Raw genomic sequence first — 72,089 nt, 5'->3', positions numbered from 1 at the left:
ATCTTCTGCCATGCCTCAGCAGAAAGGCATCATAAACACCTGGCAATAAAAGACACGAAGTGGAAAAGATCACAAGGGATGGGCAGTGCTCAGCTGAGTTAACATCTTTTTTTTTATTAAAAGGTGTTGTTTCAGGATTGGTTTAGTTTTCTAAATTAGCCATAAAGCTTTTAATTCTAGATCTTACTTGAAACACATAATCAACTGTGATAAGAGAATTCAGGCAGTGAAGTCATGGAGTGAGAGCCTTACTGGCTTACCATGCTGGATTCAAAGGACATGCCTTGCTCCCTGCCATGGAGAATGCACTCAGAGAATGTGTTTTTCATTACAGCTTTGTTCTGCTTTTTTTTGGTCTGGGGCTTCCTGAGAAGTTATCATGACTCACAGTGCCAACAACTACATTTTTAACCACACATGAAATGCATAAAGAGAAGAAATGCTTGCTGGTGCACTGTTTTGAAGGGCAATGCTCTCTTAGTGGTTTAGGCCAGATGCTTTCTGGGCAGATGATGGAAAAGCAACAGGATACACTGTGATGAATACACTTGCTCCTTCTAGTCCACCAGTTGTGGATGCTCTTCAACATACCATCTCCAAAAACACACCAGCACTTTCATCATTCAATGAACAGCCAGTCACAAACTGTTTCAGTATTTTAAACTGCACAAACTTTGTCTTGCTTCTGGAATCTTTCCACTTGCTCTTAATCGCAATGGTGACTTTGGCAGAGCCTTGAGGATTGTTTAGCTTACAGAGTTTATTTTATTATCTTTTTATTTGCAGTGTTTGTGTGCTACTGTTTTATATGACAGTCTGGGGTCATTACTTCTGACAACTCAGAATATCAACCTTCCTCCAACAACTCTTCCTGTGCAAGGGCCAGTAGTTTCCTCTTCACTGGAACACCCTGAGAAACAGCATATTTTGGCAAAAACTAGCTACTACATTTCAGATTTAAAAAAAAATATATCAGATTTGTGTGCATACGTACTTCATCATGCATTTATCTGTCTTTGTTTTTCGAAGTGTTCACTGTCAGTATCATGAAACAAAGTTTACTGTCTTACATCTGTGATAACCAACCACTTAATTTCTTGATGAAATTTTTTGAAAACATGGACATACAAACCAAAACTGTTGCTTATACCATCTGATTGATCGGTAGTTTCCAAAGCCACTTTAATGCCAGAACACAATAGAACTTCTTGTGGCCATAGCCAAGTTTCAGCTCTTCATACACTTCCCTTTTTCCTTCCCTTATGCAAGCTAAAAATATATATATATATATATCTTATCTGGCATCTCCCTCTGTAAAACACTACCTCTAGTCATTACACTGCAATGCATTTAAAGGACATGCTCCTGAAAGCTGTTTTAGTAAAGAATTAAAATAGCCATGTGCTATACAGTAACCTATTCAGTATATCACTGTTGTCAGTTTTTGAGAATCAGCAAGTTCAAAGGATAAATTTTGCCACAGAACATTGGAATTTCTAGTTAAAGCTCATATTCTGTATGGTAGCCTGACAAAAGTGAACTTTGCTTGGATTCAGACAAAAATTGACTTTGCTTACACCCTTTGCTTCTTTTAGAAGAAACAGTTGTTGTTACTGTTGTGGAGGAAACTGAAGTCTTGATCTACTGGAAACAGGCATTTTGATTATTTAACTGAGTTGTTAATATTAATTTCATGCTAACCTACAAATTTAGTTATGGTGTTCTAAGCTCTAAGGTTAAGTTATAGTTCATTTAGCTGCAAAGTGGTGGGAATACACTTTCAATGAAACTTTACACTTTTTGTAATAAACACTTCTTTCTTCAGTCTTTAAAAAAGAAACAGAACAGCAAAGCTATCAAAGGAATATCTTAACACATTGCCTTTCCTAAACAATTTGGGCTGAGCAAATCAGCATTTGTTTCAACAGTTGCAATCCTGATATACATTGACCACTGTCACATTGCAGTCTGCAGCTTGATGAATAACTTCCCTTTCTCCTTCATCTATCTTATTTGTGACTACACACAAATACTCATCAGATTAGCAAGCTGTGTTACAAATGGAAGGTAAATACTAGTAGTCCAATCACCACCATGGGCACTGTTATTCTAGTAAGAAAACAACTCCCATTTGTTATTTGTTGACTACATTCAGCTGACTTTCTCCTTGTTGTCTTGAAGTTTATAAGACAAAGTTTGTAGAGAGAGGTGATAACATTTTTAGGCCAACTGATGATAAAATTTTCTTCAAAAAAATGTACCAAATCAACAAAGAAAGTAAAAATGGAGATCTATCCTCAGCTCTTTTAATGCTCTAAATTTCTCTCTGCTTTAAGTTAAATTCCTTATTTTTTTTATTAAGTCTAATCTAGGTCCATGGAAATGTCTCCCATATTGAAATAAAATTGCTAAACCCTAAGTATTTCAGTCTCATCAGAAGGCAGTTAAAAACTACTGGTTTAATAAATTCCATGTTTGGTTGCAACTTGTTAATGAGTTAGAAGTTATCTCCTTGAAAACAACAAAAATCAGAGCAGTCATTTCCTTCTCCCAGTGCTTACCCAAAAATCTTCAGTGTCTCCATTCGACAGACTGACCAGACTGGTATTCTGGACTCCTTAAAACCCAAGTTCAAGTCACTACCAACTTTCAGATATTTTTTACCTATGGGAATATTCTTAGGCTGTGATGTTTCATACTTACATTATCAAATGCTGGTTTGGGTTAACTACACTTTGTGGCAGAAACACATTTCTTCCATTTCCAGATCATCATCAGCTCTAATGACAACAAACCAATTTCTATTCCCATTCTGACTAATGTTTTGGCTTTGCATTGGGCATGATTTATGGATGAAAGGAAACCAGCTGAATAGAAACCTTCAGGTAAGCCTTCCCTTTTGTCTTCATGCTGAAAGGTACTTTGAGTAGAGGAAGAGGCTCATTCTTTATGTATTGCCCTGCAAAACAAAAAATGTTTTATAGATACACTTATCTTCTAACATTGCCTGGAGACAAAGCTATAGAGAAAACTCTTGTCAAAAGAAAAAAGTGCCAGTGGCTAAAATTGTGTATGCTCAACTTGGTGGTGCTTGTCTTGCTGTCTAGTAGACCAGGCAGTCTTAATAATATTGAAGACTACTGTACTCTGCAATAAGATTAGTGCTTTGAAAGTGAACAGCATCCAAAGCTTTTACTGCTTATTTTACAAAAAGAATAATTTAACACAGCAATGACTACTAACATGATTTGGGAAATGGCAAGCCATTGGCATGAGAGGACATTAAAGAATTAGATGTGTTTGGTTTAGTAAGAAAAGGCTAAAAAGGAATCCAATTATGTCTTTTAATTCAGAAGGTACTTACCAGAGAGGGAATATTGGCTAAATAAGTGGAAAGGTGTAGGAACTGGTTATAAATAAAACTAGTCTAGAAATAAGAACAGAAAAATCAGTATTTCAGAGACAAGCCATTCTGGACTGGTCTCTGAAATGCAGTAAGGACCACAAGGAACACAATGGTTCATACTAGCAACTCAAAAATGATAAGTGGGATTGGATGACATGATAGAAATGATCCTGCTCTTGAAAATTAAAACTTGTGATTTGTATCTTTGGGTGGTTAACTTTTTCTATCTGTAACAGAGGCTTGAAAGGAGACTGCATTTCCATGTAACTTTTTTGCACCATATTTTAAATACTTTAATCCTGCCAGCTGTTTACCTGCAGGGGCCAGGGAGATTTACATTAGCTCTCAGTGCATAATTTGGCTTTTGGGGAATGAAGGTAGGCAGGGTTACTTTCTTTTGAAGCATCAGACAATGGCCACAGAAAGTGATAGGCTATTGGGACAGAATTTACTGCTATTTTCCTGATATAAAAAAAAAACAACCCCAACTTTCCTGCCTCTGCTCAATTGTTTAGGAAGACCCTGATTGTCAGGTTTGGAGTCACATGGATTCCTTTCCCAAAATTTAGTATGTTGACAGAGTATGTTAACGGTCTTTTCTGCTATCTGCAGAAAAGTTTCTGTGTGATGTTAGGCAGTGCCTACTTTCTAGGCTCCCCTAGGCATTTTCTCTTCACAAACGTCCTGCTATTGCTAAGGCCCTGGTTGGGATATCAGTGACATGCTTTACTCTTGCATATTATCCGCCATGATGACTTTTTGTCTTTATACTGAAAGTTTTGGGTTAGTTATAGAGTAACAGAAACTTCTATACAAGGTTTTGAGGTTTCATGGGTAAGTGCATGGTTACATACTTCCGGCATTCAGAGCAGAGATTTTTGTAGGCAGCTGTGGAATGTCTATTCATGGTTTGCTGTGATTGATTTGAGGTCCCTCCAAAGACCTATGTTTCTTAGTATGTACATTCACCAAACAGTTGCTGAATCTCTGCAACTGTGACTAGCTGGAATACATTTGATGTCCTAAAGAACATTAAACACAGGGAACTTCTCCACCTGCCCTTTACCTGAACTCACTGAGAACATGCAGTTTACTGTGGCAACATGATTTTTTTTCCCCCCAAGTAGGCACTCCTATGCTTTTGTACTAAAACTTCCTAGGCTCTGTTTCACTGGCTCATCAGCTAGAAGAGTAAGTTCTAGCTTCTGGGGTTGCATGAATATAAGAGTCACTTCATCTAGGCGTCCGTTCCAACTCCATCATGTAGGCAGGTTAGCAACATAGCAGGATTTGGTCTTTGGATAGTAATGCTGAAGATGTGATATTAGAGTCATAGCCTTCTATGCCAGATGGCATAAAAAGCATCTCTGGAACTTACTTATCATTATTCTTCAGTACCATTCTGAAAGCAGCATAAAAGATCAGACAACCTACAGTAGGGACCTTGCTCAGCTTTGTAAGATGTCTCTCGCCACCTCCTATCCTCAGTCTTGACACTTGGAGACTATAGGCCACTTGTTTATTGCTTCCAGATGTAGAAAGTCAGCCTCTAGTTGTACAAGTAGATTCGTGATGAGTGAGCTATTTTTTGGAGGAAGAACTCCTACTAACCCAGGTCATTTTACATGTTCATCTGCGCCTTGATGGTGCTGCCATGCACACAGCAACAGGAAACTCTGTTCTTCCTAGAACATAAGAAAATCTGGATAGGGCCAAAAGTGCTTTTCCTATGTATTGTGAATTCTCTGTTAAACATACTGACTGACCAGAACAGATCTGTTATTCAAGAAAGGATCAGTCTTGGAAAACCATGAACCACCCTGCTGGAGCTAATAGGATACCTGTTCAGAGAGCAGAACCGTGAAGATCACTTAAAAGAGAAAATATCTATGTATCCTTACTTGTTATTGAGTGAATAGCATCTATTTGGAATTAGAGATCAGCTGTGGATAAAATGGGATGGGATACAGAGAGAATACCAAGTGCTGGTTAACAGTATGCAGACATCAAACCAGTTGGATGCCCTTAGGGAAACATTTGAACATAAGCTTCTTTGATTAGGCAGTATTTCAAAGTTTTCAAATTTCAAACAAATTTCAATTTGTTTAGCTAGACGGTAAGCATCTCTTCCCATCACTGGATTAACATTTGCAAGGTACCAACAGTGAAATACATAAACACTTACTCAAAGGAGACCAAACTGTTGCTTCCCCTATGGTTGCTGTTTTATAAAATCTATTCATCCCATAAATCTTCACCTGTTGTACATACGCCAAACATGCACAGTCAGAATACTTAATCCTGAGCTCTTAGATGGTCCTCAGTGGAGTCCCAGATATTTCCTTCACTTACAAATCTGTTAAAGCTTTATAATAGCACAGTACTGAGTACATGTATACAATACAATGGACCGTTAATTTGTGGAAATAATTCAAAGAGAAGAGAAAAAGTATCACGTATTTCACTCCTGAACATTACTTCAGTGGCAGTAGGTAATTGCTTAGTGTCTGACTGAAGATTAAAGTACCACTTTATCAAAATAAGCATACAACCCAGACTTGTCCCACAGGGAACAGTGTTTCATAAATGCATAAACAGGTGGCATAGCGCATACTCCAAAGATGGGAATATTTCCAAAAGAAGTTGCAAAAGCTTTTATGAAATAAATCTTTATCTGATTGGGGAGAAGGTTCTCATATAGCTGTTAACATAGAGTATTTGAGTTAGCAATCCATATGGGTTCATTTTGGGAGAAAATCTGCAGCACTGCTTGAAAAAATGGTTTGTTTTTTTACTCCTTCGACAAAGCCAGTCACCTCAGTCAGGTTGTGGATGTTTTGGTAAGATGCAAGTCAGGGAAAAGTGTTATAACATCTACAATATATGAAGACTTTTAAAATAGTATTTAAGTGATTGACATGGAAAGCTACAACTATTTTAAGGAGAAATTTTGCTTGGGATTAAGGTAAGGTGGACTTCTGTTGGTTCTCAAGAAGTGGAATTAAAATGCTCATAAAAGGACCTATATTCACACAAAGATAATTTAAGAAACAAAATTAATGCGTCAAAACCCAGTCCCCATTCATTTCATCTCTGATGTGAGAAAGGAAGGGCTCAATAACTGCACAGTATACACACAGGGATTTTTCTGAGACTGTAACACACTGGATGGATTGCTGCTAAGTAAGTTAAGTGCAAAGAAACCCTGATACTTGATCAGACTCCCCAGGTCTCAGGTAAACAGAATGAGAGCTTATTTGGATGAACATAAGATTGCAAATTTTTTTATCAGCATTGCTGCAGGTGAAGGTTGTGAGAACAGTCTTATATATACTGTAACAGGATCCTTCCACCAGACATGCTAGAATGTTCTGGTCTCTGAACCAGGATGCCAGGCCAGAAATTCTTGCGTATAACAAAGGCAAAACCTGGCTCCAGGAGAAATGGATGTGGCCAATGGCTCACAACAAAGTACTCAAACATTCAGGCTTATTACAGCACAGGGATTTCTCTAAAATTGAAGGTAATTTTACTGATTCCTGTTGATACTCTGAAATCCAAAGTTTGTAAATTCTATTCTGCAAGATGGCATTAGAAATTATATTTCTTTTTCATTCTAAGCCAAAATCTGGCAGAGATTTGAGAGGCAGCATATTCTGTCTGTGATCTGGCAAAGAAGATACCCTGAATTAACTAGAAGTGGGTGGGGAAATATTATCCCTAAGGATCTTGCCTGGAAATAAAACCTGGAGCTTTTGAAGTTCCTTGCAAATAAAAATAGAAAACAGCAACTGAGAAATAAACTAGAGCAAATAACAGTCACAGCAGCTACCTAGGAGGCATAAGATCCACACTGAAGTTCTGGCTCCAAGTCAGACGTTAGGGCCTGGGTCATCTGCATTTGAGACGAGCACCCTAACAGTATCTAGAGTCCTTCCTTCAGTCACTTCTTTGGAGCAGTCCTATTTTGTGCACATAATGGGGTATTGTTGAGCCAGCAAAAAGGAGAGGAATTCCTTAGCCTAAAGGTTCGGGAATTCACCTGGGATGCAGCAGCAGCAGGTGCCAGTCCCTCAACTGTGCCTTCCCAGACAATGTACTTTCCTGCTATTGGCTACTCTCATGCAAATTCAGTAGGTTTGATCTTAAGTTATGCCTGACTCCAAAATATTTCAAAACTGTTTACTTAAGCCAGAATTTTCCCACAAATCACAATGATTTCAACAACTTATAATTTCCTGATATTATGTAATTTTTTTTTCAGAATATTTCTGAGCTGCCAAGATTTAGAGAATTTTTTATGTTGCTGACAACTCAAACAGCAGGACCTTAACAGGTTAAAAAATTCAAAATGAAGCCTAAAAATAAAACCTTTTTGAGCTAGCCTAGTACTAGATCAATGCTATGCCACAGATAAAAAGAGTTAAAAACCTAGACATGACTAGCAATTCTAATCACAGATGAGGCACTTGGCTACGCTCTTGCCATTTTATGCCCTCAGGAGATGGTGAAGGTCATTTCAGTGCACTGGTGTGGGATGCTGAGCCTACTGGCCAAAAAAGAAATTCTCCAGAAAATGTAGCACCAGGATGGAGCATACATAACCACATCACTCAGAAGACCGACTGTGAATCTTTAAGGCAATGCCTATGGAAAAGAATAAAAGGCCGAACAGGCGCCAGTAAGAACTGGATTTTTGTTTCTGTGACACCATTTGTTTTCTATTATGGATATTTGCGTCTTAGGTTAACATTCCTCTGAGATAAGACCTCATACCTGATAACATCCATTCCCAGGCCAGGCCATGGATCTATGTCCCTGGCACTATACAACTATTTCTGTCTGCAATCCAAAATACTCCCAAGAACCACATCGCTTTGTGTTTGTATAGAGACCTGGTCAGAAAAATTGTCCGGGAAAAGAAAAATGAATCGCGATCCTGGAAAGAGACCATGAGCACGTATGAAAGACCATATGGTAATGATCAAAGTTGAGGAAAAACAAAAAGCTGCCTTCCACCTGCAAAGGAGAATTGTCTGAAGATAGTGAAATGGGAATGCTTTGAAGATAAGCCATCATGTAGTGTGGGAAAAGGAGGCAAGAAGCGAAACCTGGTATTGAGACAATTTCCTAAGGTGCATTCTGTGATTGGTGAGTGGGGGAGCCAGGTGCTGATTATTTTCTACCCTGTTCTAACATGTAAAAGTCAACAGAAGAAGTGCTAATTGTATTTGTTACCTGCTTTTCCTCACAACCTTCCTTCCAGTGGATAGAAAGCAGGCAGGGAAGGAACCAAAAATTATCTTAGGTCTTTCTTTCAAAATATTTCAGGTAATAAGTCACCTGCCTTTCCTGAAATGGGATTCCTATATTGTCTTTCATGGTCCTCTCCTGGATCTCCTCAGGAAGATAAAGGCTTAAGTTCAAACATGGGCTCTGAAATTTCTCTCTCCTGTGCTTCTTAATTAGTCTGAAATCTGAAAGTAGGCACTGATGGGAAGTGAGGATGCTATTTTTGAGGTCACATCAAGAGAAGTGAGCATACCTAACTCTCTCCACACCTCTATTGCACTCACTAGTAGCATCTATGCCTCCTTCGGAAAGCATATGGAATCTTGAGACACAGGCAGGACTTTGATACTGAACCAAACTACTACTCTGAAGAAAAAAAACCAAACAAAATTTTTTGTGGCGGAGGTGGATGATTCAGCCATTATTTTTAAAGAAGGCAGAAAAAAAACCAGAAGGAACTTGAGATAATACAACAAAATAAAAATACGTATGTAATTCCATCTTAAACTATGCAAAGCAAGGTGACTCAGATATAGATATATAAATACAACTGTTTCAACATCCCTCAGTTAGACGATGTGTTACTGATCAGGAATTAATTATCTCTCAGACATGAAGAGTGGTGTTGATGACTGAACTTCAGGTGTTTATAGTGGAGACGGCAGTAGCTTAACTAGTCTCTGTTTATAGTCATATAAGTGGTTATAAGAACATAAAGGTGGTTATGGTGGCTCCGTCTAGCCCAGGTCCTGTTTGTGATGGGGAGCCAATGTAGACAGCTGTCTAGCTCTGTAGGGATGCCTGCTGAGCTGCGTACCTTTGAGTATTCTCGCAGCCTCCAGCCATTTGTGCTTTAGGGACTTCTGTGCTGGAGGTGGCTTCTATGTGTTTAATAGCCCTTAACGATATCTTTTCTTCCCCCAATAACTTCTTCAGTCTCTTTGAGACATGAACATTCAGCATTCACATCACACCCATAGCAACAGACAAAAAGGTACTTCTAAAGCTCAGTGCACCTCACGTCTTCAGATTTCTACACTAGCTAAATGAATTAAAACCCACCAGCTATTAAAGGAATCCAGTTTAAGTGTGGATATCTACATTGTGGAGAGGTAGGTAGTTATCATGTCACCTCACTTTAAAGCAGACAGTGTAAGATGTTGGCATTTGCAATTTTACACCAAGTTACAGTGATGGGCTGCAGAAAAGTTGTTTCCAATTTACTGTTATTTTTAAAATTTGGCTTATATTCACAGTGGCAGGTTTTGCTTTTTCATAGCCTAGTTATTTAAAGTAATTTTGTTTAAATAGTTTTACTTACATAGTTACTACACTTGCACAAGTGCAGCTCATGTACTCTAGTTACTGCACATTCTCAGTGCTGTGGTTCAGTACTCCCTGTTGAGACAAATGTACCTTTTGCTCCCAAGTTCTGTTTTATATATATCTGCAAAGAGCAGTTGCAGTTGCCAGCTAAGGATTGTGAAAGTGAAAATTAAAGACAACTTATTTAGTTGAAGTGGTAAAATAGTAGTTTATTTTACAATGTCTCAGTGAAGCTTCTTAATTTGTTATAAATGAGATGTCTGTTCTAGTTATTGGATATTTTACGTATTTGAAGGCTCTACTTTAGGATGTTGACTGGTAAAGGAACTTTGCTCTCAGTACCCCAATAATAAAATGGAAATCTGTCTTGCTAGAGAGAGAAAAAATGCACCATCAGAAAGCTAAAACTTGAATGGCCCATGCAATAGATTAATTAATAAGACAGTCTGCAGTGTAAAGGGCACTGCAACTGTAGCATTTCCCAAGCCATCTGTACCACTCAAAAGTGTCTTCTCAAGCACTGTGCAGATGTCCCAAGTGAAGCAATAAATTGAGCAGGTGGGGGAAAGGGGAAGAAAGCAAAAATAAACTGTAGTTCTGAACAGCTTTGTAATTTTCACAAAACTGTTTTTTGGCAACAATATCAGATCATATGTAAACCAAAATAACAAAACATCCAAGAACGGATAAGAAAAGGTGCTGTAATAAGCAGAGAATTTATTAGGCACATCTTGTAATAAGCGGTATATTCTGGTTTTAAATTTACAGTATTTCTCAGTTTGATGTTTTACTTCCTTTACCCGGTTAAGGCAGAAGGCAGCAATGACAAGCTTGCATTCGATTAGAAAAATCATCTCAGTAGACTGACAACTTTGCATACATATTCCTGTAAGAGACAACCAAGGCATGCTAAAAGACAACTGCTTTCCTTGATAGACATGCTAAGAATTTTCTCATCTTCTCTACCTAATACAGAGAAATTAAAATATCTTCCAGTATTTATAGGACCAATACCGGAATAAACTGTTTCCTTTACTTCTGACTTAGAGATACCTTTTTAAGAATAATTGTATTTATTTATCAAGTCAAGCCATTGCTTTACCAGGTTGTTTTAGGAGGGTTACCTGTACAAGTAATATGAAAATATTTAATCTTCATTTAAATATTTCTGCAATCTTAGGTGGTAACTTTAAATCTGTTAAATTTAGCCACATGTAGCTATCTGAGGATGATAACCTGTTTTAAAACATTTCATGATCACTGATCACAATGGTCAGTAGTAAATTTCCACCAGCTTCAAAGCGGAAACTGCAGTCATTTCTTCACTCTAAAGCATATATTTAAACACAAAATATTGACAAACACAACAGCATGGTATGTTTGACCACCATACTGGCAAATATTACTAAGAGCAGCCATTCTACGCCAGATCAGGATATCCACCTGAACAAACCCAGCTGTAGCAGTGCCTAATCGTGGCTGCCAAGGAACATAAAACCCAGGCTGCTCCAAGGATACCCTTTCCCAGCTGTCAGCAGCCTTTAGCTCGGGGATTTTTCTAAACAGGAACTATTTTATGTTTAATGCCAACTTCTATTGCGTGCATTTCTTGTGCTGAATTTCAGCTAGTGTAAAGTTAGTTTTGGTAGTCAAAAAGTTGCCAATGAATTTCAAAACCTGCTACATGAAAATGTACTCGTTTATTTTTAAGCTACATCCTCACAAGTTTGTTGATCTGCCTCTGTATGAAAAAGAATGAATAATTATACACTATTCTCTGCACCACTTGTGATTTTAGAGGCCATTCTGTCCTGTAGACAGAAGAGCTAATTCCACCCTACAGATCTGCTCCTCAAACAAAAGATACTTACATCCTTAAGTATGCTGTTGCCTCTCTAACTTAGTAAGAGACCTTTTTGAAAGGCCTCTGTAAATCCAAACGGACTACTTGAATCATCTTGTTCCCACATTCACCAACTCCTCTGAAGAACATGAAAGTGAATTACATCTAAAATAGCCAAATTGATGCATCATTTTTATATTCTATCTATTCACAGCACTATTTATAGGCGCCTTTTTTTTTTTTTTTTTTGGGGGGGGGGGGGGAGGGGGGCATGACACGGGACACGACACACCCAAAACTCCCAATAAACGAAAAACCAAGACCTGTCAGCTGTTAGTCAGGTAGAGAAAGTTTTAAGCAAAATGTTTAAGCCACAGATAATAGTTACACAGTTTCAAACCTGGATTTCCTTCAGGGCTTTCACAGGACTACTGCCTGACCTTTGTATTTATTCTAATCAACTTGCCCAAAAAGGTTTTCATTCACACTTTCTGTGCAGGAAGGCTTCAAGACAGGGACCTTTCTACCCTCCCTCATGATGAACGTGGATATGAAGAATCAATAGTTTAAATCCAACTGAAATCTATAGTTTAATACTATTTCAAAATAGTCTGGTTTTGGGTTTTTTGTTCTATTAAGTTGCTGTAGGCACACTTATTTCAGCAATCTTGTGATGTTGGAGTTTTACTCCAGCATTAATCAAGTACCAATTAGAAATAAATCCCTCTCAGAATGTAGGAATAAGCACACTTATCAAAGCAAGCTGCCTTACCAGCCATACCATAACTTAATATACAACTGCCTAAAATGACTTTTATTTTTTAGGTTATTTCAGATTTTGTCGTCTTCACTTTTTTTCTTTTTGGAGTAACAAAATATGTTGGTGTGCCCAGTAACCAAGGTGAGATAACTTATCTCTGGCAAAACCAAACTACACAACTTCCTGGTGTGAAATTACAGGCAAAAGCTAAAATTAGTCCAAATTAGCTTCTCCTTTTCTACCACATGACAAAACTTTGCAGTAAGGGTAATTAAATTTTCCATTTCATAGTATAATTTAATAGTCTGATTTGTTTTAAATTATCCATCAAACTGCACAGCTAAGGAATACACTGCTAGAAATCTGAAACTGTGCTTTTGGTTTCCTGACAGTCTTTAGGTTCCACTACATCATGATTTTGAGAGTTGCAGGGTCTTTGTTATAACAAAAAAATTGTTAACTGGAATTATGAATGCTGCCAATCTTCAGAATAACTTGGTATCCTGAAAATGTGATTTTTTCACAACAGAACTGTGCAAAAAATATAGAAGTATTTGCTGGTATGCACCCACATTTTGTAGGAAGTCCTATACTGCAGAGTAGATATTGTTATCTGTAATCAACAATAAACATGGAGCATTTACTTCCAGCATTTCAATTTGGCTTAGGTAAAAGAAATGCCATAAAGATCAGGGCCATTCTGAGCATTTGGAAGACAGCTAAACATGGTTGGCTTTAGTTTTTGTTTCCCTGTGACTCATCACTGAATTGATGTAAACAGGCATACATTTAACAGAACAGAATTCACTGCAAGAAACTTGGAGAAAAAGGGGCAGGAAGGGAGAAATGCAAATGTGGGGTAAATAAAAGAAAAAAAAAGGGGGGGGCATTATTAGTAAAGTTAAAATTTCACCAACACATTTGTGGTTTTAAACAGAAATTATAGTACTGGGGTGGCCAACCTTTCAAAACTCATGAATGAACGTTTTCATGCGGTCAAGAGACATTTAAAAAAATAAAAAAGATATGTGCCACATACCTTGTAGACCTGACGGGAGTAAAACTAATAGCACACAGGAGGAAAAAGATGATGATGTTGCTTATTTTTCTTAAAAGAACTTTCACCCAGACTTGACAGGAATAATCCAAATCTCACTGTGACATGTAGCTGGGTGAGACAGCAACGACAGATAAGTCTTCTTCAGAAAACTGGTGATACTGTGGACTAGTTTGCTAGAACTGGGAGAGGGCTTTGTCCAGTAGCAGAATTCTGCCTCCAGAACTTCATACAATATATCTACACGAGTCCAAGTGTAAATTACTTTGGATCAACCTGTTCATTTTTTGCATATGACTTTCCACAACAATGGAAGCTACAGAACTGTAAAGAAAACGTCTCAAATATACATAGCTCAATGCAGAAATATAAATGTAACATCTATGTAAGGCTCCCTTGCAATGCTGGCATGCAATTGTCTCACAATTCTTTAATACTCCATGTAAGGTGGTAAGCTACCTCAGACGCATGCATATCCCACGGGGTAAAGAACATGTTCTCTTTGTTTGGGAGCTTTAAACTTCTTTCCCCATTAATGATTTTGATACTTCCAAAGGTTTGAAATATTACTGCCATGAAAAGCTTTGATCAGTTGGATGCAGCACAGCTACATCCACCATCAAGATGAATCTCATTCAGCATTTGTAGTAGCCTTGAGTCCTTAGAATCTCTTCAGATTTCCATTTTGAGATCAATGGTTGAGGATACTAAAAAATCCTGATTATGGCAGTTTACCTGTTGTGCCTTTTGTTTTGACATGTTCTAGATTTAGGAACAATTCTACCTGTCATAACACACTGCAGAGTAGTTAGAAGCTGGAGTTCACCAATGAAACATTAATTTCTGAATGTACTTACTTAAATGGTTAGATCATCTTGTACTGGTTTCATCTCCAGCCTACCGTTGTAGTATTTTGGTAAGTTAAAAGGGTAATAAAGTTTAGTATCTAGTAGATTTTTTGATCTCTAAATTGTGTTCTTGTTGGCACTGATCTACTGCAAACTCTTGTACTCAATTTCACTTCTGGGGTTTGAAGACTGTATAGATAATCAACTCCTCCAGTGTCAGCTTGCTCATTCTTAAGAAGCCATCCAACAGAGGAAAAAAAAATCAAGGCCCTATGAAAGTGACTGGAGGAAAAGAAGTTCCGGGCTCAAACAAAACTTTAAAACGTCAAGGTGGGGTGCACAGTACAGAATCATAATGAACATATGCATTTAAAGAAGTTAGAAAAGAAAAAGCTTTCTTCCAGGAAGGTATGGGGACTTAATGAATTCTCCTTTGAATATTTCCATTATCTTAGCAGGAGACACACAAGAAAAGAAACTGCTCGATGTGAAACTGATTCTAGTTACAAGAAGTATACGTTAACATACAGCAAAGTCATACATTAGGTGTCCAAAGATAGTGTTAGGTTTCTAACATTTATCAGTCATTTCCCTGGACTACATAATTTAAAAAACCAAGCTGTGCATCTGCTGCATTAGATATCCAGGCCCTTTTTGATTTTAATGTTGACAATCTTACAAAGCATGAAGACTATTAAATAAAGACCTTGCTGCTCTTCACTTGTAAAAGATAGAAGGAAAAAAAAAAACCCGAATGGCTTATTACTATCTCCCTAGTAAGATCAGCGTATTAAGCTTAGCTGGAATACAAAGAGATACAGTAGATTCTGGACTGTTAGGATTCCAGTTTGGTGCACTTCGGCGTTCCTGGAGGACTTTAGGCTCCACTGCACAACGCAGCATTCAAAATTCAATAGGAAGATGAATCGGAATAACAGTTCTTGTCTGTGACAGGGAAATAGCGACATAAGCCAACTGGTTGATTACACTGAAACTGGGTCAAAAACAATGCTTTAAACAAATGTGAGCCAGCATATAGGGCAGCTGCTTAAAACTGAAACAAGAATATAATAAAATCTGGGCAACACAAGGTAGTTTTATACCTTCTTTTAGCTAGAATTCAGTGCAATGCACGTACACCATTCTTTAGATCTACGTGGAGAGAGCTGTCTCAACTGTTTCTTTTGTGACAGTTGGGATAAAACTCTCAGTTGCATATGAAAAAGGTGTACCCTCCCCCAGTTTGTAATAGATTTCACTGATCATGAGTTGGTATCTCGATTTGTAAAGTAAAAGTCAAAGTGAACATATCAAAAGCCATAGATATGTAACCAAGGATTCCAAACACAATATTGTGCATTATTAAAATTAATGATTTAATGTCACCTAAGAAAAACTGAGTTTAGCCTCTATGTTTGATGTTAAGGCTGAGATGCTATCACCACATCTCTTGTTAGGTAACAGGAAACCTCAATGAAGACAAACACGTAACTAGCAATAAAGAAATAGAACTGTAATTATATAATTAGTATATGCTGCTGCTGTGTGAGGCACCCAACATGAGGCACCCAACACTTCTGACTTAATTTGTGAATATTTAACTGGCTTAGTTTCACTTTTGAAGAACATCAAAGACAAATGATTGCAATCTCAATCTTTTGTACTAAACCTCCCCCATATCCAACACATAAACCAGTGCTTTCTATTCCAGTCATGAATGCTTCTGGAATAAAGCAATATTAATTTGGGTGGGAAGGAGGTTATGAAATACATATTTATATAGAATAGTCTGAGTTATCATCAAACGTTAAGTTTTATAGAGCATTCTTTGCTCTTCAGTTGACAAAATTCTCTTGTATAGAAAGACCAAAAAAAACCCAGCTTGTATTGAGAGAATTTGAATATGCAAGGCTGTTAAGTTTAAACAAGATAGTGAATATGAAATTACCATCAAAGACAAACCATAATCTTTAAAGTTGCAGCTGATTTCAAACATTCCTTTTTACGGATCCCCTAGCACAGCAATTTTTTAGAAGCATGAACACTCCAAATCTCCTCTATTTATAGGGAAGTTTGTAACAGGTTCAATTGGAGACATCAAAAACATTTTAAATAGACATCACAAGATGCATCTGCAGTTTAAAGGTCAAATTTATTAGGAGATTAAGAGATGTATTATACATGGACTATAAATATAGCACAGCTGACTTTATTCAGTCAGACAGCCAATGCCAACCTATTTTGTAGACACCCTTGTTCTTTTGTTCCAAGAAAAGTTTGCACCATAAGACTTGGATTTAGGTTTTGGAATCTTCTTCTCTTCAACATCATAGCTCCAGCCTGGAGGTTACAGGGGAAGTGGGGGGGGGAGACAAGAAACAAAGAAATATTCTCAGCATACAATATAGAGCAAATTCGACTTAAACCTTTGAACTTTAATATCTTTTTCTCCACATAGGCATCTGCTAGTTTATCCCTTTGTAGCTGGCAGCAGAGAATACTGAAATGCCATAGCCATGATATACGCCTGTTCTCTCAGTTGGTAAGACTTCACCATACTATATACCTCCATTTTCTCTGCTCCTGCAAAAAACTTGACAGTCATCAGTGAAAAGCTCAACACGGAACACTGACTGTCCTGCAAGTTCACGGCTCCACAACTCTAGAGCATTACAGAAGCACTAAGGCTCTGTGTATGCTGTGACAGGAAATGCAAATAAAGATAAGGAAATGTGGAAGAAAATAGCACACAGAAGATCAATCCCAAAGATTGGGAAGAGAATAGAGTCCTTGGAAAGCTGGTGAAAGAAGAATGGTGGAAGGACCAAAGAATGGAATAGCAAAGAAAAAACTTCAGCATTAGAAAGGAGTTAAATACTTAACATTTTAATAAGAACATAAAAAATTAGGAGTAAAAGAAAAGGGAATGAAGTGTTAGAAGACAAGTAAATTATGCGATAGTTAAGCCAGAGAAATGCTAAAAAATGTCAGAAAAGAGGAGGTGGAGACATTAGTGTTTATGTAAATCAAAATGCAAATTGGTTGCAGCCTCCAGGTGCCTGGAAAGTTGCCAGGGCAGCACTCAGTATTCCAAAGTTTGGTCTCTCTAGCTGCAACATTTCACTTAAAGTTGAGATACTTGAGTTGAAGCTAGAAGTGGTTAAGTATGCAGTTTTAACTGACACTATTAAGATGATATTTTTCTTCCTTAGTTTTAACACAAAAATTTCATAAGTCCTAAAAGATTTAATATATATCTGAATTTTTACATTTAAGGTGTTAACAGAAAACACTCAAGATAAAAAACATGTTTTGATATGTAGATGTAAGATACACAAGTTGTCACATCACTGTGTCTCAGTTGTGTGTATTCACAATGTTAACTTCCAAGGTAACTATTCTCTGTAAGAAATACTGGGATTGAGGTTTTAAAAACATATTCTTTCCATCTGTGAGAGCACTGGCTTTTTCCTCCTGTTCTGATTAAAAATATTAGCTTGAGTAAACAGCCAGAACTAGATCCAGAGATGGACTTTGGTATTGCAACATTCAGCCTTATAACACCTAACTTTGAGGCACTTGGCTGCTGGAATGGAATCTACAGCCCCAAGTTATTGCTTCATCTTTTTATACACTAGATAGAGAGGAGCTGACTGCCTCCAAAACAGATTTGCAACTGCCAGCACAATGACTTGTGCTGCCATAGCTATCCAAAATCCACAGAGTTAGTTACATCTAACTTGGTATCGCAAGAGGCCACCGTATGTGATAAGGTTTCACACTCTGGAACAGTCTCCTTGAGTTCAAGGCACCTTCCATTGTTCATGACAGGGAGCAGAGGTCACTTTTATAGAAATACCACACTGGTGGAGCAGGTCATTCTTGCCCTGAACCCTGCCATACAAGCCAAGTGGATAGAAAGCAAATTTCATCATCTCTGGAAGAACACCCTCATCAACTGACTAAAGGTTATTGTGGAATAGAAAAACTCTCCATCCTTGTTACTAAAGCTGTATGTACTTAAGCAACTGCCTTAGTGATGCTGGACAGGACAAAAAGGAATTTATGTTGCCAGGCTAAGCTTTCAATTTCAGCCAGTTACAAGTGTTTTCTTCTTGCCTCAACTTCAGACCACCCTCAGCTGTCATATTTTGGACAGAGATCTCTCCTGTTACTGCATTCAGTGCTGCTGTTCCTACGTTAGCAAACACATCAGATGGGGCACGCAGAAAGACAGCTTGCCTGAGGTTCATGAAGTTCTTAGGTGAGAAAGAACCCTTTGGTTTCCCAGTTCTATCAAAATACCTGTGATATCTAGGATCTGCAAAAATTAAACTTGAGGTTCTTAAGGAATTTTGTAAAGGAAAACTTGGGTAGTTCATACAGGAAGGATAGAAAGGTAAATAATTGGGTTCCTAGACTTAGACATGTTTCAGTAACACCTCAGTTTAGAAGCTAAGTTCTGTTGTAAATATGTGCCTAAGCTTCTAATTTCTTTCTAGAAGTGGAACTAAATATTGTATAATTTATATTTCCAGCTACATCTTATACTGAAGCTATTACTATGGAGAATATTATGTACATATCATACACATGAAATAAAGCCACCTTAAATAAAAATGGCATCATAATTTAGGAAAACCATTATCTACAGAAATGGTTGCTATATCTCAATTATGGTAAAATTAAGGGTGAAAGCTAAATGAATATTGAACTAATAATACTAAGTCATAGCCTTAGTTTAGTTGGTAGAATTTCTTTGTAGTTTTGCTACTTCAGTGAAGGCATAATCTGAACAAAACAAGTATTTGACTTGAATCTGCATTTTGAAAGGACAAAATATAACATGTCCAATGAGATGATGTAAGTAGCATATCAGTGTAGTGATATATAGGCCGGGATTCACTTTTCCTCTCTTACAGTTTGGGTTTCCAGGAAATAGAAATAGCATGAACAAAACAGAAGCATAAGTAAAGCGACACCGAATTCTCCCAAATTTCATATTTGTTCACAAAACATTACCAAAAAGAGTCAAAACTGCATAGTAATTGGTATATTCAATACAAATATGATGATCCTATTAATTCCTTAGTGAACACAATTTATTTTTCAATAAAATTAAGACTATTAAGTGAAAGATCCATTCAAAGAGGAATGGATCATTAAATACTAGCCTTTACCATTAAATTGTGTAAATAAATGGCCTGTTAAGTGGTTTACCTTCTTAATTGTATAACTTAATGGACTTACCCTGTTTTTTGGGTGTATAACATAAGCATTTAACAACTTTGTACAATTTGGTTTGACCGAGAAACTTTATCTGTCTACCACAGTCTAAATACAGCTGAAAGCTGTAGACCACAGGGAAGACTTCTAAACAAGCTTACACTTCATGTGTATTATTCCTGGCTTCAGCTCAGTGCAGTTAATCTTCCACACATCCATGAGCACTAAGCATCAAGCCTAGCTCTTTAAGGAAAATAAAACTGATTAAAAAAACAAGCCACAACCAAACAAAAATGAAGTGAAAAAATGATATCAACCCATAAAAGGACTGCTGAATATTCAGAAGGCTGAGATTATGGATACTGCTTACAGTACCATAATTCTGTGAGAAAATACAATCCTAAATAACTGAATAAGTTTACTAATACAGTCCTTCTGATACATCACTAGCATTAAATACATTAAGTAATGATACTGGGTTTTCTACTTTTTCTCAAATATGAACATTCATCAAGTGTAAGTGTTTAGACTTTAGTATTGTACTTGCTGAAGAGTTAGGTATAACACCCTTCATTTACAACTTCCTCATGGGGGACAGCGGAGGGCGATGTGCTGATCTCCTCTCTCTTGTGACCAGTGACAGGACACAAGGAAATAGAATGAAGCTGTGTCAGGATAAGTTCCGACTGGATATTAGGAAAAGGTTCTGTCGCTGAGGGTGGTTGGTCACTAGAACAGGCTCCCCAAGAAAGTGGTCATGGCACCAAGCCTGCCAGAGTTCAAGAATTGTCTGGTCAATACTCTTTAAGTCATGTGGTTTAGTTTTAGGTAGATGTGCAAGGAGCAGGGAATTGGACTTGATGATCCTTATGGGTCCCTTCCAACTTGAGATAGTCTATGATTCTACGATAAATCCATCCTGCGACATGGCCAAAACTGAAGTTCAACATGCTTACCTGGTAGTCACTTAATTTGGTTCTTCTGATTATCAAACATTCACAAGGGCTCTGACAGTCTTTCCCTAACTAGAATTCAGGTGCTCGTGTCAAGCCTTCAAGCAAAAATCCCACGGCCACGTAGCTGGGACTCCCAGCCTGGGATACTCTTAAATAAAGTATTAATATTAATTTTCCTCCAAGACCTGAGCAAGGCTTACTTCTCATTCAAAACACAGATACTTCCAAAAGCGTTGCAACAGTAATGCTAAGAGGCTGGAACACTTTTCCAGAAAGTGGAAGGCCTACATTCAATTCCTTCAGCACCCTCAGAAATATTCCTGTTTTCCTCCTCCTCCTCAGGTAGAGCTCTAATGGTCTACCCATTTTGCAGAACAGAGGGAAGGTTCTTTCTCCTGTACTTTTTCTGTTGTTAATATTTTGAGATCAAGATTGCCTACAGAAAGCTGAATCCCTCATACGCAATATGTACAATACATACCATTTTTTTCAGCAAAGGCAACGGCATCTTCTTTAGTAGAGAAAGTAAGGACCATGTTGGACAAAGGATCAGCTCTGCAAGAAATCAGATGACAAATTTTAAGCACATTTGAAACGTAAAATAATTACACCTGTGTCTTAAAAGCTACTCAAATGCTGCATTACACAATGTTTTGTACACCACCTCACAAGCCATTCAAAACCCCTTTATTTTTAATTATTTCCAGGAATAGCACTTACTTTCTGCAGGGTATTGTTTCACTCTTTCAGTCTTTTAAACTTCCCTCTCAACTCCTTGCAGAAATTTGTGGTTTAAGTTTTTTATTACACAAACATGTCTAACCACCTGCTGAGGTCACAATAAGTGCTCTGCAACAGTCTTTTTCATTTTTAAAGCTGTGTAGTCCCTCTCTTTTTGGAAGATCAGCAGGCTTAAGGTAATTTTGAACATTTCAAGGAGACCAGCAGTCTGTAGAGCAGCTGGAGAAGAATAATCTTACACAGAAAAGAGCAGAATATCAAAGTGAACAGAGCAGGAATTAATCAGAGACTGAAAAGTACAGAAAAAAACCTCTAAGAGTTCAGCTCTCGCTGATGTCACATGACCTCCACAAATTATTCCAGTACAGCAAACAGATTGCAGGCCACCACTGAAAATGAAGCTCAGAAACGCAAACTGCTAGCTACCTAAATACACAGTGGTTAGTTTTAGATCATCAGCCATTCCTCAACTGTATTTCTGAAAAGAATCAAACAGCAAAAAGCTTTCTGAAACAAAATTAAAATCACAGTTAAAAAACCCAAACTGCCTTATTTGTTGCTATGCAAGCTCAATTTAAGAGCAAAGAATGAAAAAAAATAGCGTTCTAAAAATTAATCTACAAAACTTTTAGAGAAATAAGATACCAGTTGCAGCAGCACAATGATGAGATAATACTTCCCTGAGACAACACTGCACATAAGCCTGGGAGACAACTGGGAAGACAAGACCAAATTGCAACAAACTATTGAAGGAGCTGCCTCTCAACTGTTCTCTCTTTGAAGCTAGAAGGGTAAAAGAAGAGAAAAAGCAACCAAAGATACACTGAACTCTCTACAATAAAGGACAAAGCCTGTGACTGGCAGAGGGGGAGGGGAAGAGGGGAATCTAGCTTCCAGCAAAGACAACAATGTAATTTTATCTGATGTAGACATGGAAAAATGGAGTTCACTATATATCCAATATATTCCGCAATAAAAAAAAACCAAACCACCAAAACCAAACAACACAGGATAAAGTCAGAAATTACATTTTCACAAAACAATAAGACATGCTCTATTAAAGACATCTAAAGATTTCTCTTATAAAGGCAGTAAGGAGAATTCAGAACTAAGAATTAATCCATGATGTGATCAGTGGAGAATTAAGTGACCCAAATATGCCACAAAAAGTTGTGACAACTTTTGCTTACTGTTTTTCTCTTCCATGACTGGGTTGGAAAAACCTTCTCAACACTGCAAAGCGGAAACAAAGACGTTTAAGTCTGAAGTGTAGTGAGGGACCAGTGCCTGTTCAGTACTGCAAGTTTGGTGAAAACCTTCCAGGACAGAAGCAGCTTGGAAATGAGGATTGTGCAGAAATTATTTGTTCCATTCTCATGGGGGATCATCCTTCATCCAATCTAAATACAGCTTTTTGATTTCTTTCCATAAATGAGCTATCCATGTGTTCCAACTTTGTGATAATCTGTGAGTAAACTGGAGCTCAGGACAGCCAGCATGATGTCCTGATAGCGCCAGCAATAGCAGTGCTGCAGGATTTCCTGTGCCTGCCCTAAACTGTCTTAGCAGTGGCTACCAACTGGCATTCCACATTTTGTTCTCTTAGGAGATCTTGTACAATGGAAACAATGCATTTCCCATGTTTCTTTCTTTACAGCTTTATATTAAAAGATGTACTCAAGAACTATCGACAGGCATGCCTGTAATGAAACCTCCCAATTAAAAAAAAAAATGCCACAGATCTATTTTGTTCAGATCTGCAACTGGGTAATTTTCACTGGAAAAAAAACCCCTATATCCAGGAAACAACAAATGAAACAAAAAAAAGCAAATGAGATTGTAAAATAATAGAAATCCAACAAAGACCTACAGGTAAATAAGTATACTGAGTTCAGAGGAAAAGTGCTCTAATCCCTAGACCCTAAAGAGCTCTAATCCACTAATCTCATTATGTTATTCAAAAGTGAATGGGAAAACTTCTAAGAACTGTTCTTTGCAGAAATTAGATCTGAAGAGAAGAAACCCTTCTTAGGTATTTCTGGGTGTTGAACAGTAATTTGAAATTACCAGAATGTCCACTAATAGTTTTTGTGATGATTCCCTAAAAATGAACAGATACAAACTAGTTCACAAAACCCTTAACCTAGCAGTGTCAACTCTCAACACAGCACTTGCTTGTGGCCTACCCAGAGCTTGCGTACACAGGAAATATTCCTTTTCCTACTCCCACATAAAAATGCACGCAGAGATGGATTCATTCAAAACAGCCATTCCTTTTTAAATTCCCACAATATGCTCACTTAAGGACAATTCAACATACAGGTAAGCCCTTAATATCATGGCTCATTTTTTTAGGTGGCTTATTTAGCACAAATGGTTAACTGTTACGTTAAAAGCCACTGTTTTGGCTGAGATCATGCAAAATCCCACCCAGAAAATATTATTTGTCTGCGATCTTAAAGTCAGCTGAGAAGCAAAGCAGGATTAGAAGAAAACTTAAATTCAACCTGAACTAAAGCAAGTGTTGCTAGCACCTGCTACAGTGTTGTAATCTGTGAGGAGGTATAGACAGACCATACTTTACTGGCTACACACTTGGGGGGCACATAAGCACAAGAGAGGGGAAAAAGGTGTATTGCTGGTCATCAGTCTATCCCTTAATTAATTTAGGCCGCATGAAACAAGCTGGTCATTACTTGCTAAATGTAGTAGCTACTTGCAGTAGTTGAGTCATTCACGACATATATGTATTAAATCATTGAAATCTTATCCTCTAAAACAGAAATTTAAATATGCTTAAAATGAGATGGTGAAAAACCCCAGGGCGTGCTTAAGAGGAGGTCATTGTTATATACAGGCTTAAAGTTTTAAAACAGGTATTTAACAGACTATTTTAATGCAATTAATATTTTAATTCATATTCAGTACTTCTTCTCATCTAATGATAGTTGAGCTTTGCTTCCCTAAGGCTTTGCAATACCAATACAACCAAGACGTTACAGGTTGTGAGCCACCTCAGTTTTTTATGGGAAACCAATAGAACAGGAAGACTTGATTTCAGTATTATTTTGAACTAATATTTCTGGATACATTTATTTTATAAACAAATAGAAAAAAAAATATCTGTGACTGGATTTAGAATGTTAATAATTCTCAAAAAATGGGTCCTCAAATTATTTCATATTTAAGGTTTTAAGTTTTTTTTCTGTAAAGTTTTGTGTTCTTGGATCGTAAGTGCTAACATGATTGCAGCCAGACATTTTCAATACACACTGTGTCCTTTTTGAAGTTTGAAAAACAATCTCTAGTGGTTGATTTTTGTTTATGTAGTATAATTAACTTTTCTGAATAATACCGCAAACAAGACAGCTTCAAATCAAAATTATTGTATTGTCAGGAGGATTGCTGGCAGAGCCCTCACAGTTTACAGGAATTCTAACCACACTGTACAACGTAGGTAGTAATTTATATAGGATAAAAGAGCATTAAAAATTAGCTGCATCCAAGTTATATGTCCGAATTATAGCACATTTAGCTAACATTAGTACTTTTCTGGATTTTGGCATATTTAGGAGTTTTTACTACTACTATTAGCAACATTGAAACAAACAGTGTAATATTTTAAATAGGTTTGTTTCTTTCTTCAAATTAGTTATGGCTCTTCATTTCAGATCTTCAGAATATTTATAAAACCTTGTAAAAAAAAAACCTAGAAGCTAAGCATTGTTATTTTATGCTTAACCAAATTTAAAAGACATAACTGGAAGCTGAAAAGGATGTACTGCTTCAGGTACCTAATTACATTCTTTCCCTGATGCTGCCATACAGTAACATCATCACAAATGTAATTGTTGAAATTTCTGGTTGTTAACACTTTTTTCAAACTCTTCCAGATGATGTTGTGAGCTTAAAGTCTGCCTTTAAACATAACAGAACATTAAATCATACGACTGACAAACCCAACCACTTACTGTAAGCACTGTTAAAACACAAGTAGATTTCTAGGTAGAAAGGACATTTCAAACTTCAGATTTACGTGACTAGTAAGAGCCAAATACAGAAGAAAAGTATATCCAAATTCAGTAACTACTCACGTAGATGCCCAGCCCATTAAAGGGTTCTCCCAGCGCTCCCTGTTATCAAACTCCATCTTCCATTTCTTTGTATTGTTAACTCCTGCTTGCATTGCATTACGTGCTGGAACAAAAATGTGAACTTTTCTGGTTTTGATGTGCTCATCTGGAACACCAGTTAAAGCAGTGATATCCTATGAAAAACAAAATGGGACTTGTTAAAAAGGGTTAATGTAAAAGGCTTGTAAAATAATACTGCTTATGCTTTTTATAATTTAATGCTTTATTTTTGAGTTAAAAAAAAGAAAAAAATTGCAGAGAAGTATGTTATGAGTCCAATTGTATAAAAGTGAAGCTGATACACGTTGCAGCTGCAATCATCCTGCTTCCCTTAGCTGAATTAGATTTTGCATGGATGAGTTACCTGAATCTGCTCAGCTCATGGCTATGTAACTGCTGTTGCCAGAAGGACAGGACAATCCCTCCCATCCTCTGACCACAGCTGCAAAGTCTAGACTGCTGCAACTTGCACCATCTAAAGCAGCTGTGGAAATGTATACACTCTTCTTTCTCCCTTAAAGAAAATATTAGGGCACAGACTGAAATACTGACAAATCGTGAAATTTTACATTACCATTACATTACTGTTGACCAGAATCCTAGCCAGCCAACTATGTCCTGCAGTGTAAGTGCCTTCACTTGGGCTTAAGCCTGTATGTAATTAACAGGCACCAACATCCATGCTGACCCAAGCAGCTCTTCTCAGCATGAATGAAGAGGCAGGAGGTTATCTTTCACACAACAATCTATTGATGGTTTGAGACTGCAGAGCAGGTACTAGAATATAGCTCTCCTATCTCTCTAACCATTAGTTATTACATAAAATTGATCTCCTTGTTGTGTTTCAAGCTATGAATATCAGCTTTTGAGAGTCAATTCTGCTGATGTTCAAGATCAAGAGAGGAACATTTAATACTGGTAACGTTCTTTGGTATTTTTGTTAAGGACAAAAGGGTTCAGGAGACTCCAATCTTAAAAAAAAAAACAAACAAAACCAACAACAACAACCAAAAAAAACCACACCAAAAACCACTAGTAACATTGTACATAGCCAGTACTAGGATGCTCTCCTCTACTAAGGTTTGGGTTGTGAGCCCTCAACAAATAAACCTAACAAAAATAAACCTAACAAAAATAAAAATTGAAGTGTGAAAACAGCCCCAAAATACTAACTGACTTTAACAAAGGATAAAATAGGGAAAAACCTTACAAGAATTTCTGTGAAAAATTACCCTCAGCAGCATCTGATATAACCAAAGTGAACTTTCTCACTAAAAACTAAACAGTAATTATATAAAATTAACCTGTCAGTTCAACCTAGTAAAGAGTGAAATCAAACATCAAATCCATCTCTAAGGATGCTAAACTACTCCTGTTCCTTACATACTTAAAAGGCCAGTGGGAGCTCCTTGGTCTCTCTCCCCTCCCCTCCCTCCCCCTCCCCTCTCCAGGAACAAACAGTAAACTGGTTAAAGTCCAAAAAATGGCAGCAAAACTTTGGGCACATTGAACTCATTTTGTCAGTACTCCCATGACTTCAGTTAAAAGGCAAACAAGTTCAAATAAAATGCTGTGGCTTTACATGTCTGTAGCTACTAACTTTATGGGATTTTGTTTTGTGGCAAACTTAAAAGCTCTTGCTGCTGTCAACAGATCGTCCTGTGAAATGAGGCAAGCCTCATCGTTAAGTTTACTTCAGAAAATAAATTTTGGGAGATCAGTCCCTCAAAACTAAACAAGGGTGCAAGTTTAAAGCATCTGATTTATATTTGCAATTAGAACAGCAGGGGAAACAAACAAGCATGCATGCTAATTTTCCAACTTCTGACATTTCTACCCAGACTACCAAAAGAAACTGTCAAAATATCTTAACAATTCCATTATAAATGCTTTCATTAGGACCAAGTAATGTTTATTTTTCATATGAGCCTAGCAGTGATATGAAAAAGAAGCACTACCAGTCAGTAGAATGTTGCAACATGTACATAAAACACCTCCCGACAGACTGGCATTTCTGACTGCTGAAGCTTAAACCACAGTTTTAGAAGGAAATAGCTTAAAGTTTTTCTTATTTGAACTGGTAAAGTGCTTTATTTAATGAAAAGGGGTTTTTACCTGCAGTAAAGTTTGGCAGGGTTTCAGTGTTTCAGCTTGCCTGGTTACAGGAATAGGCTACTATATTAGCCTTTATTTTTGTATTTAACAAACATGCCTATGGACAAAATATAAGAATATTCACCAAAAAAATTTCTTCTTCCCCTCTGAAATAATCTGCTACATGCAAAAATTCTGGGTTTGTTATCACCAAATACCTCCAAATATGCAAGCTTCAAAACAGCTCAAGATTATGATTTTTAAATTATTATTATTATTAGCTACTCATATGTCCATTATGAATTTTATGGTTCAAACTTAGAGGTTTTTTAATTGTTCAAGAATTATCTGGAACTATTAAAATAAGACAGTATGGACGTACATAATTTCATCTTTTGAAACCTCCATACCTCATGTATAGAATCATAAAAGTACTACACATTAGTGCATATAGAACACAATCTAAAAAATGTATTAAAAACTAGCAAATAGCAGTTATGAGGTAACTGTAGTAAAGAAATGCCTAGACTTGTTCATCTGGAGGAAAATAAAACCAAAACCCCAGACAAACCATAAGTACCTTCAAGCCATTTTTTGGGGCACTCAGCTGGCTCCAAATCAAAGTTATTTCACTAATAATACAAGATTCATCCCATAAAAATCTTTTCAAGGTGAAAACTAAAGCCTGCTTACTTTCTGAAACTAAAATACCTACATGGTCTTGCTAGCTGTTCATACTTTCATTCATTATAGCTAAAGTTTCCATGCCTTCTGGGAATCTAGCAATTGTTTATTGATATCTTCCCCATTTTAAAGCTGGCAATTGAACAGACAGTTGTTAGGACAACGAATTTCTGGTTTCTGAAGCCCAAGTTGTCCTGACATAAAATCACTGTTTTTGCTTGCTGTAGACATGTAAGGTACTGTAGCATAGCTGAGCTGTTGCCAAAGATATGGAATAAAAAGGCTTGGCATCTATCACATACTTGACACCTAAAGAGCACAGAAGCTCTAAAATTCCTATTCCCTGTAGGCGCACTCTTAGTCTAGACAAACTGATTTCTCACACTTTTAAAATGCATTACAACACTCTATTGTGATCATTTCATCCACACAGCTCCAGCTAGTGACAGAAGAACCTGTCCTTTAAGCGACATTTCAATGGGCTAAAGCTCCCGCTCCAAGATGCCATTAAAACAATATAATACTTGAAAAGAACTATGCTGCACTGGGTTGAACTCTTTACTGTGTCTTCAGTGCTTTGTTCTGAGTTCAAGTTCTCATTGAAACTACCTGTGAACCAACTTTCCAAAACAAAGATGTTTTTGACAGCTGGTTTCACATTACTATCTCTTTCTTTTCAAGTGTTCCTTACTGAATTTTGCTATATTAGCATATTAAAATATCAGTGAGGTGTTCAGCACTCAAAATTCTAAATAATAAGGTAACAATATGAAAGACTTGATATTTGAACTGTATAGGTTTGCTTTACTAAAAATTAACAACCCTGCTTCACATTTTTAACACAGGGTGTCACCTAAAAGGTGCATTCTGACATTCTGTTTTTCTTCATACAGATATAGAGGTGGGGAGGTTTTAATAGTAACCTCTGAATTGTTTTGTAAATCAAAAAATTACTCATTTTGAGGCATTTTGGCTCTTGGAATAATTTGAGAGGGACTCACTTTTTTAAAACAGCAGAAATCACATCAAATTGCTTACAGATTAAGAGAAGGTTTTGTCTTTATTACACTTACACACTATTACACTACTTAAGAACACTTGTCATGGTGGAAAGCCTGGTAAAGCTGTTCTGGAAAGAGTAATAATAAACAATAAATGTGCTCTACAGCAGAGAGAAAAACTGGTTCACAGTGGCAGTGTCAATGCAAGCAGTATTCCGCATGAAGATGACTTTTAACGGAAATGAGAATTTCCTTCTAAGTATTCCACTAATAGCACAAATTCCAAAAGGGACAAGAAATGGAACTTTGTAATTCAAGGGAAAGAGATAAAGTGAAAGTACCTCTGAAAACAAGTGTTTTTGAATAGACGGGTCAGGTGTGCATAAAGGTGTCATGTTTCTCCTGTGACATTTCTTTCCACACATAGACAAAAACTGTACATAACCACTATCAACTACCTACTGTTTAGCACACCCCCCCTTTTTTTTTAATAAAGGAAACAGGGAACAAGCAATGGGAAGTTGATGTCAAAACACAGAAAAACCTCCCAGCAAGCTTCCAGCAACCACCCAGGATTTAGAGTCTTGCTAGCTGCTCTCTTTTCAATAACAGAATTTCACACATTTCAATGAACATTATGACTTCAAAGAATCAAATTTTCATCATTGTCCGTCATCTGCCGGTTGATTTGTATAAAGGAGTTCTTCTGCATGCACTCCAGACAAAGGGTTCCTTACTTTCGTGGCTATATATCAAGTTTTAAAGTTCTGTTTGTGACAGTTGTGTCTGTGGTAAATTAGGGTAACACTGAAGGAGTGCAGCTGCTCTGCAGGAACCTCCTTTTTGGCATCATTTCACTTAAATAAAAACTGAATAATTAGCTTCTGCCTTTATTAAACCACAAAAATGCCACTGGCCTTAGTAATTACTTCCGGTTGCCCCACCTACTTAACCTCAATAGTTTACACTTGTTAGAAAGGAGGGAAAGTAGAAGTTTTCCGCACTTCACAGGAGTTTACAACAGCTTGCTCTCTTCCCTACCCCCAACATGTTTTACCAGACTAAATGCATACAGTTTTGCTACAAATTATGTTGCAATACACTTTCTTTAGGAGCTGTTATATCAAAGCACAGAACATCTTGCATAATACCCACAGAATAGTTGCTGTGAAAAGAGCTTTTTATTTAGTGTGCTCAGCTGCTTAGGCTGCAAGTCGGGATGAGAACATTTACGTTTCTGCACTTCAATACGGTATTTTTGAAACAAATGTAAAAGAACAGAATCTACTATGCAAATTGTAAGTGGAGAAAGGGAGCAGAATGAACTAGACATGGTCAGACAACATTTATCTAACAGCTACAGACATAACACGGGATAAAAAGCATATTTGCCCTTAGGAAATTCTGTATCATGCAGAATATAGTTTTCTTTCAGGCTTCATAATCCTTCTGCATTATCACAGTAATCTGTGAGCAACATGGTAGTACCCATAACATGTTGTCCCATCCTGCAGAATGATTAATGAAGACGAGAAAAGCAGTGAAAGAACCGTATTTTAAAAAAGAAACCAAACATTGTGAACAGGAAACAGAATTCAGTAATAATTATGATTGCATGAAAGCTTCCATTTAAAGAAAATCTCTTTCCATAGGCAGTTTTGCAGAAAACATTTCAGAGAAACTGGATGTGGAGAAAAGGATATGCTGAAAAGTGGGTCTAACGGAAGCAGAAATTGTCACATTACTGGAATCAACATAAATCCATTATAATACTTTTTAGGCTACTGACTTCCATTATGCAAAGGAGGTGTCAGCACCCATAACAGTCCCATGATTCCAAGTGCTGTTAACTTCAGCAAACTCTATTCATCAGTTTGTATGTCTCAGCTGAGGAGATACTACTGCAACAGCCATGATGGCTAAACATTAGCTGTTGCTGCGAAACCTCCTAGAGAGCTTCCCTGTTGTCCCACTGCACAAAGGCTCGCTCCACTTTCCCAGTATTTTGCATGCCCAATATTATTCCATGCTGCTTGCATGAGATACTACAAACATAACGACACAACACATCTCACACACCATGAAACCAATGTCACTTGGATTTGTTCAGAGAGAACTTGATGAAAGAGTAAATGGGAAAAATTGATTGGATTTCTAAAAATCCCAGGTGGTCTCTACAAATTGGAACATGACTTCACACTAGTAAGTAGAGGACTTCCCCCTCACCGACACTTCTTTCACAACTTAAAACACTTCACTTGTAGTCTGCATTACATTCCCAAATATTGTATTCACATTTGTCTCCTGCAAAAGCCATAGGGAGATTGTATTTATAAATGTGATTAATGGTAGAAGTTATAGAAAAACTACTGAGTTACGCTTTTGTTAGTTTAAAACATAATATTAAAAATAAGAACAAAAATCTCAGATTTTGTTCTCTCAGTGCCCTGACAACCCTCAAAACAGGAAGGCATTTTTCTTGACGAACATGAAAAAAAATACCTATCATTCAGCTTGCATTCTTGATGGGCAGGTAAACAACATTTTAGAAATTTAAAAATTAAACATTCAGCACACATAAGTCCCACTTTCAGCACAGACAGGTATTTGATGCTCAGTATAGTTTTTCTGCCAAGAAAGAATCAAAGAGAAGACAAAATTATCATTTAATTATTAATAATGTATTTTTTTCCTCTAACAGTATGTCTTAGTTTTGTAAATGTTGTCTGGGTAAATATCATGACACTAAAAAGAAGGGGAATCAAAAACCTGGGCTTACACTTCGCAGCTTCTCCATATGACTGAAATTAAGAAAATCATTATTAAATGGAGGAAAGTAGAAGTGGTTAGGGGAGAAGAATATATTTAATAAAAATAGATTGATGTTGCTACTAGAAGTCAGAGAGTTCAGTGTGGTCATGACATTCTTCAAACAAATAAACAGCATGCTGATCTCGAACAAGGTGGAAAAAATGTCTGGATTAGCAGATCTTATAAACTAGTTTTTTCTTCCTTTACACAGCAAGATTTAGAGAGAACGTACTTTCTAGAACTCATTTAAAGCATATGTAAGCAAATCTTTTGCTTCCACACACACAAGTGGCGGGGTTTTTTTATTACCTGCGAAGCATTTAAAATAAGATTCTTCTACAGTGCACAACTTCCAAGCATTCTGCAAGAACTTCACAATCCTCAGATTAAAAAAAGTGAAAAAAAAATTAGACTACAGTAAAGTTTTTAGACCATACCAAGTAAATACCAAGTAAAAGGAGAGGCATTTAGAAAAATAAAGGGGATACATGAACAATTGAAATAGCCTGATTCCTCTTAGAATAATTTAGAGTTATGGCAACACTCTACTGCTTTACTGCAATAAGCAAATGTTCTTACAGATATGATTTCTCAGCTGGAAAACAAAACAAAAACAACAAAGAAACAGGCAGAAAGGAGCTTTAAATAAAAGAAGGCAGAATTACTAGCAGCTAAAGCCCACCTAGAATAGACAGCTTTATACCGATTCCCCTGATTATTTCAATTTTGTATATACTATTAAGTAAATTGTAGTTCACTTGTGGTTCAGTGATGGTATATTCTTTCAAACAAAATTTATTCAGTTTGCAGTTCTGATTATTTATGCTATACTCCTAGCAAAAGTCACAATAAACAGACTGGCTTGCAAAGCTAAACATAGCATTTCAAGAATATTTTGGTGAATTATTCACTAAAGATGACTCTTGAGCTGACAGCCTATAAAATGTAGTTTTGATCATGGACACCCAAAGCCCCAACCAGCAGCTTGGGGAGGGTCTTCCAGACCTTACGTGAGAGCCAAAATTCAGGCTACTCCTGTACATTGGGAGTAATTTCTGCATTTTTTGTGTATTTCTGATGCCATTTCAGTTTACTAAATGCCCTTATTTTTAACATTAATTAAGTTACCTGTACTTAAAAAATAAATCTTAAGCATAGAACTTAAGTGAATTTTATGAAGTTACTGTTTTTCAGGAATTCTGCCAAGAATGAGAAAATTAACAATTCTGATGTGCTTCATGCCCATTCAAAAAACCTTACAAAGCTTCCTGCAAAGTACTCATTAAGAAATTTTCCAAATAAGGCCCAGGTGGAGTTCCCAAATACAGGCACCACTTTTTTCACTGTCTTCAGCCTTTGGATGGGAAGGTGTCTAATCTGTGTTAAATTTGTGGCTGGGTGCATTTTCCCAGTTTTGTGGAAAGGTCCTTTACCAGTTCAAGCTGCAAAACACCCAAGGGACCAGAGCCTAGCAGTGAACTGGGGCACTAATTACACATAAACAGTGCAATTGCCGCTGTGAAGCAGGAACACCTTGGCCAATTCATCCTTCAATCTGGACAGCAAATATCCTAAGGTCTGAGCTGCTGACTTCAAATTTGGATGTACTATAGAGTCTTAAGAATTGATAACTCTAGTAAGATTTCGTATGATGAAGTCATAAGAAAGATTTTCACTACAGTATATGAAACATCCATTGTGGATTCAGTTTTAACTAGCTAACAATCGCCCCTGGGCTGGCAGCTAGAGCAAAGAATACTAAAATATTTCTGTTTTTATTTTGTTTTCATTCATTCTAGTGTTCTTCTCCTTCCACCTTCCACCTACCTACTAATTCCCTATTTAATGGTAGCTGTGGAACCCCATTTAATTTTAAGGGTTAAAATGTAACAAACTAGTTAGGCTTTTGTTTATCAAAAAAAAAAAAGACATTCATCAAAGGTGGGTGTAAAAAAAAAATGGCAAAAAGTAGTGTTTCAAAGTTTACCTCGACAATGCTGTTGCACCAGTGCATGGTCTGCTACTAGGAACAATATAGAGAAATCCTGAGATCATGTAAACCAATGCCTGCCTTCATTGTGATGCATGTTCTCTATTCTTTACAACTCCTTTATAAAGTGATTTCTGTAACAGATCTTTGAGACACAGGGGAGGAAAACAGAAGCAAATCCCCAATCAAGAAATGCAAATTTAGAGCAAAATCCCTGTTGGTGCACACTTTTTAGGAGAAAAGTTGCATTTAAGAAATTACAAGGAAGCCAGACCCGTTAAAAGCTGTCTCTTACCCTAATGCAAGATGTAATGCTTCTATGTAATATGCATGGACTTTAAAAGTTGAAAGCAAGTGCTAAATAGTGTACATAATTTCCATACACAGCAGGTAGTGAAGCACGAAAAGAACTGACACAGTTACCCTCGTTAAAGAGATGCACAATAGAGAACTGTTATGCAGTGTTAGCATACTGAAGGTCTATGCATCAGGGATGTTGTGGCTATTAACTGCTTAAATGTTCGCTGTATTTTGTTAATTAGTGCATACAGCTTTTAAGCCTTAAATGTGTTTTAGAAGGCTCTTTTCTAACAGTAACACAGTCATTATTCCCTGGTGGGGATGGGAAAGGTTGATGGGGCTTCAAGTATTTCAGCATCATCAATAAAACATGCAGCTTAATACCACTGGACAAAACCAGTTTCTTTAAATTTATCTATACAGTTAGTTAGAACAGAAGCTTTCTACAAGAATCTCTACTGGAAGCAAACATTACAGATCTTCAACTCCTGACTTATCAGAGAATCAGAATTAGTTGAGCCAAGAATGCTTTCAAATGGAGGTGACATGGCAACAAAAATGTGGTCCTAAGAACATGCAACTAAGAAAACATACAAACAGGAGAATAAAGAATAAAATACTAGCACAAACTAAAATTTTAATCTTCAGAAGCTTCTGCCTGGTTAACATGCTACTCAGTGAAAACTTTAAAATATATGACTTATGATGATGATGTTGGCCCATACCGAAAAATACTGTTATTTATCTTTATACATGAATATATGCATATCTATAAAATGAATCCATGAGGAAAAACTATCCACTACTTCAGATATTTGTAATCAGAATTACTCACCATACTCTTAAATTTTTAAAAACTTCTGCAACATAATTATAACATCTTTTAAAAAATATTGTATTTGGTATGTCTTATCAACATTTTGTGGAAATTCCTTACAGCTCAGCTTCTTCTCACTTGTTAAGCCAGTTTTCAGGCTAACAGGTAATAGAACAAAAGTTATTTTCCCATAAAGCAAACATTTTCTTTGCACTGAACATAGGCCAATGGGCTTTATGGAGTAAACAGAACTGACTACGCCAAAAAGATACATAAGAGATTGAGCAGTCTCCCCACAGTGCACGCTTCAACACACAAGAACTAAATTGCACATTAAACTCTGGATCTGAACATCAGATTCTTTCTCCATGGTGCATGTCCCCACTTAGCACAGGTTAACATTCCTAATTTGAGAAAACAGCCATGAAAGTAGTTCAAAGATACCACATAAACAAGCCATCAGGAACTGGAAGAGCATCTGGTTCCATTCCACCACTAATCTTCTCAGTAGGAAGGGGCAGTACTGAAGAAGCGCCAAGCTCTCTTGCAGCACGACCAAGATGTTGAAGGATTCCCACAGGATTACTGGGCTTTCCAGACAAGGAAAGCTTTTTCTTTCAAGACTTGATAAAATGATTCATCTAGAACTTCATGACTTAAAACAGCTTTCAAGTCTGCACATAGACCTTGGTTAGTTCAGCTACAATTTCTGTCTTAAATCTACAACTTAGGTATACTACAAAAATGCAGAAAGACACATCTGATTGAACAGAAAATCTAGTGCTCTGTACAAGAAACTGTTTATTCACAATTCCTGACAGGACAAGAAGAATTCATGTCATCTACAGAAATAGTTCATAACAGGGGATACTAACTCAGGTGTTCTAGAAAAGAATCAGATAATGGTATTGTTTTATGAGAACAGAAAAACACTATCTACTCTTTAAAAAGCAAAACTACTAAACAAAACAGCTCCAAAAATGAAGTTACTTCTTACTGCTGTTGATTACTAGACTGTATCAATGGCTTACTTTTATTCTTTCTAGCAGATTAGAAACATTGCTTGCATATTTAGACTTACAAAACCAAACAAGTATTTGCATGTTGAATAACCCTCAGGAAACCAGACAAACGAAACATCGCACAATGACACTCCCTTAATTTGTTCTGAGCAGCCACCATAGCAAGTTCTTCAAAACCAGTAATCTTTGATATAAAATGAAATACTAGGTAATGAAATAAAAAAAAAGTTGCCTGCATACCCTTCAAAGAGACTTATTCTTTGACCCAGTACTCCAGACTAAAGCCTTGAAATTTTTGCACAAGAATGCTGCACCAAGGAAGCCCAGACAAAACAGACACTCGGGATGTTAGAAGGTTGTGTAACCTCAATCTCAGACACTCCTCCTTCCAGTACCCAGCAGAGATAGCACTACCATGCACCAAAAAGCTCTCAGACAAAGAAATCCAAATCCTTCACTCCGTCCTAAAACCCAAATAAACCTACATAAGGATGAGAGCGTAATTCTTCTCATTGATACAACTATGTTATCACTTTATACGAGGTTCTGGGCTACTTGCAAAATGTGTAGTTTTCTAAACACGAAAACAAAATTATCTCAGGCTGAAATCTAGTCACATAGCAATATATATTGTTCTTAAAGGACAGCTAAAGGTGATGGCAATTTCTTCATTTGGACTGTCAGAGTTACAGAAAGCTTCTTTATCATGTGGAGTAACTTGTTGCCCACTGACATTCTTACAGAAAGCTCTTTATCAGTATCCAGCCAACCAGGTCTTCTAAACCACCACAAGCTTCATCAAACTACAACTGTGTACAAAAACAAGTTGTAGCAAGCACTATAGGTTGATATTCCAACTGAAGAGGGATTTAATTGCCAAGCAGCAAAATATAGTGAGTTTTCAGCACTGAAAATGTGTACAAAGCTAGGTAATCTGTTAACTTCACACACACACACCCCCCTACACCTGAGCTTGCACTGTATTAAAGACCAAATGCAACTAAGAGCCTAAACTATAAAGAAGAAACTGCCAAATTCTTTAAATTAAAAATAAAAATAATCACTATCTAGAAATAAATATATTCTCTGGCAGACCAGTGTGGTATACATGAAGTGAGAAGGATTATCACCATCCCCACCATCATTAAAACCTTTAAATATTTAATTTCACATTAGCTGTTTGACAAAGTTATCCAAGACAGTTTCTTCCTGCCCAGAGCAGTATTTCTTTGTCTCCTGGGGGGTGGGGGGAATAGAAAAAGAAATCTGCAAAACTGCAGGTTCACAAATAAACTATCAGTGAGTACAAAATGTAAAGGCCTTTAAGTATTCAACTCCATGTAATTCCACTCTTAAATTAGATACTTTTATTAAAGGAGATGTATATGTATTCTTACTTGCAGTCTTCTCTCTTGAATATTTCAATTGTATTGAAAGAATGCATTGATTTTGAAATAAATTCTAGCATGTGATTTTATCTTGTCAATACCTACAAATATCTGAACGGTGGGAGTCAAGAGAATGGGGCCAGACTCTTTTCAGCAGCACCCAATGACAGGACAAGGGGCAATGGGCACAAGTTGGAACACAGGAAGTTCCAGCTAAACATGAGACACAAACTTCCTTCCTGTGAGGGTGCCAGAGCAGTGGCACAGGCTGCCCAGGGAGGCTGTGGAGTCTCCTTCCCTGGAGAATTCAAAACCCACCTGGATGTCTTCCTGTGCCCCCTGCTCTAGGTGTCCCTGCTCAAGCAGGGGGGTTGGACAAGATGATCTCCAGAGGTCCCTTCCAGCCCCCACCATTCTGTGATACCTTAATCACCTTTTACACTGGAAACTAGTATCATTCAAGTGTCAAATAGCACAACTGCAGATGACTGAATGCAAACTAAACACTAAGTATTGCATATGAAGTGAAACAAGAGGACAAGACACACTGTATTAAATATTTTATAAACCACAAGCAAACAATTTTTCTTTTATCTTGAACCCCAAGAACACCACAGTTCCAACAAGCTGGTGACCTGCTTACTTGACACAACTGTGATGGAAGAAAGTACTGCTCCAAATCACAGGTTTCATATACAAGGCCATTTTGGCCAAAGCTAGAAACTGTTTCTCAAAACATATCTGCTAAGCAAAGGGTGGAAAAACCCCACTTTTATTAACCTTATTTTACATAGCAGTTTTATTAACTTTTATTCATTTTGCATTATTCTGAAGCAAAATGCAAGCTGCTGATCTAACTGAGAGAAAAAAATAAATAGAAGAAATACAGCCTACAAGAGAGTAATCTGGGGCTGGGGGAGGGAATGGGTAACTCACTCTGAACACCCACACAGATTTCCATCCTTGTACCTTGTGCCTTTTGAATATGACAACTCCCTATCACAGGGCCATACATATAAGACACATACAAATTTCTAAGTTACATTCCTCATCTAAAGAGGAATGCTGTCCTGCACTGAATCCTTTCTGGTAACCAGACAAATAAATACTGCAGCTAGATGGATTAAATGAGGAAGAGAGTATTCTAAATTCTTTCATCCCATTAAGTTACTTTAGGAACAGCTTGAACTGGTTTCTCAAGGAACAACCCACAAGGGGTTAACGGCATTTTGAAAAACCAAAACACTGATCATCCACTATATCCTTATTATCTAATACAGTGGTAACGCTTGGAGCATTCTTGGCCGAATAGTAGTTTTGAAAAAAGGAAATCTAGTAAGCCTGTCTTTAATAAATGCATACTTCGCCAAGTGTTTCTCTTAACCCAGTTGCAAAAGCAGCAAAAAACAGTCTTCAAATGCAGTGTCACAGTGTCTCACACGTAATTTTACAACACATTACCGCTTTACTGTTCAGAGTAAAGTATATGATATACTCTCAGTTCTTCAGAAAGGCTGCTAGCAATGATCACACTTTAAAAAGCATGTTAAAGTTTGATTTGCCATGTCCTTTGTTTCACAGCACTGTAGACTATCAGATTGAGATTTGAAGAAGTTTCATCATTCCAGGCTATTTTCCACCTCTTTGTATATTTTACGTTAAACTGCAGTGTTACCATTGTTTATTATAGTAAAGTCTATGCTTCTCTAATCAAACTAAGATTATACAATGTCACAAATTTATAAGCCTAGCCAAAGCTGGGATTTGAAGATGGTGAACAACTATGACTCAAACCTGAAAACACTGTGTGATGTTTGCTAATAATGCGGTCTTCTGGAAAAAATGGACTGGAGTGTTTCTGCAACTTCTTTGCTGAAGAGCTACCTGTGCTGAGAATCCCGTTAATATACCCCTACTCCTGGATTATCCAATAGTAAACACAACAGACACTAACTGCTACCTGTGGATGGCCAAGAGGAAGCTCTTAAGATTCTTGATACTGATTTCACAGTAGTTACTAGAATCACAGATCATTTAGGTTGGAAAAGACCCTTAAGATCATCAAATCCAACTGTTAACCTAACATCGCAAAGTCCACCGCTAACCATGTCACTAAGCCCCACATCTACACATCTTTTAAATACCTCCATGGATGGTGACTCAACCACTTCCCTGGGCAGCCTGGTCCAATGCTTGACAACCCGTTCAGTAAAGAAATTTTTTCCTAGTATCCAATCCATTTCCTCTTGTGCTATCACTTTTTACTTGGGAGAAGAGACTGACACCAACCATGCTACAACCTCCTTTCAGGTAGAGAGCAATAAGGTCTCCCCTCAGCCACCTCTTCTCCAGGCTAAACAACCCCAGTTCCCTCAGCCACACCTCATGAGACTTGCTGTCCATATCCTTCACCAGCTTCACATTGCTCACGCTCCACATTGGACACGCTCCAGAATCTCAATGTCTTTCTTGTAGAATACTGTGAATACTAAACACAGTACTCAAGGTGCAGTCTCACCAGTGCCGAGTACAGGGGCACAATCACTTCCCTACTCCTGCTGGACACACTATTCCTGATGCAAGCCAGGATGCTGTTGGCTGCCTTGGACACCTGGGCACACTGCTGGCTCATGTGTTGGCTGTTGACCAACATGCCCAGGTCCTGCTCTCCAGCCACTCTCTCCAGCTGCTCTCCAGCCACTCTTCCCCAAGCCTGTAGCGTTGCATGGGGTTGTTGTAACCCAAGTGCAGGACCCAGAACTTGGCCTTGTTTAATCTCATACCACTGGCCTTGGCCCATCGATCCAGCCTGTCCAGATCCCTCTCCAGAGCCTTCCTACCCTCGAGAAGATCAACATTCCACCCAACCTGATGTGGCCTTCAAACTTACTGAGGGTGCACTCAATCCCCTTGTCTAGATCATTCATAAAGGTACCAAAACAGAACTGGCCCCAAAACTGAGCCCTGGGGAACAATGCTTTTGACCGGCTGCCAAATGCGTTTAATTCCACTCACCACCACTCTTTGGGGCCAGTCATTCCGCCAGCCTTTTACCCAGTGAGAAGCACACCAGTCCAAGCCACGAGCAGGCAGTTTCCCCTGGAGAATGCTGTGAGAGATGGTTTCAAAGGCTTTACTAAAGTCCACGTAAACAACACCCACAGCCTTTGTCTCATCCACTAAAAGTCCACTTCTTAATCTGCTTTGGCCTAGGCTGCTGCAGTATAGAGCATTTACAGCTCCTCTTGAACATCATCTGAAAAGTACGAACTGCTCATCCTCAAAACGGGGTTCAGATTTTCTGTGCCCAATTTGGTCTATGCAAGTTATCTTTAGTGAGTTACGTTGAGTTTGCCCTCTGCTGAGCTTCAGTACTGAGACTTCTGAACCATTGCTGAAAAAAGAGTTAATTATAGACAAAACAAAACAATTTCAGGACAGGTGCTGAAATGTGGGTAGCATCATTGTAGTTAGTCTGTTATGCTTAGAATAGAGCCCATCCCCCTACATGTATGCACAAATCTGCAGAAACTATTTTAGTATCATTTCGATTGCACTTGATCACTCTTATCCTATTTTATCTTGGCCTGATGCAGAATAAAAACATGTGAGATGGCTGCAACTAATAGCTGATCCTGCTGATCATTAACCACAGCTCCACAATGTTTCTAGCATCTAGCATGTGGTGGACTTGGCAGGGATAGTTCAGTGGTTGGACTTGATGACCTTAAGGGTCTTTTCCAACCTTAATGATTCTATGATCTCCCCAGTGACCAAACCCTACAACTGCTCTTGCAATAATTTTTGCTTTGAGCAAAACATATACATTATCAGTGGATTATTCTGCTTTAGAGATACAAAGGATATTTTCTGGCAGTTGTTCTAATTTTGAAACTTTCATGCAATATTGCTACCATTTAACCACTACAAAAGTCCTTTTATTGACATATCTTTTGGGGTACCTTCCAATTGCAGACAGCAACTTTCACAAAAGTGCCTAGCCTGTAGAAACTCCAGGCTAGACATCCACAATGAAGTGCTGCCAGCAATGACTGGGAAGCCTGCTTAAAGTGCACATGCTGAACTGCACAACTTTTAGCTACAACAAACAATATTCATGCACCCTACTTAACAACGACTGAAACAAATACAGTAATTTGAAACCGTTCAAACCCCCGTTTTAGGCAAAACCACTGAAGCTTTTTATAATGATGATGGAAGCTATATTATTCCATACGCACAAACAGTTAAATCATTTGAAACATTACCTGAGGGAGATTTGCTGCCGACAGCCTTTGTCCTCTATAGCCCAAATTTCCTAATGCAAGCAGTGTCTTGAGAGACTACTTTTCACACAGCTATTTGTCCAGACTCTTGGAATATGACCTAATTGGTGGCCAGAGATTCAAAATGTGATGCAAGAACTGTATTTCTGTTTAGCTTTTTTCATTTTGTATGTTATTTTCTTCAGATTTAACTGTTCATTTAAAGTTATTTTATTCAGTATTCACTGAAAACAGCTACTAACTCAGATAAAGATATAATTTCTTGGATGTATTTTATACAAGCTGAGCATTTAACTCCTCCTACATGTAAGAGTCCCACTTTTTTCTAATATGAAAAATGAATGTAGACTGTATTTTCTACTATTTCATTAACCCTCATTTTTCTGTTCTAGTCAACACATGCTGGACTGCAGTAAGAAGGTAACAGACTACTACTTAATAATTCAATATCGGGATGCTCTTCCCCCTTCTATTTCATTTGTGTTTCCAAAGACAAGGAATACTTTAACCCTTACAGAACCAAATGGGACTCTAGATAATTCAAAGGAACCCCCGTTGATCAGGTTCTAGCATATGCATGTACACATAGGAATACAAGGTCTACAGAAGCACTGGAAATAGATTAATTCAAATACAATATGTAGTTAAAAGTTTTCGATAACCACAGTGTTACTCTACCAGCCTTGTAAATGTCAAGGCACAGAAGAATTCAGTTTCAAAGTAAGTTAGGAGTAAGGCACACAAGAATAACCACATCCCATTTCCAACCTGTTCTTGCTTCTTTCTGATATGCATGTAAAAACCACCCATGAAGTGATGCCAGGCTTTAAAAAAAAAAAATAAATGACAAAACCAACAAAGCCATCAAAATATGATTTCTTAATTTCTAACAATAAGATGTAACACAAGAGGAGGGGCCTTTTTAAATTAGAAGTTAAACATCAACCTCTGGAATATAGTTTAATTACAACTTGCATGGAAATAATAGTTTTATTATGCCTAGCAACGTTACTTAAAACCCAGAAAATTAATGTAAGGTGTTAAATTAGTTTTAATGGGTGGTAATTAATCCTACTTAAAATTAGAAAATACACTGCAACAACATAAAATAAGCTCATACAGAACTCTACTTTTCTGTGAGGTTTAACAGGTGTCTACAGAACTCCTAAACCTTAAAGAGTTGAAAACACATCAAACCTCTTTGCGAAGATTTTCCTTGCTAATGGGATATAAATTTTTGCCCATTAATAGAGCATCAGTTATTCGATATTTTATGGCATTATGGAAACTTCTACAAAAACGTAACTAAATCTACAAATGAAAATTTTAAAATATTATAATTTTCTAGCACTTTCAGGCTCTAAAATCATCTGCAAAAAAAAAGATTTGTGCATCTAGAATGTGCACCTACATGGACAATATTGTAGGAAAATACTACTCGGTCTGACATTTCACCCAATACTTGAAAGAACTGAAGATAAAATAATAAACTAGATACATTATATGTGTCAAAATTAAGCAAAATTAGCAAATGACTGTGACTATGAGATCTCAAAAAAAGCCCCAGCAACTATGAGTGTCTCCAACTTGATGAGAACGTATAATGACATTAGAAATAACCACTTCACTTACAATTCATTTACTCTAACACAAAGAGAACAGAATACTTGTATTTCAAATTAGTTATCACTTTAACTCAACTGGAAGTATAAACTCATAGCCAGACAGGGTAATAATGTACAACCCTAATTTAGGATGAAGTACGTTTAAATACAATATGTATTTAAGTATTTTGTGGGTCTGTCTTTGCACTATAGTCTCTTTCAGATCTACGTATCCATCATCCGAGCTCACAATTAGGGAAACGTGATACTGTAAACTCAGGTGCTACAAAACTCTAGATTTTTTTTTTAATGTTAAATAACAGTGTTACAATAATGAAACACAATTGATAGTTTGTTTAGGGAAATGTAGGTCTATTGACTTGGTAAATCTTATTTACATAGTGACTTATGAACTGTTGTACATTAAATGAAATTTCCTGAATCCCAGCTTATGCACCTAGGTTAGCAAGATAATCATATTTAATTAATCAGTATTACTTTCGCCTAATTTTTAAAACTAAAATTATACTACTTTTTAAATTCAGAAAAGTTTACAAAAGAACTTAAATTTCTTTACCTCTGGATTATTATTGCTACATTTATATTACAAAGCATGAGAGAAAAAAACAGCCCTGAAGAGTTGTTAAAGTAGGTGTAGTTTCTTCCAATAGCCCATTAAACTTCATTTGTCTCAACCTGTAGTTATCATTACAAATGTTTAATTTATAAATACAAATTCCAAATATATCTTGGGCAGTTAATATAGCTTCAGGGATACAAGAAAGTACATATATTATGAACTGTCTGGTACATATGATGGGAATTCTTCTTTCCTGAAGATTCAAAAGCAATATGAAAACCAATGAAAAGCATGCTTCTGCTGTGACACATTCTCCCCAGACATCTTACAAAAATTATAGTATTGAATAATGTAAACATAAGTGTCAGGTTGCATCTAGAGTAACAGACCACACATTATGGAAGAACTTACAAGAAAAGATTGCCAAATTTCTGATCTGCTACTGATTAGAAGAATGTTATGCATTTGTTCCTAGTTGTAATCTAACCTTCATGCATATTCAAAAGCTGGAGTATATGTGCATAGTAACAATAATCTTACATGATGCTACTTTAGACAATTTCTTTTGAAATCTGGGTTCTAATGAAGATAATTCCAGGAAGGTGGCAAATCCTGTATAATTTCACCACACAGAAAATACACCTAGATTTCAAAAAGAGCAAACATTATAAATTACAGGTCATACTGGTCCTTGGCCATAATATAATAATAATAAACAAGGTACTCATAATTTTATATTGCTTAACACTTTGAATGCCATATTTCTTTTACATAATTATGTTTTACTGATGTTCCCCTTTTAGGAATGTATCAAGCATTGTTGCTTTGTAGCTCACATTTATACGGCTTTCCTAGAAGAGCGCAGAATACCATACTGAACGCCTATTGTGCAGAAATAACCCTGAAGGCTGTATCATAGCAGTATGCAGTAGAAAACCCTTACCAATTTTTCATCAACTGTGATGAGTTGCGTGTCTCGAGTTTGGTCCTGTGCCAGCCGCCATGTGGAAGTGCTCAGTGACCTGCGGTGCAAGACTTGAAGTTAAAAAATGATTCATGCAATGAGAAAATAGAGGCAGACAAATCTTACATAAACAAGTTACTTTAACAATATCCGTCTTGTAAAAAAAAATTGAAGAGGGAGAGATGAGGGCACAAAAATCCTTTTTCTCCCCAATTAGTTCTGTCTGCTGAGTTTTTGGCAGACTCCCACTTAGCAGTTCACAACAGGCTGCACTTTATGTCAGCCTACAGGCTCTCTATCACAGAGAGACTGCCAGTGGCAAGGACTGTACTGCTCTATATGAATGTACAGTAGCTGGTTTGTCACGAACAGAGAGAAAAATACAAGGCTGCTGCAAGCATTTGGGAACTCTGATCCTTAAAATGATGGCACCAGAGGAAAAAATTCCTAAATCTATTTGTTATGGTAAAGCTCCAGTTCTACACTTTAATAACAGAATATTAACAAATTAAAAAAAAGAAAAAAAAACCCCAAACACAACAAAAAACAGCAAAACAAACCCTGATAATTCAAACAAAATTTTCTGGTTTTTAGTGGGCAAAGCTCTCAACTATTTTGCTTCATTTCTACTCAGTATGGGTCAGCTTATTAGTTTCCAAGAAATGTGACTAATCTTCTTGCGTAATTACTAAACCTGTAAGGTACAGATGGAAACACAGAACGCAATGCCACATTACTGAATTAAGAAGTAAAATTTGCCCTTAATTCACACTACATCACTAATGTCAGGATCGGGCCCTTGAATACAAATCATCTTTTGGTAAAACAATGCAAGAGCAAGTGAAACAAGCCAAAAGGCCCAATTCTCTGAGCTAATAGTGTGCTTCACATTTAATTAAGGTCATTTTAAACAAATGAAGCACAAAAGTGCAAGAATATAGACGACTGAAGAGGGACTAAGCCAGTTTCATTCCAACTGCTCTTCAGAAGATTACCTAATTTGGGAAGCCACACACGCTTGCAGATGCAAATGAACTTTGAGATTTTGCCTACAGGATACTTAGAACCATACTTCTAGTAATTTAATGCTATTGGCAATTCTTACCTAATTTTTGAGGAAACCAACCATAAGTGCCTTTAAAAACACCACAGCTTTTAAAGCCAAATTCCAAGACTTTCAGAAAATCCACAATACTAAACAAACTAACACCCCATACCCCACCCCCGCCATTAACTATAACTCTTGAAGAGTCAGTAAAGTGAAAGGTGTCTCAGGACCAGATAACTTGCACAAAATTGTTCCAAAGCTGTAGAATTAAAAGAGCACATCTTCTACCACATTCTGTTAAGCCACGGAAACACGGAACATCTAACTCGGCAACAGCCTCCATAACACATGCATCTACCATGTCTTCTAATCTCGAATCCCTCCCCAGTGTTTATCAGTTTTGGTGAGAATGCATTTGAAGACATGAACTTGACCATTTAATTTATCTAGCTGCACTGGATTTAACACATTAACTAAACAAGCATTCAATTTCCAGACAATATTAGCATGGTAGTTTTTAGGAGGTAAAAACTATGCTAGAAAGGAATTTGAAATTAGTGACTATAAAGAAAGCCACAAGGATCTTATAAAACTAAACAACTGGAACAAAGTTCAGTTCAGTAGTATTTCAGATGCAGACTCCCACAAATCTATACTTCTAACACAGATTGTTACTAAATTACCTTCCATTTGCCAATAACAACTTCAAAAACTCTCCACATAATGAAAAATAAACTCGAAGCACAGGGTTTATAGAATCACCTAACTTTGTGACATGGATAGACCCACCTATTATCTGGAAGGGTACTTTGAAGAACAAGATGAAGTTTTCAGGTGCAAGGGACCACAAGAATTTCATAAACATCAAAATGGTACCTACTCTGTTAGGTGAAAATTGCTATCCCAGAGAGCTTCTGGCTCAACACAGCTGTCATTTTTTAATTTGTACATGTAAAACAATAAATCCTAAAAACAGAATAGACAGATACTGCAGTCTGCTACAAGAAAGGACTCTTAGATGGTCCTTATTCAAAGCACACCAAGAGAGAAGTTACCCTAAAAACCTTCAGAACAGAGGCATTACACTTAAGTTCCAGTGGCAAGTAGCTGAAGCCATTTCTAGCCATAAACAAGGCAAAAATATTGTAATAGGGAAATCAGTTTCTCCCCCACTCCAGGAATTTTAATATCAAAGTAGTATTCAGCAGGTATTCTAGAACTTCATGTGATACAGTGTTCACTACACTACTTAATAAAAGGCCAAAGAAACACATTGGATTTTGCAACCAAATTGGTCCTTTCTGGATAGAAAATAATGTAAACTATGAATCAAGTTCTTTCAGCCTCGCTCTGTGGAGAGGTCTGATGAATATGTAAAGGTTTGGGTGTGCCAGGATTTAAGTAATAAGGCTGATCAGAATCACACTTTTTCTTCTAATATAAATGCAATTTGGAACAAAATCTAGCACAACTCAGTTTGAATTTGGGCTGTTTGGTTTTTTATTCTTCTTTTTTTTTTTTTAATGTGGAAAAGCATTACTCAGCTTTGAAAAGTATAAATGCCATGCCCTACCAAAACTATTTCCAATCAGCATTATGTCACTTAACATTGTTTTTACTCAGATGATTGTCCATTTTAGAAATGTTTGTATTTGCAGAAAAAAGAATTAAAGAGATTTCATACCATTAGTTAACAGGGAAGAGAAGGGTAAAAATCCCACCAGAGTAAAGGTCGGCAGAATCTCTCTCTGAGATGTGTCTACACTGCATACAGAGGGAGCCAATTTTTTTGATGTCTCTGTCAGCTGGGATAAATTGCAAGGCATCACACCTTACCAGTCTCCATGATGTTTTAACTCCTCTATTCTACAAAAGCAGACACAGAGTCTACTAACCTAAGTCAACTTTTGCTCCTCTTCATAATCTTTCAAAGCCACTTCTCTTGACTAGACCATACTGGAAAAAGCCCAATTGTTACTGGAATTTGCAGCCTTGTACATTTCTTAGATGCCTAGCCTTCTGTCCGTCCCTGGATTGCAATGAGTTGGAAAGAACATACTTTCCTTAAGAACTTCCTCTTTGAAGAGTGGTTGAAAACTGGTATTTGGACTAGACTAGGAATGTGAACTTTAAGTCCATGGAAGTCTCTCTGTGTAAAAATACGTAAAACTTCAGTTTTGCTTTAAAGATGACAGGCTGTTGATACTTCCATTCGTTGCATCTCTCATAGGAAAGTAACCTGGAGCTTAGAAATACCAGCAACTCTGAAATACCATGTGATCTGAAGTACTACTATTTAGAAGTTAATAGGAAGCGTTACTTGAGTCCCAGAATGCTTGTTTGATTTTCAACAGGTTTCACTGCAAGTTTGTCCCTAATGTCAGGCACTTAACTGAGCAGATAACCAGGAAAAAGACCTCTTTCACACAATCCTCTCTTTTCAGACTCCCACAACAAGTACCATCTGATAAATCATTTCCACTTAGAAATTGTATGAACTTTACAACATTATTTTACCTTCAAATTAAATGAATATGCAATCTAAATCACTTAAGTGACCACTCAATTTAAACCTTTCATACTGTCTTCAACAGTAAAGTAATTCTCACAAAATTCCCAATGAATACTTTCCTCTGCCCACATCCACCTTGACCTTTAGGTAGCTTTTGTGACAGATAAACTTGCAGAATTACAAAACGTACTTTTTACAGTTCTGTTCTCACAAGGTTCTCCTCCTTTCTTCTACTAGTGACCTCTAGAAAGGTAATCTGCTTTCCTCCCTTCTGTTGTAAGCCATATGAGCCCACATTATTCCATTCTGCCTCTTTTTGACTGCTTATGCCTTTTTTTCCTGTCCAAACATCTTGGGATGAGGCCTTAAGAGCAGGAAGTTCCATTTCTGACCCCGTTTCAAGACTAATCAAACTCTGATCTAAAATTACTGTACACAGAATACTTTAAATAAAACCAGCAATCTAATTCTGAAATTCAGAAACTAGACAGAAAGTTTTACACATAACAGCTAGCAACAATAAACCCTGCTATCTTCTAGGCTCAATAATATCCCATTCAAAATACAGATCAGACAAACTTCCTTCACATTACTATCTAACAAAGTGTGATGAGACTCCAAGCTGGCCAGAGCTCTGTTATAGATCTGCCCAAATATTTTTCAGGTAGTAAGCTCCCTCGTAATGAACAAACAAGCCTTTCAATGTAAAAGCCTGGGTTTATTAGAATAGTTAGGCTTTTAAAACAAAAGCCCTTCAAAATTATGTAGGCAAATGTAAGTTTAAGCTTTATTAAAAACAAAAGTCACCCATATCCTTTGTGATCTTGACTTGCCCACAGTATCCCCCATTAATGTATAATCTAATGTATAACCCAATCTGCTGCTTCTTGGATTATAACCTACCCTACACAAGGTCTTCTAGTCCCTAAAGGTTTTTCTTTCATCAAGGAGGCCTGGATATATGGCTGGCAAAGATGTCACACTTAGTCCACAGGGACTCAGACAGCAAAATTCTCCCCTTGAAGTTTATCTTTCTGGGCCTCTTCCTTCAGATGCATCTGGCATCACGCTCTTCTTCCCCAAGTATATTCCCTCTCAAATCTCTTAGTCACTCTCTTAATGGAAGATTCCTTCTTTGTTCTCTACATATTATTCTGTCACACAAATACAGAGGTGTCTTTGTGTTTCCACAAACATCAGTAGCTTGGTATGAATGTACAGGGGCTCCTTTGGCTAGAGACCACCACTCAAATTGTCATTTGGATTGCAATTATGAAAGTTTTATTTTCTTCCCACCCTGTACCATTGTGTTGGGCATTTAAATTCCTTAAACTTGATCTATATGATCCTGTACCATCATTTTACACTATTATCATTTTAATAATTTCTATAATTTATTACCATTTCACTATACTAATTTTGACAGTTCATTTAAAATGTAACTTTGTGTAATAAAATTTTGTCTTTAGCATCAATCTAACCGTGGTACAGCTTCAGCATGAACTCTGCTTTAATATCTGCTATAAAACAATAACATACTTTAATGATATTTCTGGGTCTCAGTGTTAGGAATTTAAAAAATGTTAAGGTCACTTTTTCTTTCACAGTGCACATTTCTTTAATAGGTATTATAGACCAGAACATTGCATATGGACTGGGTTATGGCTACAATTCATTATTTTATAGTCTCACAGTAAATGTTAATGTCTTTTATACTGTGTAGAGAGACAACAGTAGAAATTTTGCAAAGAGTACACTACAGTCGTCTTATTAAATACTTGTAAAAATATTTTCACATTAGCTCATTATCACAGAACAAATTAATGATGACTACTAGTGAAAAAGTGAATTTGTAGTGTTGAGAAATGTGTATAGGTATCACGTATCCTGGAAAAACAAATACTGTGATAATCTAACCATGTCTTCCACGAAAAGCAGTCATCTGCTGCTCCAGCAAAGTCACAAATGGGTTCCACGCAAATGGAGGGATCAACTGAGAAGCCATTGGAAGTCCTCCTGTCTTCACTACAGTATTCACACCAACATCAGGTCTCTCAACCATCTTTTCCCACTGTGGGTTAAGAACATAGCAGAGTTCCTTGTTTCAGGGCACATACTTATGTCACCTCTTCCTTTCTTACGTTAGAGGTCCCAGCTCTACTGACGCCATTAATCAGTCCTGTTGAACTAGAAAAACCAAACAGTAAAAAAATGGACAGCAGAAGTCTTTTGTGACAGAACGATGAAGGATATTAAGGCATCTGACTTGAACATTTGTCTTGGTAGTTTTGGATATCTGTATTCAATCTCTAAAATTCAACAAATTTGAACTTCTTAAATACCTGCTAAATAACGTATGCTTACCCCTATATGCTTTTTGGTTTTAACTGCATGAACAGAAAAATAAATGGAAGTCTTACGGAATAGAATGCCTGCCACAGAGCCCCTGGAAATGTCAAAGAATCTCCCATAAGCCTAATGGAAGGTCATAAGCAGCCATATTTACAAGGCATGAATTTGCCTTCCACAAAAAGCAATGGTGCGACTGGCAAGCTACAGAACACCCAGATGCAAAAACTTGTATTCACCCTATCTAATTCAACAGCTGAGATTTAATTCATTGCACAAAAAAAAGGACTCCTTAACTTCTTTATGCAACACATCTGACTGTTTGATCTACTAGCACCCCCTTTTGGTCAACTGTTGGAGATATGTTAAAGAACACCAGATATCGCAGCACAGGTAATCAGATCACAACACAGCAACACAGAGATGAAATAAAGTCTTGAAGAAAACCTCATGTGCCACATGAAAGATAAAGGTAGTTAATAAGAAGTAAGTCTAAATGGGGTTTTAAGTATTCTGATACTGAATGACCAGGGCAGCAGTAGGTGTGAATATACATATATGCAGAAGCTGTGATGAACCATTCAATACATTGAACAGATAATCATTCTTAGAAAACCAACCTTTTTTAATATTATGGCATCTATGAGGAATAACATAAGCTTCACAGTGTACAGCAACCATAATCACATTAAATTCTGTACAAAAAGAACATGGAAACACTGCCAGCTCAGAACTTCCACAGCATCCAACCTAGACACACACTACAGTTGGGCAGACTAAACCAAATCAGTATGACATTCTGTCATATAAAGTACAGACATTACTTATTCCCTGTTATATGATGTCAAATACAGTACAGATCACAGCATTCAGCCCCAATATAATGCATTTTTATAAAGACAGCTTGTAAAGTTGAGCTTGTGAGAGAAGAACCTAAATAAAGTGGGATAATACTTCCTTGGTATCAGATCCACTATTGCCATTAAAGTGATAAAGACTTAACAGAGTCAATGGTGTTTTATTTTTACCAGGATACATTTACTATTCTTATAACATCCCAACATAAACAAAATATGGAATATAATGCCCAATACTGCCTGTGGAGACCACGTAGTTCTGTTCTGTAGTATGAACTGCAGGAGTAACTTCTGGCTTTGGAGGAAAGGCAAGTTCCCCATTTATAAATAATTACATTCTAAGACAATACTGGCACATCATAATTTTTCTTTTACTTACAAAATGATGTTAAATTATAAAGACAGTAAATTATATTTCTGAAAGGATTAAAGGACTACCAATTTATTTAATCTAAACTACTAAAATTTCTGTATTAAGTGGGAAAAAAGATCAAAATTGAAACAGAAATATATAAACACTGCTTCTACTTGCTAAAAAGCTCATATGAAAAATATATTTTTTTCCCTCAGTGTGTTTGGAAAACAGGGCAGGAACTGATTGTGCTTTTCTGTTAGGCAAATCTGCATTATGAAAAGAAGCAATGGTCATGTAAAAGTACTGAATAAACATGAAAATAACTTTAAGCATTTGACTTGTGGCTTGTAGCTTAGTGTGCATCTTCAAAGCAAAATGTTATGTTCACCTGCCTTTAGAAATATTAAATGAGTTAAATTTTCAAGTAGTAAACACTTTATTAAGTAGAAAACAATCAAATTTTAGTTATTTTAGGTTCTATTTTAATTATCCCACAGAGAGGAAAATACTATTGACATATCTACAAACAACCAAGGTTATCATCTGAACCACAGCACTATGCAAACACAGCCCTAGTCCTTCCAGAACTACCATAGGACCAGAGCACTACAACCACTCCTGGCACTCCAGTTAAGTCCCTAGGATGAAAGTCAGCTCTGTTAAGACACAGCTTGAGTTGCCTACCATCAGTTTCCCCTCATTTAAACAGCTTTCTCAGGGTGAACGAGGAATGAGGCGACGGTTAGCTCTGACTTAGTGCCAAGCCTGCATTGCCCCTGACACAAACAGGGTCCTCTGAGCTGCTCTCTGGCCAGGTGATCGAGCTGACACCACTGGGCACACAACAAAGACCAGCACAACCCTTCAGAAGACTCCACAATGGCCAGACAGTAAACACTAACAGGCTCAACCTATTCCTGCAGGTGTCTCCACCTCATCTTTGAGCACTATGCCTTCTGGGAGCATTAATTAGGTGGATACCTGTGTAGCACAAGCATATACACAATGAAAACGGCTTGAGCTGAGGAACAGTTCAGGCAAAAATCCACACAGATAGCTTGGGTTCAAGTCAGTACACCAGCAAGCGAGGCCTGCACATTTTGAAACAGTTCTCTGCAAGTCCCAGGATGATACCAGACTGTTCCTCAACGTACTTTAACACAAACTCAGTCGTTATTTGCAACTAAACTTCTGAACAAAGTAATGCCAGTACTTCTAGACCCCCACATGAATGTGACTCAAAGTATGCCAGTAGTTTCTGCCAGATTACAGCAAACAGACTAGAAACACTTCTGAGAGAGGGGCTTAACACATTAAGAATAAAATGACCCCAAATCATTTAAGTATTTTTCTAGTAGAAATCATAAAGTCATTATGAAAGATCTGGTGTACTACTTTTACAGCAATAGAATAAGTAGTTTATAAGATGTCCAACTGCTGTCAGGTGGCAGGGACTCTGAACTACTGCTACCTGTACAGCTGCTGATCAGCAATTTCATTGCACACTACTCTCCAAACCAGAAGACCTAATCTTAGAAACTGACCTCAGATCACAACCTGAGAACAGCAGGCTCCCTGTGAACCAGCGGAAAACTCTTGCAGGCAAGTCAGCTGAAAGGCAAATAATACTAGAAATGCTGCACAGCCCATATCAACTATGAACTGAATTTTACATTATCTAGTTAGGAAGCCTAACAAAGTTAAAAAGGAAGAGGGAAAAGTTATGTAGGGAGTAAAGACAAAATATACAGGTGACATATTTGCTCTGTCTGTGCTTTTTAAATGTCAGATTTCTCCCCACACATATATATTCAGGCATTCATACAACTAGACAATAACTAAAGACTGTGCTCTCTTTATAGTAAGGACAACAAAAGCCAAAGGGTTTAATCCCAAAACTGTGAGGAATGAAACTAATGTTCCACAACCCACCTCTGTCTTAGGAAGGTTTATGCAGTTTGAACAAGAGCCTTTGAATCAAGTAAAATCAAACAACAACAACAAAAAAAGAGCAAAGATTCCTCTGTGTCTGCCAACTGGTTTATGGCGCAGTATAGTCCCGTATTCCATCCCCATCCTTTCCACTTGATTTAGCCTTTCTATCTGACTGCCCTGACAGGTTTAAGTAATACTTACTCTAATAATCGAAGGTAATAGCAAGGTCTGTAAAACACAGCATGTAAATAAAGGCAACTTCTTACTTATTTAATGCCCTCAAACACTTGAAATGTAATCTACTGAACTAAACTACAGTACAAAAAAATAATCCTTTAAAGTGTTACTGGAAAACTACCTCTTGGTTTATAAATGGTTCATGAAAGTCAATGAAGCTATTCGGCTAATAAGTCTCAGTTGTTGGCCAGCTATGAAAAAATGTATTTAAGAATTATCCATTTATTTACATTTGCAGTGCCTCATAAAAGCCACTTAGAGACAGCCAAATGCCTCACAAATGGAATATGACACACAGAAACAGGTCTCTTTTCAGAACTCTGTGCTCTCAGCAGTTGTTCTAGATGAGAATGGGACAATCTAGCCAGTATTATTGCATATGGTTTTATTTCACCCTTGCTTTGTCAACTTTGCATTGTCTCAGCCACCTTACTCTTCAATTTCCTTCCTGACATCAAGCTTTTGTCCTCAACTCCTCTTTGAACTGTTGCCATTCCACAGTTATCAGGTACCATAGCTACCCTTCATCACACCTTAATCACACCACAGCCCATTTTTTAATTCTTCTGCCTGTCCACATCATTAATTTGTTAACGTATTTCTAACTTCCTTTTCACACACCTCTGAGTGGAAAAACCCCATGATAGTTCAATAAATCTTTGCCTACTGGGTTACGAGCGGAGAAGACACACCAATGTTGCCATCTTACATGGAAAAGTATAATTTGAGTTTTCAAGTCAGCTCATGCTCTAATATTAACTAGTCTGGAGACAAGTCTGTCAGACCATGTATCAAAACTCTAAGAGCACTAACAGATCTTAATGGCCATGACCAGCCTCACCCAGGGCCTCCACGAACACCCCCTGCCTATGGCCCTGGAGCTCCACTTAAGCTCAGCTTTGGGTCTTCAGCCCTTGGCTATGCATCATCATTAAGTGCACCCACCTCCAGCCCTGACTCTGGTTTGTATCTCGGAGCCTGGCTAGACCTCTCACCCAAGCTGCAGTATGACTCCAGTCACATTCAGACCCTGGTGCCTGTATGGACTTCCGATGCAGGTGGCAGCTTGTCTCCAAATCTGTCTCTGGTCCCATTTGCTCCTGACTGGACTCCCTGGACAGACCCTGGACCTTGATCATGCCTTTGCTGTGTTCCTGCTGGGATCACCCTCAGTTTCCAGCTTGCCTTACCCTCAGGAACAGCCAGCCCTTGCTGCTTCCTGACACTTTGCTAGTCATTAAGTCCTATCAAATTCAGTTTTTTCCAGCATATGCAATATATTTGTACTTGTTTTTCAGCCTCATTAACTAGCAACCAAAGCACAGGACTTAATTTTATGTAGTCTCTCTATAATGACCAATTTTAAAGCCTACTTCTTTTCAAAAGATGCTAACCACACATTTTTTTTGTTGTGGGTACCACTGTGATAAATTAGCTTCTACAATACAGCTCTCCCTTTAGCTTAAAAGAAATAGTTGGCTGCAATGTAAACAACCTATGCAAGTGTATCCAACAGAAGTTTTTTAAAAAATTATCACATCAAAACTTTAACTGCTATGCTACATGCAAACACAAGTAACAATTATATGGCACTAGTTTAGGACTAAAAAATAAAAGCCCTTTCTTCTAGAGAGTACTGTATTAGCATCTGCAGCCTTGGCACAATTCTTTACATTGATGAAGGATAAATTATTGTGTGTTACAAGAACAATATAATGCAACTGCCAAGCTACTTAAATGAAGTATCTTTTAGAAGGAAGATTGAGTGCCCTGTTGTTCCATAATTATCCTACATAATTTTCTTTCCATTTACACTATTTATTAATGTAGACACACCTTACAAGCATTTTTTTAAGAACTCACCTTTGAGAATAAAAACAACCTCATCAGCTACCCTATTTGTGTGTTCTCTTGTACGCTTACTTATACACGGACCCTCTCCTCCTCCACTGGTACAATTCTTCCCTTTCGCTAATCTCTTTTTGTGTTCTTACTATCTGAGCAGCTCTCTGAAAAGAGACTGCTAGCCTTGCTATTGCCCTCTCTTTTCTAAAGTGGAATTATCCCTTAAGGCAAAACTGGTGCTTCAAATGCAAACCTTACTCTTGAATTCCAGCTCAGACAACAACATTCAGATTATTTGTCTCATTCTCCAGTAGGCACAATCAACACTGACATATGACAAAACATCACGGCTGCAGAATTTCCCTTCAGATAACTTATGCAGCACATACAAATACTCCTTGAATATGTGACAGAACAGTCAAAACTACTGCATGAAGAACTCTGCATTTTTTTCCTTCATTTAAACTGTGGTTCTACTGCAAGTATTAAGCCACTTATTTATTCTTGGGTCTTCAAATAGCCACAAAGCACATACCCAATTTTATAATAAGAGATGGTACCCCTGAACGTTATTGACATCAGATGCAATACAGTATGAATCTCTACTTAAAACTACTGAAATACATAGAAAAGATTAAGAATTAAAAAATTAAAATTACCCACTGCAACAAAATTTTTGTTTGAACTTCAATACAAATGCCATCACTAACATTTAGTAGAATATTACTTTATTAGACTGATAGCAAATAATAATATCAGAAGTATTTACATATAGAGTATACATTAAGGTCTTCAAATATTTTATATAAAACACATCTAATCTGATTTAAAAAAAATTAATAGGAGCTGTTTATGAAATCTTCCATGTAACACTCCAAGAATAAGCAGCTCCAAGAATTGTTTGCCCACACACATTCTGGAGCTGCCTACAGTCTGTCTAGTTCAGTCAAAAGTTAATTTACTTCCTCAACATCAGTCACAGGTCAAGGGAAGATTAAGACAGACAGAAATTACAGCAGCTAGAGAGTGGCTTGTTAACAAAATAATACCCAAACATATTGTTATACTGCCAGGAGGGAACAACTACACTTTGAAACTCAGACAGAAATATGCCATTCATTTCTCAGGAAATATGGAAATATGCATTGTAAAGAAGGTAATGTTAACTGTTCAGCTTGACTCCTGCTAGTTTAACAATACCTTTTATCAGAAACAATAAAGGATGTTATCTTAAGACAGTTTGGAGGTATACTTTGTAACACACTCAAGAATCATATTCTTACAAAAGAATTTTAAAAGCTTATCAAAATCCACTCTATTGCCATAAGAATGGAAATATGTACATGGATAAAACACATGAAACAATAAGCTCTTAAGGATTACACAGATTTACTGAAATGATTAGTATAAAATACAGTATTTTAAAACTTGGGGTTTTTTTAAACTGTGCGAGTAGGTCATGCTTCCCTGCTAACTATATAAGCCTCTCAGCACCTCTATCACTTACAACAGACAATTCCATCTATGATTGACAATTTGGCCAACAGCAGAAAAATCAATAGCTGCCTGGCAGGGTGGGATATCTTTAATTTCTAGTTTTTCTCAAAATACTAAAGATTTAATTTCAGGCCTTATGGTAACAAAAAAAAAAAAAAAAGCCACGGTTCACTCTCAAACCTCTCACAGAACCAAAAAGCATAAGTTTAAGAACAGATATTTCCCTTTCCCTGCATCACAAAGAATTGCATAAAACATAATAAGTACAAACAAGACAGGGTTAGTCCCAGAAAGAACCAAATAGTGGCATTGCCTTTGTATCTCCAGAAATTTACCTTATGCCTAACACTGTCAGCAAGCTTGAAGTTCACAAATTCCTTTAAAAATAACCAAAGTAACAGAAACACTCACAAGGTTGAGGATGATGAGGAATTATTACCATACTAAGTAGATTATTTGTACATAGACTAAGTTATACAAAGGTGTCAGCAAAAGCAACATTCAAAATTGAAAATGCAGATAAAAGTTTAAAATATCAATAATATTAACTGTAATTAGTGTTTCCATCCTCACTATTCATCAACATGTGCTTAACAATAGGTGAGATTTTGCACAGTGCCACAGGGAAGATCTATTACATTGGTGTAACACACTGAGAGCTATAAATTGGTCTGAAAATTCCTAGTGTTGATTCGATTTGCATTGTTTTCCTCCCCAAAAAAGAAGTATCAGATACTCATTTTGCTTGCGTGTAGTTGAAAGGCCTAGCAGCATGTTATTGAGATAGAAGGTATCAATTAAATTCTAAACTTACTTTGGGTTTTGGAACTTAACTTCTTCTGAATCTCACTGTCGCATTTTGATAGTACCTGCTTCTGTGAAGAACAGCTTTGAAAGCGACAGTTCCTATCAGTCAGAAATACAACCCAACCCAAATGTCTTCTGGGCTTTTCCAATCATATATAAATATTGCATCATGTTGAGATGTATAATGGAATATCAAAGTTAATTAAGTCATAAATCTCAAACCTACATTAAGGCAACATCAAGGTCGTTTTTGTAACCCAGAAAGTAGTATTTTTCCAGTATGAGTTAAACCTGTGGAACAATATATATTAAACCACCACCATTAAAGCAAATTTTATTTTCTTAATATAGATTTGAAACTCTGTCTATTGACAGCTGGCATTCGAATTCCCCTTCTCCATGTATCCATATGGCATTGCATAAACTACCAATTTCTTTATTTATTTGACAAAAAAAAAGGTGCTTGAAGTCATGGTAACAATTTCTACAAATATATTTATCTCAAACTTCAAGATACCAAATATTTGGTATTAGGAAATACCAACAAGAAAACCTTTCCCATAAAAGAAGTTTGGAGTTTTGTTTTGAAAACGAAGTAAGTGTCATTCCAAACCCAGTGTCAGAACCAATTTCAAATTGTTCAGACCCTGAAGGAAAGTATGTCTTTCTGTTTTAGGATACTAGTGCCAACAGACTTCACCTCTACCCTCCAAGGCTTTTTTTTTGGTTTTGGGGGCTTTTTATGTTTTTGTTTTGGTGGGGTTTGGGGGTTTTATTCCTAGCTCCACTCCTCTTCAAATCTTCAAAGTAGAGAGAAGATTATTAGGTTTTCAGATCAGTAGATGTAGGCAAAAAGTTATTCCAGCATATAATAATTTTTTTTTTAAGATATGCCAAACTTTAGGTAAAGTGACCTGCAGTTCTGAGGCCACAATGACTAGTTGCCACAAAGCTGGTAAGAAGGGTTTATAGCTCTTCTAGTGCAGAAGCAATCACATCGCTTATTTACTAGTTATCTTTCAACACAAACCTTAAATGTCTGTCTGCTTGTCTCTTAAACCTTCTCTTGCTGAAAAGGCTGTCAGTTCCTCCTCCTTTGGATTTCTAATTCCAAAAGTGATGGAACCACAAAATAAGTCACTCCATGTTATATGCCCAATAATGAACAGCAATTTAAGAAGCCTCAGCAGGAACATTTTGCTGTCATAACACCTGCTCTACTTACTTCTCCACAATTCCTTTAGAAAAACATCCATTTCCAGAACAACACATCTCACCCTTGCCCACATTCACAAACTTTGGTTCTCCTGGCCTCTTTTCCCCTTCTGCCCCTCTTACTTTCACATCTTCCTACCAATCCTCTTTCCTGCCTAGACCTTCACGACAGCCAGACACCAGATCATCATCAAAGGACATGTGACTATAAAAAATAACCCTCATGATCCTTCCAGTCCCAGTGAATACGTAGGATTTGGCTGCTAGGCCCTCTCTTATCCACACAATCATTATTTGAACAGTGTGGACAGAGTCAAAGGGAATGGGTTTTAAATGAATTATACACTTAGATGGAACATCTACTTCTCCCGAATTACTGCTTCAGGCTGTCTGCAAGATCAGACAAATACTGCTGTCTGGAGTCTTGCTTTTAAACTTATGCTCATGAAGTGTACAAACTGCAGTGCTTTTCATCTTTTTCTCCCCACACTATGTCCATTGGTCTCTCCACATCTTTCACCTTGAGTCTGCTCCAAACCTCCATGTCACCACGATCTTATGACCAAAAAACTCCCTGGAGTTTTATTCCACATTTCAGTAACAGTTGTACTATTGTGTTGTAAGATAGTCTGATTGACTATACTTTCTCTGTTATGCATTAAAAACAAAATAGATTTTCAAGATAAAATTGTAAAACTCAAATGTATATTTTAAAAGGTCTTTTTTCCCATTACAAATAACCAAAACGAAACTATGTATAAACACCACTTATACAGCCAGGGCAAGACCTCAGAAAACTCTTCTCCTGGTCTATCTTGAAATTTTATTCCAGATACTGTTTGCAGATGCAGTTAGCCATTGGAATTAATTTAGATGAAGTTAAATGCTGCAGAACTATTTTTTGAATTAATGAAAACCAAAGGTTCTGTGACTGAACGTGATAACACCACATGTATGTTATCCCACCCAGTATATGACAGCAAGTAGCAGACACACGTTACAGCTGGATGAAATAATAAGTAATGCAACTGCTGCAACATGCTACTTATTCCAAACTTGACAAAATGTCACAATGGCTAGCACTAACACTAGCTAAATAGTACTTCTATTAACAAGACGCAGTCAGAGCTTGGTGCATCTTTGTGTAGCTCACTGGTCTACCCAAATCTAGGTCTGGGAAGTGTACTAAGCCCTATTTTAACATATGGCTTCATATGAACATGCAAGCAAAAACACCAACACTGTTTTGAAGAAAGAAAAAAAGAAAAACCAAACAATAACACAAAAGCATAAGCTAGTTGCCTTGAGGGAAAAGAAAAACACTTTTTAAAAAAAGTTACTAAACATTTTCTCTATTATTTATGAGAAAGGAAGATAGAAACAGGTTTCTTTTATAAGTCCTTTATTTTCCCACAAAAATGGCTTCCCTCTCTCTTCACTGATGGGGAAGCTTGCTTATGTATATGATAACTGAAGACTAAGATTTAAATGGTGCCCCAGTTTTCCTCATTCAATGAGCGTATATCATGAACTGAGTAACAGGCTTTCTACTTTTCTACACTAGTGTCTGTAATTCTTTGCTTTCATAACCTCAGGTATGCATTTATGATGAACCAGCAAAATATTTGCTGTAATGCTCAGAGTCTTTAAAACAGAATTACAAAAGGAATGTAACACGCTGAAGAACCATCATCTATCACTGAAAAGTAACAAGAACAATCCATTATCATGAAATGTAGGGACTGTGTGGTCAGTTATTACACCCACGCACACAAAATACTCTGCTTTTGCATTAGAAATCAGTATCTTTGTATCCTGACTGCAATACCTTGTGACTTAAAGAGACTGTCTGAAATACTATGTGGTTTTGGAACAAACAGCTGATTCCCTGTTCCGTAGAAATTCGTTTGAATTTTTCTTTTCCCAGCTCCACCTACCCACATTCTCTAACACAAGGAGACACTGCAATCTTTCTCAAGACACAGACATGTAAGAGCCCCTCCTCTGCTTTCCTCCAATTCACATGAAACTTAAAGAAACGTAACTATTATTTAAATTATACCCCTTAACCAAATTTTGGCTGCAGATAACTAAGAGGTAAAATTTGAAGTAATTAGGTAAGACAGACAAACAAGGTATAACTTTCCTCTTGAAGAGGTCAACCTCAGAAGAGTGCATTCAACAGAATTTCAAGCCCCTGAAACCCTGACAGATCTTGCAGCATGAAAGCTTCAAAACTGTGATCTAAGCAAAGGAGGCACTTCTACTTTCTGTATCTGCTCAAGCCACCTGCTGATGGTCTATCAGGCTCACCACCAGATACAATAATGATGGACTCTGTAACCACCGCTTCAGTGATTTAAACTAGGCACACAGAACTTCATACAGATCTGAAAAATGTTGCTGCATGTTCTCCTAACTTCGGACCAAACACTTACTTCCTTGTGTTACCAGTAACGGTTTCAGAAGCATCAAGCAGCTTGGGCATGCATATTTTGAAGTGTTTAAACATGTACCAGTACATTCAACCTTTCTGTTAGAGGATGTCGTAATACTTGTAAGAACCAAATATAACTCATGAAAATCAGAACAGAATCTCTCTTGTGACTGCTGTTAAGTGATCTTGGGAACTGTTTTCAAAATCAGAGGGCAGCTATATTATTTTGTAATTTAAGTTCTGAAAAATTGAGAACTATCAGAAGTTTCACATGCAAAAGTCTTCAAAAACCACTCCAAATAAGACTACTGCTTGAAGGTTTTAACTTTAATCCTACAGTGCTCAAACAATAAGCTATATTACCCTCATAGCCTAATTTAGGCAAATAACATGAAACTGTAATTTAACCAAGTTGTACCAAACTTGACCAAACCTTACTCGGAATCTGAGTAAACAAAAGCATAGTGCTGAAGTGACAGAAGAATCATTCAAATGCCCTCACAGCTGACAATTCCAGCATTTTCTGCAGTCATCTCCTGCAAACTGTTAAATTGAATTGTAAGTAATTCTAACACCTATGTTTACTTTAAGACACATCTTAGCATACTGGTATAGTACTTTCTTTCTACAATCAGCAAATATACAGATCACTCCAATAATAAATTAAACAGACACAGACTTTAAATATACACCGAAATTTGTTTTAACAAAGAAATTACTTGCACCAAACTATATCCATCAAAATACTTTTCTGAGAGGAAACTGGTATTGCAGAATCTGTATATCCAATTGCAAGATGTGCTGCAAAACATCACCCTCTGAAAGAAGTAGGCTTTTGGACAGCTGCTGATCATCATAACTGGAAAATAAGCTTAAGTGGTTTGTATTATAAGACCAGTCACAATTCTGTGAGGTGGGGAGGTTCCTTTATCCCCTTTTTGCAAAATGAGGTGCAAGATATTAAAGCTAGAAATGGGATTTGTATACTGCCAAGCTTTGAGACATCTACCTGTCTACTGAAATTTATGATATTGGAGTCATCTGGTAACATGTGAAGGTTTATATGGTATATAAGAAAGTTATCCACAAGAGGAAACAAGCCAAACAGCTTTTCCAAAAAGCAACAGAAAGTACAAAAGCTAAAGCTACACTTTCTCCCATGCACCTCTAATTTTATTATCTATGAGCTGCAGGAAGACATCTTGAATTTAAAATTTAGAGCCCTGAATCCTTTTCTGTTAATTTGTAGCTTGATTCTTCCATCCAAGCAGGGAGACTGCAGAGGCTGCTTAACACTATTTTTTCTATAAAACAGTAACTGAGAAGAAGAAAGATGATTTTTTCTTTATTTCTGTGCCTGCCTCATCAAGAAAATAATTACTTTATAAAAATTATGCAATGAATTACAGCCTTAATTGTTCCTTCATAATGCCAAAACTATTTTATTCTGAAACACCTTTTCCTTGTTCCAAGGAAAACTTCACTCTCACTCTTTCAACATACAATGATTGCAAGGATGTGTACAACTTTAAATAAGAGAGACTCACAGTGCTCTTCCCTGCCTCTTCTGCAAGAAACCTGCAGATTTATGATCAGGCCACTCTCCCATGGCATGTGAAGTCACTTCAGGCAACCCAACTCCAGAGGCAACCTCCCTCTTACTGAAAATATTATGGGACACTAATCCTTCTGTCTCCCTCTGTGGCAGGGAAGGAAGCTAAGGCACTATTTCAAAGTAGAAATTTCCTGTAAGAAATGCCAGCTTAAGAGTCCCCACCTCACATTTCCATGCTGTTCACTCCCACCCCTGCTACATCCTACTATTTATTCTGGAGTGACTGCTTGAAAGGTAGAGTGGTAAAACTTTAAAACAAAGTTATTTTTAACCTTAATCAGCTGACTGATCCAATCTACCACATGGCACAGGCAACAGTTGTGTCAACAGCCTACCCCTCTTTTAAGAGGGCTAGAAACCAGCAGTCAAACATGAACAGTAAGTTTCTGCATTACCACAGAACAACCGCTAAATTAATATTCACAGATTCCAAAGCATTTTTATGAGACTGAGGATTAATCTTCAGCACTGTAAAACAGGTGCCATTTTAACAGGGAGGAAGCAGCAGTAACCAATGGGACAGTCAGAGCACAAAACGTGGGAAGAAATAGTATAGCCATCATCCTTCTTTCTCTATATATGTGCATCTATACAGCTTTCTCCATGTTTCACATATGTATATACATATACACACATATACATACATAAAGACATCATAGATTTTAAAAAATTACTGAAACTATATTGTAGGTATGTTTATATGTAAAGATTTAAGTAGCATGGAAAAGCATAGCCTCCAAATCATAGTTAATAGCATTGAACTATATTTTTTTTCCTCTTGACTAGAAGGGCATCTTACAAAAACCAAAGTCCTGTGACATTCACAGAAGTAAACGCATGCACACGTCTTCAAGTAGAGGTTGGGGTCATGTACTGGACTTTCAATAAAAGGTTGCTGCATTAAAGAAACAAACAGCAAAGTGCCACCAAAAATTATAACGCGACTTCCTGCATTATTTTGAGGAATGAGTGAAACAGTAGCTACGTACCCCCCGAAAAAAAGTAACAGATCCTGGGGAGGAGACGGAGAGGAAAAGCTACAGGGTACAGAGTAGGGCAGAGGGGTGCAACTCTCTAGGAGGACGGTGCTGGCGATGGAAGGAGCCACCGCCCCCTCAGGCTCCCGGCAGCGAGGCAAACGCCGCCCGCCACGCCGAGCAAGGCGGCCCTCCGCCGCCGTTTCGACCGACCTCCGGACGCCGCAAGGACAGCGGGCGGCCGGCCGGCCACAGCGCGGGGGACGGCAAGGATAGACCCGGAGAGACATGCACAGCCGCGGAGGGAGGCCGCAGCCAGGCGCCCGCCGCCGGCCCGGCCGCTCCAAGCTCCCGGCGGGGCCCTGCGTGGCGCCCCCGGCCTGGCGCGGCCCCCCGGCCTGGCGTCTGCGGGGAAGCCTTAGGCCCGGGTCAGCCTCCCCGGGAGCACTACGGGCCCTGGCCGCGGCGGTGCCGCCGGGCGGAGGAGCGCCGGCGGTGCCCGTTACCTGGCCGGCGACAGGCGAGCCGCAGCGGCCACGCTCCTCGCCACAAGGTGCCTCAAAGCCGCTGACATTGAGAGAGCCGCCGCCATGACGCTCGCCGCAGCCGCTGGGAGACGGCGGCGTCGCAGGGCCAAACCTCCTCCGCCCAGACAGGAAACGCGAAGGCGCGGGCGGAAAGATGGCGCGGGAGGGGCAGGCGTGTGGGCAGGGGAACCGGGAAGGGGAGCGGGCGGCCCATGGCTGGCACGGAGGACGGCCAGGCCTGGCACCTGCAGACCCGTGGAGGAGCCACACGCCGCTGGGGCGCGGGCGCCGATTTCCGCCGGCAGCGCCTCCGGCTCACGGACGCTTTCTGGCAGCTTGGGGCGGGACGCCATCTTCTCGGTGGCATGGGCCGGGGCACTGGAGGGATGGCGCCGGCTCCGGGCCCGCTGGGCCTCACAGCCGCGGGGCGGCGGGACCGGCCGCTGTGCCATTCCCCGCGGCGGGCCGGCGGGGCTGGGGGCCAGAGCGACCGCCGAGCCCTGGTGCGCCCGCAGCCCCTCCCGCCCTGGCACAAAACCTGCGGCGCGGCGCGGTTTGGCCTCCTGCTTCCCCGTTGCGCTGCGCAGAGAAAATGGTGCGCCCCGTGCAAAGGCTTCAAAGCGTTGGTACAGCTTCTTGCACCTGCTTGTTAACATACAACTCAGTTTTACTACTTGAAATGGATCCACATTCTTGGTTTGCTAAGATAAGCGAGTCTCTAGTGGTACTTCTAGGAGCTCTGTTTTGTTTTAAAACCAATTCCAGCCTTATTTCCTATATTCGAGCAAGGAAGACTGGCAAGACCCCTGTTCTCTTAAAGTGGAGTAATATTTTTAATGCATTAGCTGTAAAAGGGAAGTAAATAACAGGACTTCTGCCATGGAAACATATTATGGTGCTGGGTTCATGGTTAAAGAAGACAGATTGCTGTAAATCAAGAGTCAAATACGCTTGTGTTCAGTGCTAAAACTCAAATGACATAAAGTTTCCAAAAATATGTGGTACAAAAGCACAGAGTTGTTATAGGATCTGTAATATTGCAAAGGACTGAAAAGTTTTTTGTTCTGGGGGCAAAAAATGGGTGGTATTCTTAAAACTATTCTAATAATTTTTATATAATCTGTTATATGAACAGATCTCTGTGACATTTTGAAAAAAAACCCTTGGCTAATGTTTCAGCTTCAATTTTGCTGAAACAAAAAAATATTTAGAAGTTTGTTAAACAAAAAAGTGATTAAATTCCTACAGGAGGAGGAGTTGGTTTTGACTCACTCTTTTCTGTGTTCTCCAGGAGAAGCCAGTCTTGTTCTCGATTTTGACAGAACAGTTTGACAGGGTCAGAAACAAAAATTCTGAACAAGCGAATTCACCATTTTCCTGTCCCGAATAAAACACGATGAAATAAGAGTAGTTCCAATGAAAAGTTGATCTTTCAATGAATGTCTTCTGCAGTTGTCAAATCAACAGTGTATTAATTTCTGATGAAAACAAACAACATCCTTTTATTATATAATCCTAATTAAATCTCAGACCTAGAGCTGTTATTTCATAGTCTTTGTATTAGGCAAAGGTGGCAAAATACTTTCTATTTCCAGTCATCCTATTAGAACTTTCTACTCTCAGATATGTAATTTCTTTATGCTAACTTCCCATCATGTATTTCTGAATTCTGGGGAAATGAAAATATATAGGTTTTCCTCTTCAAAAGAGCAACTATACTGCAGAAAAAGAAGACAAGTGAATAATCTTCCTGGGCCGGATAATACAGAGACAGTAAGGACAATGATTTACAAATTTGTTGGGTTTGCAGATAGGAGTATTTAAAATTTATTTTTCAATCATTAATGAATACAGTCAAAGTCAGATGTAGTAAGGCAGACAGCAGGAGTAATTTTGTAGCAATAATGAATTGAAATGAGTTATACGGGGAGGTGATATCCTTTGTTAAATGCAGGTGGGAGAATACCCCAACCTTTTGAAGTTAGCAGTTTTTCTTCAGGGATTTTAAGAGAAGGACCTGAAAAACTCTGTTCTCCAAACTTTTTAGTGATTTTTTTCCCCCCAGCTTTATCAGTTACTGGCCTAATAATGCACATTATCTCTCACACTGAACCTTCAGTCACATGTAGATAGACATAGTAAGAATATCTGCATCTCAGGAAATCAATGAATTTTTCTCTCTCTCTTCCAAAATCTTTTTCTAGTGCGTGAGTGATGGTAGGTTAGAGGAGGCATTCATGCCAGCTCTAGTTTACTTCAGCTGATCTAAACTTGTCCCTTTTCTGGTGCTTCAGCTAGGAGAAATGTTCTGTCGTTTCTAGAAGCAGAGGAAGATTTTATAGCTGTTCAAAGGCGCCAGTGGTTTGGTGAGGGCAGTTGCCCTTGTGAACGGAGGCAAGTAGTTTGAGTCTGTCTACTTTGCATCAGCTGGTAGATCATCATAACTCAGCCAAAGACCTTTAGGGTAGATCTGACTTTGTAGCTGGTGTCTTCTTTCACTGTCAGAGATGGAGCCAGTGGTTTGGGCAGCATGTGAAGGCTTGTGTGCTTCACAAGGCTCAGTTCTTTGAACTCCTGCTCTACCTACTACTTCTTTGCATGGGGGGAGGACAGAGGTAGCGCACAACAGCTGGAATTTGGAGCTGCCACCTAATTAACTGAGTCTGTCAAAGGAGGGTGCCAGATTCAGGAGCTGCCTTTGGCAGCTGCAGAGACAGGACTGTTGTGCTAGATCACAGCGACTGATGGGCTTGAGCATGTGTGCAAGTGAACGTGCTGCTAGTTGCTAGCACAGTCCCTGGAACCGTTTTGGCCCTGGTCAATTAGCACCGTCCCAAACAATGTCTGAGCACAGTCTGGGAACTAGCGTGAGCCTGGGACTGTTCCTAATAAGCTGTGTGGATGAGGCCATTCTGGGTTTTGGATTGTTTTTTTGCAGCAGGGGAGAAGAGGGGAAAGAGTTTAGCTCCATGGATGTGAGCTGTGCCACGTAAGCTGAGCTGCATCGGGGGTATGAAAGGGTCCTTGGACTGTTTATTTACTAATATAAATGTAACCATAGCATTTGTTGCTGAAGTATTATTGTATAGTAGTCACAAACACATGAGAGACTATTTCAGACCGCAGCTCTCCAGAGACAGCATGTGTGGCAATTCCAAGTACACAGTTTACCGTGAAATTAATATGGACCAACAGTCCCTTGCAGTCGGGTGCCTGAGAAAGGGAGAGATACGAATTTTTCTGTCTCCCACTATTTCCCCAGGTTTAGAAGTAGACCTGTAAGATACTTCTACACAGGTTTAGGTTGAATGTATACTGTTTTATCTGATTGGCTTAAATTTTTATAAATGTATTCATACATACAATACAACACCTTTTAAAATCATCATGTCTTTAAGTTTAATGAATTTGTGTGCATAACAGTCTTAGAAAATGAAGTGTTAAATGCTGTATTCCCCAAAATAACTAAATGCATCAATTCTTGTGGTGACTGCAGGAGAATCATTCTAAGTCCATAGTTTCATGAAGGCTTAAACTTTTCATTCATAATTCTGGCCGCAAGCTGGTCTTCTGTCACTGATACACTGTGAAACACTGTCCCTCAAGACTGAAACAGTTCATGTGCCAGCACTTATTGTGCTGTACAGTATGCTCACAGTTCCTATTGTCTCACTCTATGAGAAAGCTTATTAGCTTAACTATGCAGAGCTAGAGTCATATTTTCTCTTCACATATGTGAGCTGCACACATTGTGAGAATTGGAGAGGAAAATGTAACCTTTTACTTTTTTCCTGCAAGGCTGAGGTTGCACAGCTGTACTCCATGCCCAGGCAAATAAATTCTGGTACAAATAATTTCATAGTCTCGAATAAACCAGTTAACAGTGACAAGCAGAATTCTAGAGCTATTCCTTAATATATTGTTGCTCTGAATTGGTTTGTTTTCTTCTGGGTGGCATAGAGGAACTATGTAGGAGACAATAGCATCAGTCTCAAAGATCCGGCAGTCTAATGCAGCAAAGAACTGGTAGAAAAGTGGTACAACATACAAGCAAACTGATTAATCTGCCTATAGCTGCGCATATTCCCAATTTCATTTTGTTTGTTGGTTTTACTGCTTTTACATACAGAAGCTATGATTTCAGTGTTGGATAACTCTCAGATTCTGGCCCTTTAGACATGTAAGCATGACAGCTTAACATACACTAAGTAATTAACATTAATTAACTTTTATAGGACTGGAACTTTGTTTTTAAAGTAGTAGTTTTTAGTTTGAAAATTTTAGTTTGAAAATTTTATCTTTGTAAGAGCTTACTCTGTAAGAAGTGGCTCCATTCTATCCAAAATAATTCCTTTTGCTGAGGAAATATCAGCTGCAGTTACGCTTGCAGATTTTTTTCAGTATTTGCAGTGGGACAAAGACTATTCCTTTTATGTAGTCCTTTGCAAACTGTACCATGCTTTAGGTGTCAGGATAAATTTAATGGGAAAAATTTGTCCCAAATGTCAATTTCTGCATTAAAACATGAGTTAACATAAGAACATGATGTTTTGGGATTGTAGTATTTATTTACATTCTCTGTATGGCAGCCAGCTTGGTAAAGAAGCTGATGATAGTCTCAAAGTCTGTTTGATTGCATATGAAATTTAAAGTGCAGTTTGAGCTGTCTGGATTTAATTCCTCCCGCCCCCCCCCCCCCCCCCCCCCCCTTACTATGGGGGAATAAAACAGCTCATATGGGAGAAAAAAATTAAAACCAGGCAGAGCCAGCCCCATTGTAAGCTTCACATGCAATCAAACAGCCTCGCAGGGAAACTCCCCTTCCTGGCTGCACTGCTGCCACTGGTGAACCACAATTAAAAAAAAAAAAAATCACTTTTTATACTCCCTGCTTTCAAGCTAGACATTGACATGTGAACCAAAATCTTCTTTTTAACTATTGCCCGGGAGGCCACCAAAGAATCCCAGCTGACCCCCTGCCATCAGTGTGAGTGATGGTCGGCTGCTGGTGTTGCAGCTCACTTCCCCCAGGCTGCCACCCTGAGAGATCCCACCATCCACCGTCGGTGTGAGTGACATTAGCCCACTGGGCTTTGAAAACACTTTTCAGGTCGGTCATCGCGGAGAGATAGCTTCCTTCACACACACCATCAGGGTGAGTGACGTCAGGCCACTGGGGTTTAAAATACAGACCCTCAGGCTTGCTAAGCTGACACTGCTGAGAAAACTGCTTTTATTGTTTTACATCAGCAGGGACCTCTTTGTCTTTTTTTGCATTGTTTACTTAGAAGCCAGCCTCCCTCTTCCCTGACTCCCACCCCAGACAATTATTAACATCTGTAGGGTAATTTCTACTACTTTTTTTTTCTTTTTTTTTTTTTTAAACTGGAGGTAAAGCAGATTTTAGTCTTTGAATTTTTATAGCCATCTGCTTTCTCATATGATTTTTGAAAGATCCTGGGTGTGCCTGAGTATTTGTTAGTGGGAGAGTCTTAGAATAATAAAAGGAGAGCAATTGTTAGATATTCTAGTCCTTTTAGCTGTCCAGGTCAGACACTCCTTGATTTAGAATGCTAGTGATAGTCACTCTTCCTTCTTAGCTTTTCCAAAGGTTCCTGGAAAATTGAGATTTCAGGACATGTTTCTTTCCAGTCTTGAGAGAGTATGACTCTGGCTGGTGCTTGGTCTTCCAATTCAAGATTCAAAAATTAAAAGGCTCCTCTCTAGCCAACCATTATAGAAATCTGTACTTGACATTTTGGATAGTGTTTGAACCCTAAATTCAAATTCTAGATTTTAGGAGTTTAGTGAAATAATACATGGGATTTAGGATCAAAAACCCTAAACTGGTTAATATGGAATAAAAAAGTTTAAAATTCTCATTCTATAATATTTCTGAAAACATTGTACTGTAGAATAATATGTAAATTTTTTAACACTATTTCCCTTTCATTCAAAATTAGGAAATGTTTCTTGTTATGTTACTGAAAAGTAGTGATTTTTTTCAAATTTTTATAGCTACAGCAAACATAGGTAAGCTAAAATAAATATATGAATTTGAGAATTTAGGAATATAAATTCTGAGAAAGATTATTTGGCTAATTGTTAATTTATTTAAAGGTAGAGAATAGTATTGAAATTAACATTTTTTTGTCTGATTTGTGGCTTCATTTTCTTTTTCTCTGCTTTGTGCAATTTGAAGTTCTCTCACTGATCTGATCTTCATTTAGGTGCATAAACTCATTTTGGAGTCAGATTTCACAAGAGGTACTGTGTAGAGTACAATTGTTCTTTAAGAGAAATATGATTGTTTAAAATAGTCCCTCACTTCTTCTTCAGCTTGCCTATTTTTTTGAATGGCATCAGCTACAGATACTGAATGGCACCAGTTTCGTTGAAGGAATGTTTTTGAGAGATTAGCAGGAAATTATTGAAAATATGTAAGAAAAATGTATTTTGATGAAGCAGCTGGGCTGTCTGGTAAAATACATTTGAAAAGAATTTGCTTTAGCCTTATGAGAACTGAAATATAGAACAGAAATACGTTAACACTGCAATACTAGATCAAACTGAGATAATTTCCTGTTAGCATGAAAATAGCCCCTAGTAGTTACCACTAGAAGATGCTTCAGAGGACACTGCAGGCAAGGATGACTCTGAGTCTTCCACACTGAAGCTCTCATCCTAAGTTATATTCTTAAACATTAAGGTTTTTCCTACTCATAAAAGTTTTAGTGAGCTTGATAA

General features: G+C 37.8%; 1 protein-coding gene across 1 annotated transcript; it reads right to left on the bottom strand.

The window, feature by feature from the left end:
• Nucleotides 1-16,665: 16,665 nt before the first annotated feature.
• On the bottom strand, nucleotides 16,666-65,710 carry NDUFS4 (NADH:ubiquinone oxidoreductase subunit S4). Its single transcript, XM_064437764.1, has 5 exons — nucleotides 65,322-65,710; nucleotides 45,109-45,187; nucleotides 25,550-25,722; nucleotides 21,196-21,269; nucleotides 16,666-16,872 (listed from the first exon to the last, which is right to left on the bottom strand). Exons 1-5 carry the CDS (start codon nucleotides 65,693-65,695, stop codon nucleotides 16,769-16,771), a joined length of 804 nt encoding a protein of 267 aa, XP_064293834.1. The 5' UTR covers nucleotides 65,696-65,710; the 3' UTR covers nucleotides 16,666-16,768.
• Nucleotides 65,711-72,089: the final 6,379 nt, after the last annotated feature.

Source organism: Phalacrocorax carbo, chromosome Z (assembly GCF_963921805.1).
Source record: "Phalacrocorax carbo chromosome Z, bPhaCar2.1, whole genome shotgun sequence".
Classification (NCBI taxonomy): domain Eukaryota; kingdom Metazoa; phylum Chordata; class Aves; order Suliformes; family Phalacrocoracidae; genus Phalacrocorax; species Phalacrocorax carbo.
The sequence above is the reverse complement of the archived record's forward strand: the minus strand, read 5'-3'. Positions and strand labels throughout refer to the sequence as shown.

Excerpts from the sequence above, each read along its gene's own strand:
- NDUFS4 (XM_064437764.1), bottom strand. The coding sequence starts at position 65,695 with ATGGCGTCCCGCCCCAAGCTGCCAGAAAGCGTCCGTGAGCCGGAGGCG. Across the intron at positions 21,270-25,549 it reads TTAATGGGCTGGGCATCTAC|AGCTGATCCTTTGTCCAACA; the intron begins GTGAGTAGTTAC and ends GATTTCTTGCAG. Across the intron at positions 16,873-21,195 it reads TGCCTTTGCTGAAAAAAATG|GCTGGAGCTATGATGTTGAA; the intron begins GTATGTATTGTA and ends TGTAACCTCCAG.